Below are 72,089 nucleotides of genomic sequence, written 5' to 3' on the forward strand. Positions count from 1 at the left end.
GAAATTAAAGACACCTGCATTTGTGAAACCAAATGTTTGTTCATGCATTGTGCTGTATCTATTCCAATGGTAGACATGCTTTAGACATCTCACATGTTACTTCAGATTGACAATGCTGCTGATATACATATACCAACTAATATCACATTAATGGTATGCAACCTCTATGAAGCAATGTTTAGAGGCAAGAAGATAACCAATATTTACATGATCACGAGCCACTATGAACCACATTTTTTTATGTTCGTCAGATTCTAAGCAACACCCCGTGAAATTTGGATACATGAAGTTGGTGGCCCTCACCTCCACAAAATAAGTGTCAACATGTTCCCATTAGACTTTCTTTTGCACAGATAAGTCTGTTTTATTTCAAGTGAGGTAATCTGTTGGCATTGGGTCCAGAAGGTGGGACTTATGTTGTCTACAATAACGTGTTGCATTGATCCTTGAGAAATTAAGTGCACTAAGACAACACCATGTGACCTCTTATATGCCATTGTCTCCCATTAGGTCCCATGACTTTGATCTGATATAGCCCTCCTCCACTGATCATTCAGGTTTCTAACATATCCATTTATCTATATATATTCATGGCTGCAAGAATTCAGAACCAACTCAAATCATTCATATCCTGAAACATTCGAAATTCAAAAACTTGCATATTATTTACAAGTCTTTTTTTAGACCCTTCTCTTATAAAGTCGTAACACATACAACAATGGGTTTTCGTTTACCTGGTATCAGAAGGGCGTTAATCGCTACAAACCAAACATCTTCAAAAGTTGTGGACGTGCCAAAGGGCTATCTTGGAGTGTATGTTGGAGAGAAAATGAAGCGGTTTGTGATACCCGTTTCATACTTGAGCCAACCTTCATTTCAAGACTTGTTGAGTCAAGCTGAGGAGGAGTTTGGATACGATCATCCCATGGGTGGTCTCACAATTCCGTGCAGTGAAGATGTCTTCCAACATATAACTTCACGCTTGAATGGGCTATAATTATAAATCTCACACTGTAGGAGACTGACATAGATTAGTATAGACGTTTTGTACAACTTGAATAGGCATAATTTCAATTTGTAAAGATCATCCTTTCTCCTGAAACGGGGAAAAAAAATGTAATCAGAATGGCAAATTCATTTCTTCTGTTTTATGTGTAATGACAATGAATTCAACTACTCAAGTGGCTTCTCTGCATTTTCTGTTTATTATTAACAAATTACAATGTTCACTTCTCCCTGCACTTAGGATATTGCCAAGTATGCGCAAGGTTGCTTGCTGTAAGAAAAACCAGACTTTGTTGTTCTGATAAATGTCAAAACAGGAATAGAACACGTGATTCCTAGAAAGGGCAGTGCAAAAGTACTTTTCCTAGGACCAAGGAAAAGGATTAATTTATTTGTGGCAAAGTTAAAATATATACTATTTAAAAAATGGATTCGTTTTTTAAGTAATCACTGCTATTAAGTTATATGCACTAAATCTAATACGATATTATTTTGAGTAGAAATCATGGTGTTTTGTAATTTTAACTTATTTCAGAGTTATTATAGTCTTTATAATTATAATTTTTTAATATTTAAATTTTAAAACAACGTCATTTTGAAAGTAAATACAGATAACTTATATGCAGTAACTAGTAACCGCAGAAATAAAAATATGCATAATATTCTTATGAAATTAAAATTTTTAGGTGCCAAGGTCCAAATCATACGTGAGGTACCTTCCCTGCCTAGGCAGGTGCGCAACAATGGACTTAGTATCATGGTTTATTTATTCCCTTGAATAATACTGGCCTAGTTCTATAGCAGAAGCTTTTTCTCACAACATTGACGTATGGTTAATCTATAATTCCATATTTGTAATTTTTTTTTCTGTCTGTCTTGAAGTTTTAGATATGCCTAAAATTTTCCAAAATTCATTGATATATCAGGGCTGTATTTATCAGATTTCGGTGCTAGTTGTGCTGAAGGTCAACCGCAGTTGCTCAACAATTTCAGATATTCTCATTCTGACTAGCTCAGTGGCCAAAGTGGAAAATTGAAAAATAAAATAAAAAGGATCTAAGTGCTTTAAGAAACATAAATTTCTATATAATTAGCCTATAAGGTATTTAGCCACTCTCTTTAAAGAGCGCCTTGTATCTAAGCGCTTCGTAGCAAGACCATAGGAATAGCTCACAAACTATGGTTTGGCTCTATCAACTGGATATTTATCCAGTCACAGCAATTTAGCAAATCAACAAAGTTCTAAATTTATTTAATGATGCAACAGGGTTATAAGTAACTGTTTTTTTTTTTTTTTGTCTTGCATGGACAATATAATGGATGTACATCTAGTACTACTTGTGTTACGGGGAGGGTGCAACGTGCAACAGATCTACATAACCACTCTACCGCAGACAATCTTTACTTTACTGTCTTAGTGATTAGGAAAGTCGTTAGCTCAAGTCTGGGATCATGCCCTCCATTTACTAGTGATATTAGTCAGTAACATAGGATATTTTCACAAAATGTGGTCTTCCTTTGCCTCCAATTCCATTATTATTTTATAGCTATCAGTTAGATTTATGGTCTGTATACTAGATTCCAAGAACTGGTAGTTTATCAATATGAATAACTTATGTGATGTGTTTGGAGCCTTTCTGGAACATAAGAAGGCCATTGCATCGGCTTTGCAATTATTAGCTTTTTGGCTGTGAAGTCTCTTTCTGAAGGGACAACTATGTTGGCATGAATTGTCAAATCTCAAGTACTGGTATTTTATCAATACGAAGAACTTGTGTGATAAGTTTTGAGCCTGTCTGGAAAATAAGAAGGCCATTTACATCAACCATGCAATTATTAGCTTATTGGCTGTAAAAGTCTCTTTCTAAAGGGGCAACCAAGTTGGCATGAATTTTGAAATCTGAAGTAATACTTGATAAAAACCATTAAGACAATACCATGTGACATATCACTAGCCCTTGTCTCTCACTAGACCCCATCAAATAGCCCACCAACCATTCAATTCAGTAGAGATTTGTTTCCTCAAACTCTCATATCTATATATATATATATATATATATATATACTCATCATGGCATTCTCAACCAATACAAGTCATTCAAAAAATTGAGAATTCAGATATTTCTTTCTCACACAAGCTCTTGCATTCATTGTATTGTTCTTGGTGTTTTGCAACTCAGAACAATGGGCTTCCGTTTACCAGGTATTAGAAGGGCATCATTTGCTGTAACCCAAGCAGCTTCCAAGGCTGTGGAAGTCCCAAAAGGCTATCTTGCAGTGTATGTTGGAGAGAAAATGAAGCGGTTTGTGATTCCCATTTCATACTTGAATCAACCTTCATTTCAAGAATTACTAAGCAAAGCAGAAGAAGAATTCGGATATGATCATCCAATGGGTGGTCTCACTCTCACAATTCCTTGTAGGGAAGAAGCTTTCTGTAACATCCCGGGCGCTGACGAGGGCGGGGAGTGATCGCCGGTGCGCAAGGGCACGGACAAGGAGCGGCTCCTGGCAGGCTTCTAGGGACGGGGGTACATGAATGAATCAAATCAACACCCGAAAGAGAGGGATTCCAGAGACTGTGCTGGTATGAGACGGTACAGTTGGGAATGACTTATAAGAATTAATTGGTACTACCTATACTAACAAGATGCATCTACTTTTCGGTAGCCCGGATCGGAAGAACTCCACAGTTAAGCGTGCTTGACTTGGAGCAATTCAAGGATGGGTGACCTCCAGGGAAGTTTTCCCGGGAAGTGTGCGAGTGAGGACAAAGCACGCTGAAAAGTCTCGTGTTAGTGTGTGGGGACAGTCGTTGATCCTTGCAAGTTGTCAGGCGTTACAAGTGGTATCAATGTAACACCCCGTTCTAGAACCGGTTTGTTAACATCGCATTATGATATTAAGCGTAGTTACAATCACATTAGCTCAATTAAAAATCCGGATAAAATTTTTCATTTTAAAACATGCGGAATTTATAATGCCCAATTGCGTGATAATAACCATATTACTTTGCGGAATCAGATAAACCAAGCTTAATATCATGTTCTTATTCCATTTTTAAAACATTAATTTACTTCTTATTTATTTCCCAACTTCTACTATATTGTATATCTCTTCGTTAGCTACACGTGGTTTCAAACCGCTCCTCATTTGGAGCTCTGTAGCTCAAGTTATGACAATTTTACTAACTCAGGTGTATGCTGAAAAACTACGCGGGCAGGGCGCTTAAGCGCCCGTTCTAGAACCGGTTTGTTAACATCGCATTATGATATTAAGCGCAGTTACAATCATATTGGCTCAATTAAAATCCAGATAAGTTTTTCTTTTTAAAACGACGACGAATTTAAAATAGCCAATTGCGTGATCATAACCATATTACCTTGCAGAATCAGATAAATTAAGCTTAACATCATGTTCTTATTCCATTTATAAACCATTAATTTACTTCCTATTTATTTCACAATTTCTACTATATTGTAGATCTCTTCGTTAGCTACGCGTGGTTTCAAACCGCTCCTCATTTGGAGCTCTGTAGCTCAAGTTATGACAATTTTACTAACTCAGGTGTATGCTGAAAAACTACGCGGGCAGGGCGCTTAAGCGCCTTCCGCCTGGTTCGTCCTCGAACCACACCGTACTGGATGAGAGGCCCTGCTCTGATACCATATGTAACAGCCCCAAACCCTGTAGCATGATATTGTCCGCTTTGCCCAGCGCACAAGCACCGTCGAGCTCACGGTTTTGTTTCTTGGGACACCCCACAAAAGGCCTCACACTAGAAGAGGTATCCACACCCTTATAAGGCATGCTTCATTCCCCTCTCCAACCGATGTGGGACATTACACTTTCCTAGACCTCACTTCTCGCTTTAATGGGCTATAAATCATACTAAAGGAGACTAACATAGATTAGTTGAGGCAAACTGTACAGCTGCCACTTTTTTTATCTTTCTTTTGTGAGTGGAAAATGCAACTGAGTGAGATAGTTATGAACAGAGGTATTAGACATTTTGGACAAATTTCAATGAATTTATATACACTTCTGCTGCCGAAAAATTATATATATAGTCAGCCGTTTTTTTTTCCCCTTTGGTGTTGTGTGTAACATCCCCGTCTCGAGCCGGTTCAATTAACATACATATGATAAAACAGAAAACAGCGGAAGACTTAACTTACGAAAATACGAGTTAACTTTTTCTTTTTCTACCTTAATTCTTACTCGGGGTAAACGAAAATCGGGCAGAGTTTTCTCTATAAATCGGACAACTGGGGATTTTCCAATCCCACTCAGAAGCATTTCCTGATAAACAGTTTATACAGCATAGTAATCCAAAAGTACCAGTCATGCAGATACAATCAGATACCCATCCATGGGCGCATGCAAAATATGGCTCCGTGCCACTATCCTAATCAACATGCAATCCAATACGAAATCATAAACTGAATAATACATCATCATATGACGTGCCTGAATACCCAAATGTACATGCATCCAAGTGACAGACATGTACAAAACATATACAGGCCATATACAAAATAAAGGATCAATATCGTGATCCATCAAATGCGTAAATACTAAAAGACATCAAACACTCCAAAAGGTAGTAGCCTACAGCCACTCAAAATCCGATCTGTCAACTGCCTCAGCCACGTGTCGTGTCCCTGCCTAGTGAGGACTCACCGGGAATCTGGGCACCTGAAAATATGTCCCCAAAGAGGGGTGAGATTACAAATCTCAATAAGCTCCAGGTTTATAGAGAATTCTCCATACCCCTGGCTCACTCCTGCATGAAAGTCAGATACAGAGTATACAAATACAACATATAACAGATATCATAACAGAACAGAGCATATATCCATATCATATCAGAGATGTGCGCCGTCATTTCCAAGGGAGGACCCCAAGCGGAAATCAACGCACGTGTTCCCGAGGGAGGACCCCAAAGCGGAACCAGACATATAAGAGGCGTACACCATCAGTCCCGAGGGAGGACCCCAAAGCGGACATCCGGGTACTATACAATCAATGGCCAGAGATTGTTACAGAAATCGTATTACAGAAGTCATATCAGAGCAAAACATATCATGTTATCAAATAACTCTATATGAATGCATCTATACAAAGCATCTAAATCACAGTCATACAGTCCAACCATAGTTCACTAACCATGGTGGAGCACTCAAGCAGGAAAGACTCCTTAAACATAGAGCTTACCTCTTGAAGCTTTACCAATACGCTTACTTGTGGAACAAGTTACTTTTATCGCTTCAAGAGATTTCCGATCCTTCTCAATCCCTAGGCACACCTAGAGAATAATTTACAATGCATCAATAAAATGATGCAATACCATGATTATTTCATAAGCATACATTTTATCGCTTATTTTCCTTTCTTTATATTTTTGCCAATTCTATGCCAATACACAAGTCTAGACCTCTATACACCCGTTGGCGTTCTTTAATTTAATCAAGCATTTACTTAAGAATTTTTCACATAAATCATGCTATTTTTCTTTAAAAGTCGCGGGCATACCCTTAGGGACTCAAGGTATTTTTCAACCATTTGTCAAAGCATTTCACTTCTTAGCTCATCCATTGGTATATTAAAATGCAACACATTTTATTAGAATAAAATGTAACCAATATATATATACCCCTAAACATCCTATAGTTCAAAACATAGAGCAAGTATTTGTAGGATTTTTTCCAACTTTGGCATTTCCACCAATTAATCCATTTACACTACATTCCAACATATTTTACCTTTTCAAACATACAATAAAAATTTGCATGATGAACCCTATATAAGCCATGAAGGCCGAAACCTAGGGGGGGAAATATGATAACTCATATTTTGTTACACTTATTTATTACTCTTGGTTGGTATTTTTATGATTTATTTGAATTAAATAAAGGTCTTTTGGGTCAATTCACTATTCTAGATTTTAGTTGGGTTTAATTGATTTTCGTCATAATTTTCCAAATTTACACTACTTTTGTATTTTGACCATATCTCACTCTACAGATGTCCGATTTACTCCATTCTTGTTGCTATTTGCAGCTAACAGATAGGGCTACAATCTCTATTTCAGCTACTGAAGCCCAATTCGGACGGGAAGATGGTCGAAACTTGATCTCAAGATGACGTGTTTTGCTGGAATTTTATTTTGACGTTTGGACTTGTAATTCACATTAGGACCCAATGTGTTTAGGGCCCAAGGCCATGTTTTATTTTATTGTTTTATTTTTTATTTAGCTTTTATTTTATCTTTGGGCTGAAGTGATGAAACCCTAGCCGTCCTGCGTGACGGCTATTTAAAGGGGACTCTAGGAAACCCTTGGGAAGGAGTGTTTACAACAGAAAAGTATTTTCTCTGAAGCGTTCTTCGCGTTCTTCATCTTTCTCTTTTTCTTCTTCTTATTTCAATTATGCTTACCTTAGCCATCCGAGGCTAAGAGCCTTTTAATCAACCTAAGGGTAATGGATTCCATGGATTAGCCTTGAGGGTCTGTGTTTATTTCAAATCAGTTTTTGTTTCCCTTCCAAACTCAGATTGATATCGTGCGATCGTGGATATTCAATCTGAGGTTCGCGATTGCGATTATGGAAAGGGATTAATCATCAGATTTGATGATTAGGTTGATTGACCCTATGACCTTAAATCAAGCGGGCTGATACTCTGCGATTGTATGAGTAGAAGCATCGTCTTTGATCAAATGCTAAGCGATCGCTTAGAGAAGGTTGTCAATTGGAAATAAGGATTCTGATCCGATTGACAAATAATCACGATTCTGATATTTTTCTTATCCGAGGAAAGACGTCCATGGATCCCAAACCCTAGGTTGGTTAATTTTTAATTACGAATTTTTATTCCAAATTTATATTCTGCCTTTTTAATTATTGAATCAAAATCCAAAACCCCCTTTTAATTTTCTGTTCTCATAAGCGATTTTAACCAAAACAATTTCCTTGAGAGACGACTTAGGGTTTCCACTTTACTACAAATTTTCTGAACCCTAACTAAAGAATTAATTTTTAATTTGCGCGAGTTCGACAACTCGTGTCAAATTTGGCGCCGTTGCCGGGGAAATTGCATCGGTCTAAATCATTTTCTGATTCTTGATCATCTTCTTTTTCATCTTCATCTTCTTTTTCTTTAATTTTCGTTCTCCAAAAAAAAAAAAAAATTAAATTAAATTTTTTTGTCTTATCGTACGTTTTGTGATTTTATTGCTGTATGCTTTGCCTATGATGCATGACTAGGAGTAATACCAGTTTTGATGATTTATATGCATATGACCCTGTGATAGAGAGATCATTGCATGCTGCTAGTAGAGCTCGTAGGTTGACTTACAGTAGAGCTGTTCCTGAGCATACCTTAGAGTCTGTTGAGTCTATCGAGTCTGTTTGTTCGAGTCCTTTACATAGTGTTTATTCGTTTGGTCATTTATTTGATTCTGAAATCATGGGTGATAGAACACTTAAGCAATTGGCTGCTCCTAATGTTGATAATGAGCAGCCCTTGTGTATTCGTTATACTAATCCTGTTGTACCTTTTGAGCTTAAGTCTGGACTAATACACTTGCTGCCCAAGTTTCATGGTCTTGCAGGTGAGGATCCCCACAAACATCTGAAGGAATTTCATATAGTCTGCAGCACTATGAAGCCAACAGGGGTGGATGAGGAACAAATCAAGCTGCGTGCTTTCCCTTTCTCTTTGGACAGTGGAGCTAAGGACTGGTTGTACTACCTGCCACCTTCCTCCATTGTAAGCTGGAATGACATGGCCAGATTGTTTCTGGAGAAATTCTTCCCTTCATCCAGGGCCACTTCAATCAGAAAGGAGATCAGTGGCATAAGGCAAGCTAATGGGGAGAACATGCATGAGTATTGGGAGCGATTTAAAAGGCTTTGTTCAAGCTGCCCACACCATCAAATTCCAGACAATCTCCTGCTTGTTTACTTCTATGAAGGGCTGCTGCCTATGGATAGGAACCTTCTGGATGCAGCTAGTGGAGGAGTCCTGAGCAATAAAACACCTAATGAGGCCAAGGAGCTGATTGCTGAGATAGCTGCTAATGCTCAACAATTTGGCACTAGAGCAAGCAGCAGTGCAGTGTTCCAAGTGCAAACTTCTCCAATGCAAAATCCAATAGTGGCAGCAGCAGGAGCATCAAGCACAGATAACCAGAGAATAGAGAACAGGCTTGATGAGTTGACATCAATGGTGAGGCAGTTGGCAGTGACACAGACAGTGCAACCTTCTGCTCAACAGACAAACAACCCGTGTGGCATCTGCTGTGATCCTTCTCATCCCACGGATGCTTGTCCTTCCTTACATGACAGCGGTTCCCAAGTTGACCAGTCTGTTGCTGCAGTTTTTCCTGAAAATCCACAGCACCAGCACCAGCAGCAAAATAATCCATTCTCCAACACTTACAATCCTGGCTGGAAGAATCATCCCAACCTCATATGGAACCAGAATCAGCAAAATGTTCCATATCAGAGTCAACAAAATTTACCATTCCAGCAGAGGCAGCAGTTTGTGCCTCCACAACAGAGGCAAAATTTTCAACAATTTGCCCCTCAGCAGCCAATGCAGCAGCAGCCACCAGTGCAGCAGCAAGCTAGTAGCAATGGCCCTTCTTTGGAGGATTTAATGAAACAGATGGCCACTAGCAATCTGCAGTTCCAGCAGAGGACTGAGTCTTCCATTCAGAATCTGCAAACACAGATTGGCCAACTTGCAACATCAATGAGTCAGAATCAACAAGCAAGTGGTAGCTCCCTTCCATCACAGACAGTTCCAAATCCAAAGGGAACCGGCAATGTTAGTGCCATCTCTCTGCGGTCTGGCAAGCAACTGGAGGAACCAAACCAATCTGCTGTTAAGTCATCTCAAGGAGGTGACACTGGTTCAAGGAAGCAAAATACTGATACTTCTGATGTCCACATCCCGTTACCTTTTCCTCAAAGAGCCACTCAGTCTAAAAAGCAAGCAGCAAAAGCTCAAGATAAAGAGATTCTTGACACCTTCAGAAAAGTAGAGGTCAATATCCCACTCTTGGATGCGATTCAGCAAATTCCAAGATATGCTAAGTTTCTGAAGGAGTTATGCACCAACAAGAGGAGGCTGAAAGGAGATGAACGAGTCAGCGTCAGCCAGAATGTGTCAGCACTCATCCAGCCCATGCCCAAGAAGTGCCAAGATCCAGGGACATTTACTATCCCTTGCATTATTGGAAATTCTATTTTTCATGATTGTATGTTAGACTTAGGAGCATCCATTAATGTTATGCCTGAATCTGTGTATAAGTCTCTTGGTCTTGGTCCCTTGCGTGCTACTGGTATTGTTGTTCAGTTAGCCAACAGGAGTAGTGTTCATCCTTCTGGTGTAGTTGAAGATATATTAGTTAGGGTGAACAATCTGATTTTTCCTGCTGATTTCTATGTCTTAGGGATGGAGGGTGAGATTCCTAGTAGTACAATTATACTTGGTAGACCTTTCATGAAAACTGCTAGGACTAAGATAGATGTGCATGCTGGTACTCTTTCCTTAGAATTTGGTGATAGCATGGTTAATTTTAATATTTTTGATGCCATGAAATTTCCTAGGGAAGAGCATTCTATTTTCTATATGGATGTAATTGATGAAATGATGGATGATATCTCTACTGACTTAACTGCTGAATATCCAGAATTATCATCATTACTTGATTCTGCTCTGTCATGTGATTGTACCGATAGTAGTAACTGTACTGCTTGTGCTGAGATAGCTTTGTGTTGTTCTGATTTTAATCATGTATTGAATGATGATTTGCACAGTGGTTCTGCATTGGTGTTGAATTCTGAGTTGCCTGTTGAAATTATTGAAGGTTCTATTTCTGAGAATTTGATTGCAGGCATAGATGTTAATGTGTTTTCTGCAGAACCTGCACCCACTAGACTTCTCCCATCCACTGAGCAACCACTTAAGTTGGAAGTGAAGGATCTACCTGACCATCTGAAGTATGCATATCTGGAGGAAAATGAGCAGTTACCTGTGATAGTGGCCAAGACCCTTCTACCTGAGTGGGAGGAAAAGCTTCTGACATTGCCGATACAGGCCGACATCATTTATCCCATTTCAGATAGCTGGTGGGTCAACCCGTTTCAAGTGGTTCCCAAGAAGTCTGGAGTGACTGTAATGGCAAATCCGAAAAATGAACTGGTTCCAGCAAGAGCTCAGAACAGTTTGAGAGTCTGCTTGATGCTGTTTATTCTCCTTAGGGAGTTCAGGGAGTTCTCTTCCCTCTGTTTCTTTTCTTTCTGTTATTTGCATTTTTTTTATTTTTCTTTTCTTTTCTTTCTTTTAGTTTATGATTTTTCATAGGTAGATTTTCCTTTTCTTTCTGGTAATTATTGAGTGGTACACGGAGTAGACATAGATCACAGTGTTTGATAGCATAAATCTGTTAGGCTTTGATCTCGATTCTTGGATTACAACTACCTGTTGATTGATTCTGTGTTGTTGATTGCATGACTTGGTTTACCCTTGTGAGGTTTTGAGCCCGCATACATGGCATATCTTCTGGCCATGCTTTCTTTCTTGTGTGTTTCTGCTCTTGATTGTTGTCCTCTAGAACTTGCTCTTGTTCTTTTTGAAACTGCATTTTTCACTTGCATGCATGAATATGATTGAGGCATTCTTTCTTTTCTGTACCCACTTTAGCCAGATAGCCATCCCTTATATTATTATCCCTTGGTGAGCCCCTTTGAGCCTTTATATCTTTTATTTCTTAAGCCGCATTACAAGCCTAAGTGAAAAACCAATTAATTCCACGCCCTGGAGTTTTACTGAGCATTGGTTTCATTGTGATGTTGTGTTTAAGTGTGGGGGTTTGCCCGAGACGGACAAAAGTTTAAGTGTGGGGGGTGACCATCTGATTCATTTCTGCTATGTGGTTTTACTTCTTCAAAAAAAACAAAAAAAACAAAAAAAAAAAAACAAAAAAAACAAAAACAAAAAAAACAAAAAAACAAAAAAGAAAAAAAAAGAAAAAAAAAGTGTTTATCTTTTCAGTATCTTTGTTTTATGTTCTTAGTTTAGTTCTTAACTTTTGCTCTTTGTAAAATTCTGGGTTGTTTAGCTTTCTCTTCCATATTCATCCATACCTTTACCTCAGCCCCATTACAACCCTGCATAAAGCCCTCTTGATTTGTGCATGCATGTGTTATGAGCAGTGGAGAAGTAGAACTTGAGCAAGCCTATGGTAGGATGATTTTCTTGAGTTGATTTGAGTGATATACTGAATTAACTGATACACTTGAGAGAAAAATTGAGAGCATCTTGTGAGGAACCATTTTTGTGCAGTTAGCAGTTGCAGTTGAAGTTAGCAGGTCTTGTGATTTGAGATTAGGGAATTTTTGTCCTGATTGATTTACCTGTGGAAGACTTGTGATCTTTGTATATTTTCTGTATGCTTCATAGTTGTTAGAAAGGATTGGTTGTTCTTAGTCTTTGCTTTCAATTTTAGTTTGTTTTTGCCCATATTTTGATTAGTGTGGGGGAATTTGATAACTCATATTTTGTTACACTTATTTATTACTCTTGGTTGGTATTTTTATGATTTATTTGAATTAAATAAAGGTCTTTTGGGTCAATTCACTATTCTAGATTTTAGTTGGGTTTAATTGATTTTCGTCATAATTTTCCAGATTTACACTACTTTTGTATTTTGACCATATCTCACTCTACAGATGTCCGATTGACTCCGTTCTTGTTGCTATTTGCAGCTAACAGATAGGTATACAATCGCTATTTCAGTTACTGAAGCCCAATTCGGACGAGAAGATGGTCGAAACTTGATCTCAAGATGACGTGTTTTGCTGGAATTTTATTTTGACGTTTGGACTTGTAATTCACATTAGGACCCAATGTGTTTAGGGCCCAAGGCCATGTTTTATTTTATTGTTTTATTTTTTATTTAGCTTTTCTTTTATGTTTTGGCTGAAGCGGTGAAACCCTAGCCGTCCTGCGTGACGGCTATTTAAGGGAGACTCTAGGAAACCCTTCGGCAGTGAGTGTTTACAACAGAAAAGTATTTTCTCTGAAGTGTTCTTCGCGTTCTTCATCTTTTTCTTCTTCTTCTTCTTATTTCAATTATGCTTACCTTAGCCATGCGAGGCTAAGAACCTTTTAATCAACCTAAGGGTAATGGATTCCATGGATTAGTCTTGAGGGTCTGCGTTTATTTCAAATCAGTTTTCATTTCCCTTCCAAACTCAGATTGATATCGTGCGATCGTGGATATTCAATCTGAGGTTCGCGATTGCGATTATGGAAAGGGATTAATCATCAGATTTGATGATTAGGTTGATTGATCCTATGACCTTAAATCAAGCGGGCTGATACTCTGCGATTGTATGAGTAGAAGCATCGTCTTTGATCAAATGCTAAGCCTTCGCTTTGAGAGGGTTGTCAATTGGAAATAAGGATTCTGATCCGATTGACAAATCAATCACGATTCTGATATTTTCTTATCCGAGGAAAGACGTCCATGGATCCCAAACCTTAGGTTGGTTAATTTTTAATTACGAATTTTTATTCCAAATTTATATTCTGCCTTTTTAATTATTGAATCAAAATTCAAAACCCCCCTTTTAATTTTCTGTTCTCATAAGCGATTTTAACCAAAACAATTTCCTTGAGAGACGACTTAGGGTTTCCACTTTACTGCAAATTTTCTGAACCCTAATTAAAGAATTAATTTTTAATTTGCGCGAGTTCGACAGCTCGTGTCACCCACCTTTACTGTTTTCACTCCACTAGTTCCACTTTTTCCTCTGCTCTCCTTTAGAATTCCTTTTTTTCTGTCTGCCAGTTTCCAACCTACTAGACTTTATAGAAGGACAAGGACTAGAGATTTCAGAGTTACCTCATTTATCAGCTTTACTTCCCTCTTTAATCACAGCTTCTCCACCAGGCTCAACAATAGGCTTCTTAGCAAGATTAAACTCTTCCTTAGGTTCAGCCTGAGGTAGATTTGGATCAGAACTCCTAGCCTCTCCCATAGTGATATCCACTTTCTCTATCACATGTTTCACCATGTCAACCGCAGCTCCTTCTTCCTCTCTATGAACCTTCTTCATTGGAACAACTTTGGTTTTATCTCCTCTCATATTTCTCTGAATAACCATCCAACTGCCGAAAGCTTCCTCCTCCTTAGGCTTCTCCCTAGAAGTTTCAGCTGATTTTGCTTCCATTGGTTTCTGGTTTCCTGAATCTGTTTCCATTTGTTTACCCTGCTCCCTGATCTGGTTAACCATACACTGGTCTTTCCTGTGGCCATACATGCCACACTGAAAGCATATTAAATGCAAGCCTTCATAACCCACTTGAAACACTCTATCTCCAATTTTAAACTTCGACAAGAAGCTTTTCCTTAAATCCACCTCCACACAAATTCGAGAAAACTTTGCTCTCTCAGTAATGACATTATCTCCTAGCCCATTCCTGCGAAGGGAGTTCCTATCTACTTTAAGAGTCCTTCCAAACAGGTTACCAATTTTCCACAGGTAGTGAGCCGTATAAAATTCAATAGGGAGCCCAGGTACCCTTATCCATACCGCCAGTTTCTTAAACCCTCATCATATGGATCAAAAAACTGACGCCATCTCTAGACCACAACGTAGTGATCAGCCACGATCCATGGAACTTCCTCCAACACATGCAAATAGTCCCCTTCATCATGGAATCGCAGAAGAAGATAACCATTATCCAGATCTATCAGCTCATAGGTCGAGACCAGATTCCATAGCCTCTGTAACCTTGCCATTAAGAATCGAGCCCCAATCCTTTTCCCCAACAGTTTCATAATTAGGGCCTTCCTCCATTGTTTACAGTCTTCCTTATGTTGGCTCTTAGAATATTGGAGTGATGGACAGAGTGGATCGTCCACAACACTTTGGACCAGATCCTCCTCACCTCCGTCTTCCTCTTCTTCCCTTCATTGGATCGCAATCCAATCCTCTTCCTCGCTCTCCGAGTTATTATCACCACCATTTAACTGGATTAGCTTGTCTCTGTATGAGACGAACTTCTTACCAGGAACCTCTTGCATGAGCACCACTTTCTCAGGGATGATGGTTGTGGTACCCTCACTAGCTCCAACTTCCTACTTCTCCAGCATTTCATCATCCATGGCCTCATCAACCATCGCCTTACCTTTAGGCTTCTTCACGCTTCTCTGGATCAGATCTTCCTCCTCTGCCGTGCGCTCACGCGCGCCACGCACACCATCGTCCTCCGATTCCATCTCAGACTCTCCTTTCTCTCTCTTACTTGAATTATGACAAATACACAACACAGCATTTTCCCAATGTTAGCAATAATAAATTCAGAAAAAAATTAAATGATGAATGAAAATTTCATAAATTATAAAGAAAATGAAGAAATTGATCTTAGAGAACTTCTTTATATAGATATGACTCAATCGGATTAGTCTAATAATAAATAAACTAATGAAGAAATTAAAAATTAAAGAAAAAAATGAAAAAAAGAAACTAAATAATAAAGGATGATAGATAGTAATTCTTGTTAGATACGTCAGTTAAAGAAAAAATACTAATTAAACGTATTATCACTCCTAATTAGGGGTGAAAGTGGGATGGGCCATGCTTTGTCCCGAAATGCCTAAGCCTACGTCAAAAAATTTCAATTTGGCCTGATCAAAGCCTAGTACGAGTCAACTGTTAGCCTGATTTGGCCCGTTTATGAAAAAACAAATGGCCTTGCCTAGCCCGTTAGCCTGTTAATATTCAACTTCCAAGCAGAATCATGAATCAGCTTTACAAAATACTCAAATTATGTTGTTAAACCAAAAATCACAATTTCAACGTCCAAACAGAATCGTGTGAATCACAATAAAACTCATACAATATGCATTTAAGTTACTTTCAAAAGCCAAATGTTCAAACTAAATAACATATATTTCATCAGATCCAACAAACAAATCCATACTATGTAAATTAAAATAACTACATGAATCCAACAAACACATTATGATGCTTATAGTAAATATAACCTCTCCCAAAAACCTTTTAATATATTCATATACACAATCTAACATGCTGAGATGTTGGTTCCTCTTACATAAGAAATAAAGTCAAATTTCTATTAAAATATAATCGGATATATCTATTGTTTTTTCTCGAAGGCATACTTATTCTATTTTATTTTATTTAAAATAAATAGTACAATATAGGCTGGTCTGTAGGCTTATAGGCCAGGCCTTGTAAAAGTGGACCTACGGCCTTGTTATTAAACAAGCTTTTTCAAGGCCCAAACTCGACCTATTTTACAAAATATAGGTCTGGCCTGATGTAGGCCGAGCCGTAGGCCCCTGTAGGCCAGTCCGGCCAGTTTCACCCCTTCTCCTAATGAAAGGAAAATGATGGATGGAAAGAGAGAAATAAGTTGTATTTGTGCTTACGGTAAAGTTTTTTTTTGTTACTTATTATATAAAATAAAAGAAAAAACTAGCGAGAAGTTAACTTTTAAAAACTAACTTTTTCATTTATTTTATGGAAAAAATTATTTATATTATCAGTGTAAATTTTTTTATACTATTATGCAATAATATAACAATATATTATTATACAATAATGAAAAATATTTTTATATTAACAGCATGTGAAATTAAACTAAAAAAAAAACTCAGAATCGACTTCATCATATCAATAATTAGGTAAATTTTAATAATTGAATTGTCAGTGATGAATAATAACAAGAAAACAGCATTTTTAATGATAGAAAGGTCACTAAGCGGTTGATTCCGTTCCATAAGAAACGATAAATTAGGGTTAAGTATATAACATGACATGGTTCTGTTTTCCATGAAAGTCAAATACAAATGATTATTATAACCATCGATTTATCTTTTTATAATTGTGATATTCTCACATGATCATGTCATGTTTTTTTCACATTAGATTATCCATTTCCAACTACATTAGAGATTTGGTCAACAAATTAATATTTTGTTTTGTTTTTTTGTTTTTAGTTTCTTTTTAGACTAAATCAAACTGCTGCAAGCCTTCAAAATGAGTCTGCCTATTCGGACAAAAGTGAAGTTAACAAAATTAAGCAAGCGATGCAAGAGCTAATATTCCATAATTATTTTTTCATGAATATGGGGAAACCATTGTTACTTCTTATTCAACATGATCATATCATGTTAGAGGATTCTATTCATGCAAAAGTAAATTAACGGTGATGATTTTATAACTACACATTCCAATATATTTCCTCTGTTCTCAATCTCTCATCACCATTGATTTACTTTTATATGTTTATAATTCTCTTACATGACGTAACACATGAGAGGATCCACTCTCATATTTACTTATGAATTTGAGTATTTAAAATTTATAAATAATAAAACAGTAACTTCACATATTACAATTTTGTTTGATAATTTAAAAGTCTTTCAAATTTAAAAGAATATCTTAAATAACATACTAAATTCAATTATATGTTTTATAATTATTAATCTTACATAAATGTTCAATTTCCTTCCCCTCTCACTCTATTTACTTTTAATATTTTAAAAGGAGATACCTTGTTCCTTAAAAGTTTTAACCTATTTATTTACTTATATAATCTCTAATGGATTAAGAAAATTGTAAACAAATTAGAATATTTTCATGCTATTAATTCCATATCACTCCTATTCTATATTTATTTTATTATCTTTAATCATTTTATCCACGAAATTTCACTGTCTTAAATCTCTTCCTTCTATTCCTCAGTCTTTTCTTTTAATCGCTGTATGGAAATATTTGCTCATGCATCTGGTCTAAGTATACTGCATATTTGTTAGAGTATAATATAAATCATTAGACCATCATCTAACAGCTTAAGTTTTTGAGTTGAATTGGTTCTTTACATGGTATCAAAGTCTCGTGTCCTGAGTTCGATCTTTACTGCCTCCCACTTTTTTTGTAATGGAATTTCTTTCTTCGCACCGGTAGGTGGACCTATGCATCGTCCACCCTTCAAGCCCAGTGGGCTCTCGTGTGAGGGGGCGTGTTGAGATATATAAAACCATTAATGTAGCCTCATCCAATAGCTTAAGCTTCTGGGTTGAATTGGTTCTTTACATGGTATCAGAGCCTTGTGTCCCGGATTCGATCCTCATAGCCCCCACTTTCTCTTGTGGAATTTTCTTAGCACAGGTAGGTGGGTCTGTGCATTATCCACCCTTCAAGCCTAATGGGCTCTCGTGCGAGAGGGCGAGTTAGAGTATAATATAAATCATTAGACCCTCACCTAACAGCTTAAGCTTTTCGGTTGAATTGCTTCTTTATAATATTACACAACTTCTGTAATGTCTAGGTGCATAGTTATGCAATTAAATTATGCTCAGCACATGGGGTTCGTTTGGATATAATAAAAAATAAAAAATGGTCCAACCAATGATAAGGTAAAAAAAGACTAGATTGAAAGAATATATATTAGAATGCTCTAAGTCTTTAGAGAAGGAATAATTTAATGTAAATGACCGGTCTGCCATGGAATAACCTATTCTTGTGCATTCACAATTGGCAATGACTAGGTAACAAAAGTGACTCGGAAATGTGCAAAGTCTATCTTCCATGAAACTTTCATTATATGACAGGGCTGCTTCTTGGAACTTACCTACCCTGTCGATCATCAAAGGCCTAGAACAGACTCCTGATCTAATGGTTTTTTTCATTCCTTAGTGCATAGCTGGTTTATCACTCCATCCCAATTCAAACGTAGGAATAAATGAACAATTATTATAGACAATTGTTTGCAGAGTGCCCTCCCTTTCACCTCTCTAAGTATTAAGTAACATGCCATCAAACTGAAATACAAATGATTACAGACACTTAGCTTAAAGATCCAGGCTAGGTACAACTAGAGCTAAATTACCAAAAAAAAAAGAAAAAGAGAGAGAGAGAGCTAAATTACAAGAGATTTGCTAAACAAATCATTAATTTTTTCGATTTTATTTATTAGAATAAATCAAATTATTAGCCTTCAAAAAGATTCTTTCCTAAACTTATATAACATCAGCTCTACAATATTAAGCAACTGTTGCAAAGCATAATATTTACGGGGTGTTTGGAAGGAGTTTTTTTTTTGGATACCTAGGAAAATGAGAATGAATTTTCAGGAATACCATGTTTAGTATCATTTTTCAAAACATTTATCTAGAAAAGTTAGATGTCCGGTAATCAGTTTTGTATGTAATTTGTGGAAAAAATTTATTGTTAGGTGTTGCGAACACGACAAGTATACCGGTTGTACAAATAATAAAGTGATTAAGTAAGAGTATCGTTCCCACGAGAACTAAATTCAAGCAATAGTTTTGTCGTTTTTATCTAAGTTAAATAATTCAAAAGTGATTTCGGAAGTAACCAATATTTAATTAAAAATCAAATAAAGATGACAGTAAAAGAAATTAATTAAAAAGCTAATTCGAAATAAGAAGTGAGTTTAAAATCAAGAATAAAGACTGTACCCAGGATGCACTTTACCTCCGACCCTCCCTTATATTCCTATATTGTATTTTATAATTAACTAATTGGTTTGCTCAGACAATTCATTATTTCCCTATAGATTAGTTGAGCCCTAATGTCTTAGTGATTTCAACCCTTTAACCCTAATTAGAATTCTAGTGTCTTAATAATTTCTCTTAAATTAAGCATTAAGCACATGAATTATAAATCTGCAATCTATGTAAACCAATGTCTAGGTCATGCACAAATTGTTATTCTACCCTTATCCAGATTAAAACCCCAATATGTCTATTGTGAGTCATAACCCTCAAAGCCTTATAATTAGAGTGGCCAGTTCTAATCAGGATATGGAAAAATTAACACAGGGAGAATAAAGCAAACTAACTAATTAACTTATAAAAACAATACAGGAAATATAAAGAATTCACAATGGGTCCATGATCCCAACTACAAAAGAAATTAGACAGACATATTCATGTCTAACTTAAACAAATTCAAATAATAAAAATTGTTCATAAACGAAAAAGAAAAGATGAAGAAGAAGGAAGCTCAATGGTCTTCAGTCTTCAACTCTGGTGGAATCCTGATCTCCAGCGCGAGTCTCCAAGAATTCTCTCAATTCTCTGATCTTCACAATTCTCTCCAGCCAAAGATCCTGTCTCTGGGAGTCTGAGTCTATATTTATAAACTTTGTACCCTTGCTTAGAAATCTTGATCAAATCGTCATCGTGTGTCTTGGTCTAATCTTTCTCTGATTCTGAATGGGATACGTTACTGATTTTTCCGTACCTCCCACTCTACTAGCGTGAATCCCACGCTGATAGCGTGGGAGTTTTGTTCAAGTTACGAAGTTAACTTTTTTCCATTTACTTAAAAGTCTTCAAACTTTATATATATATATATATATATATATATATATATATATATATATATATAATTTTTTGATATTGTAGAAAAATAATTATCTTATGTTGTAATTATCTGATAGCGTGGGAGTTTTGTTCAAGTTACGAAGTTAACTTTTTGTCGTTTACTTAAAAGTCTTCAAACTTTATATATATATATATATATATATATATATATATATATATATATATATATAATTTTTTGATATTGTAGAAAAATAATTATCTTATGTTGTAGAAACAATATTGTAAGTGAGACCTATAGATAAGAGAAAGAGAAAAAAGAAGAAGTGAGATCCACCCTTTTTGTGTGTATGTAAAAAATTTAATTATCTCATATAAAATAAAATAAATATAACCCATATATATTTGCTAAGTCTGTGACAGTTAGGGGTGAAACTGGGTCGGACTGGCCTGCAGATGCCTTCGGCTCGGCCTACGTCAGATCAGACCTGACATATTATATTTCGTAAAATAGACCGAACTTAGACTTTCAGAAAGCTTGTTTAATAAAAAATTCATAGGCCTACATACCGGCCTATATTGTACTATTTATTTTAAATAAAATAAAATAAAATAAGTATGTCTTAAAGAAAAAATAAAAAATATAAATTCAATCAATTACAATTATTTATAACTTAATTATATTTGAGTATATTTTAATAAAAATTTGACTTAATTTAGTGACTGTGGTTTGTGGGTTCCAAACACTAAATTCCATTCTACAGAGAATAGTTATGGTAATTTAGTCAGGTTCAAAATGTGAGTAATTTTAAAAAATAAGTCAGAGTCAAATCATCACTCAGCTCCAACGTGGCTTTGCCACTTTCACTAAATTAAATTTGATCTAGTGATCAAGAATTTAAGTAGTTTGTATTAAATTATGTTATAAATTTTTATGTGTAAAAAAAAATACCATTATATAGATGATTTGACAGAGACATTAGAGATTAAGTCAACAAATTATTTTTTAATTTGTTATTGGACTGAATCAAATTTAAAGCCTTCAAGAAGGTTCGGACAAAAGTTAAGTAAAATAAAAATAAACAACAGAAAAGGCTAAAATTTTATAATTAATCGTGGACGAATGACGGGTTGCCGATGCCGCCATTAAAGTAGATAAAAATATTTCGTATAAAAAAATAAAGGAAAAGCGTGTGTCATTTTTTTTTTTTTTTGATAACATAGCGTGTGTCATTTTAAAGGATATAAAGTGGTGTCATTTTAAGAGAGAGAAAAAGATAGACAAAGGAGAAAAGAGAATTGACAAAAAAAAAAATAAAGGTGTGGGTTCCACCTCTTTATGAGAGTGAAAGAATATAAATTATATCATTTAAAAAGGTAAACATTTTCTCCAAAAAGATAATATGCCCGATTTGTATCTCTGTTTTTAAAAGAAGTTTAAATATATTTATTTAGGAAAGGTTATATTTATAAATTTTGTTTACGTACAAATTACACTATATACTCCTGTGAATAGACTTGGTTAAAAATGTACTCCTAGGAAGACATAGTGTAATTTGTAAGATTTTGTAAACAAAAAATTTATAAATATAACCTATCTCTATTTATATTGATGAAATGATAATAGAAATAATTATAAGAAATTATAAAAAAATGTTACAAATATAATATATATATATATTATATTTTAATTTTTTTAAACATAGATATATATTGATATAAAAAAAATATAGATATATGGAGTAGGTGAAGAAAATTATGCTAAAAGAAAGATAGATAAATGGAGTAGGTGTAGAAATTTAGGTCCACCATACTGCATGGCTATAAAAGAAGAAGATCATATTAATTGCCATGACTTATGGGGGTATGTCTTCCTCTACCGAAAAGCTCGATGTATTTCTTAGCTTTCGAGGAGAGGACACACGCACCAACTTCACTAGCCATCTTTACGCTGCTTTAGAAAAGGAACCAATCGATATATTCATTGATTATGATATGCCAAGAGGAGCAGATGTTTGGCCAACACTTTCCAAAGCGATCCAGAACTCGCGCCTATCGATTGTTATTCTGTCAGAAAATTATGCTACCTCAAAATGGTGCTTGGAAGAACTCCGGGAAATACTCGAATGCAGAAAGCATCTTAGTCAGATTGTTATACCTGTTTTCTATCACACATATCCCTCAGACATAAGGAGGCAGACTGGCACTTACGGGAGAGCATTCGCAAAACATGAGCCACGTCCTGGAGACAAAGACAGCGAGTCCATCAAACAAAAAGTACTTAAGTGGAGACATGCTCTCTTTGAAGCAGGCAATATCTCTGGATGGCCATGTCAAAACCATACGTATTATCTCTCTCTCTAATAAACTTTTGCAGTTATATATACGTGTGAGGATCATTTTACACCAACGTAAGTTACACTCTTAATTTTGTCCATTCATCTCACTTATATCTAGGAGCTCTAATTTTTTAGTAATGTGAGCCATTTGATACAAGTGGATCAATAGTCAAGATTGAGTGTAAGACTTCTAACTCTTACATCGGTGTAAATATATATATATAAGAAATATTATTCTCCTTTCATATAAGATAACTTCTCTCATGCTCTCTCACTTCGATTTTCGCACCCCACATTTTTCTTTTTTTCCCTTTTCTTGTAATGGTGGGACCCACCCATTTTCTTTCTACAACATAATATAACTATCTTATGTGAAAGGAGAGTAATAAAATCCTACATATATACAGGGATAGGTTATTCTACCTACTTCTTTTTCTGCCTACCACTTTTCAACACTATTAGATCAGAATTTCAACTACCTTTATCATTTATCTCTCCTATTGAGATTTTGATGTTGGAAAGTGATAGGCAAAGGTAAACATAAAAAAGGTAGGTAGAATAATCTATCTCATATATATATATATATATATATATATATATATATATATATATATATGGGCTTATCGTTTCTAAAGTCACTTGAGATAACTTTATCTACGTCCACTAAATTATAACCGTATAAAGATGAATCAATGGTGATAAATGAAGAGAGAAAAAAAAAATCATAACCATTCATAGGATAATCAATTAATATACGGAAATAAATAAACAAAATGACGTAGTTTTAGGATGACCGGAGATAAATATATCTCAAATGACTTGAGAAACGATAAACCCTATATATATATTTATATATATATATATATATATATTAGTAACTTCCGGGCGCTTCAAGAATCAATGACTATTCCCACACACTAACACGGGACTTTTCAGCGTGCTTTATCCTCTCTCACACACTTCCTGGAAAAAAAACTTCTCAGGAAATCACTCATCCCATAATTGCTCCAAGTCAAGTACGCTTAATTATGGAGTTCTTCCGTTCTAGGCTACCGAAAAGTAGATGCGTCTTGTTAGTATAAGTAGTACCAATTAATTCTTTTAAACTATCTCCAATTGTGCAGTTTTGTACCTGCACAGTCTTTGGAATCTCTCTCTTTCGGGTGTCGATTCGATTCATCCAAGTACCCCCGACTGGAAACCTGCCAGGAGCCGCTCCTTCTTTGTGCCCTTTCTCACCAACGATCACTCTCTGCCCTCGTCAGCGCTCGAAATGTTACAAAAACAAAATTCAAATAGCTATGCCCAAAGTTATCTCCAGCAATATAGGGTATTTTTGTAAAATTAATAGGGAAAACTTCAAAAACCTCCCTATAAGTTTTTTCAATTATCACTTACCCCCCTCACAAATTTTTTGAATCATTTATCCCCTTATTTAATTTTTTGTTATCACTTACCCCCTGATTTAAAGTTTTTCTATCATTTACCCCCCCCCCCCCACTTAGGGGGGTAAATGATAAAAAAACTTTAAATCATGGGGGTAAATGATTCAAAATTTTGAGGAGGGGATAAATGATCATAAGAAAAGTTATAGGGGTTTTTTTGAAGTTTTCCCAAATTAATAATACAATAAAAAAGTAAAATTTCTAAATTACCCTGAGTTTTTTTTAACCCAAAATATTGTCATTTTTTAGTTATAGGATATAATTCTATCTATTGTTGCGAAATAAATAATTCCCCCCCCCCCCCAAACACACACACACACACGAGACAAGATATTCTTATATTAGTGTAAGAACACCAAATCACAAGACAAGATATTCTTACATTAGTGTAAAAATAAGAAGTCTTACATCAAATCACACATATATGAGGCAGGATATTCTCACATTGATGTAAGAATAAAAAGTCTTACACTAAATCTTGATCATCGATTTGTTTGCATCTAACGGTTCACATTTGCAATAAAACAAAACCGTTAGATATAAATAGGATAAATAATCAAGATTCAACGTGTAAATTACACTGGGATAAAATAGTCCTTATATATATATATATATATATATATATATATATATATATATATATATATATATATATATAGAGAGATTGAGGGTTATTTTACGATTACATACCCATTGAAGTTATTCAAAAAATTTGTTTTAAAATCATTATCACTATCTAGATAAAAATTAATAAATTATTAAAGAAAATGTCAATATTGTACCTTGAAGCCTTGAGCCAATGAAGTAGTCCATATAAAAGTGAATTGAGAAGAGCATGAGTGAAAAAGAGAAGGGTTGTCATTTTTAAAATGTCAAAATAGCCTCTAGTAAGAGAACATACAAAAATGAATTAAGACTTGAGAGCATAACAAAATAATTGCGTGACTTTTTTAATTGCATTTTGCTCACTCCATCTCAAGCCTTTCGATTTGGGAGGGATTCACATATTATTAAGCTATAGGCCATTGAGTGTATTACTCTTAAAATACTCATAATTAGGTTACTCAAAATTATGAAAATCTTCTTCAGATCAATTTCGCAGTTTTTTCTATGCAAAGAAAAAAAACCAAATCGTGAAATCCCAATCTGTCACAGGAATCCCGGTCGCAGAACCAAAGTTCTTGATACCAAATGTTAGAAATCGACAATCACACAAAATCGACAAAACAGAAAAAAAGAAAAGAGAAGAGAGATTGACACAGTGATTTATCCTGGTTCACCCAATGTAGGCTATGCCCAGCTTGTCTGTACTCTATTCACATCACCGCTTGTTACAAGTCATTTGATTTACAAGGAGAATATAAATAGGATTAGAAAAACCCTAACAATAGCTATTCATGGGCTCAAGTCCAAACTACTAATATAAGAATATTCACCCCAGTTGTCTTTCTGCTGACCCCGATAACAAGGGTCATCATCAGTATGCGAAGTATGAGTCATACCCAACAATAATTAGGTTATGAAAATTATTAGCTTGATTGAGTATATGCTCAAAATAGCCGAACTTATGGACACACTCGAGGAAAGAGTAATAGACCGCACCAACCCACAAAAATGAAACGGTCCCTCACTAATCAGTCATCCATAGTATCAAATAAATCATTTTTATCTTTGGTAAACATACCAAGAGCTATAGTTATAATGATCCTCCTATTCAAATATATATAATAGGGAAAAGTTCAAATACCCCTTATGGTTTCTCTTTGAAGCACTTAGTCCCTATGCTTTTTTTAATCACTTATACCCCTATGTTTTCTTCTTTAATAATGTTAAATTTTTTAATTAATATGACTATTCTACCTTTTTTACAAAAAATATACTTGAGCTACCTTGTGTCATATTCTTCCCCAATTTGAAGGGTTTTTTTTATCATACAATGAAAAATAGTCCCTAAAAACCAGCATCATCTCGCGTACGAGATATTTGAGGTGGTGTACACGATGACACTTTTGTGAACCATCACGGCATTGAATAAATTTTTGGTGCTACTATTGCACCAAGATTTAGTGCACCTCACCAATAGGAGTATTACATATCATAAGAGAGAGAAAAAATTGGCAGAAAAAAAACCTTTAGTTGACATGTAATAATTCTATTGGTGGGATGTGTAACATCCCTATCTCGAGCCGGTTCAATTAACATGCATATAATACAAACAGAAACAGCGGAAAACTTAACTTACAAAAATACGAGCTAACTTTTTCTTTTTCTAGTTTAATTCTTATTTGGCGGAGACGAAAATCGGAAAGAGTAACCTCTGTAATTCGGACAACTGGGGATTTTCCAATCCCACTCTCAAGAGTTCATGATAGACAATTTATACAACATATAAATTCAGAAGTACCAGACATCCAAGTATAATCATATACCCATCCATGGGTGCATGCATAACTTGGCTTCGTGCCACTATATCTAACAACATGCAATCCAACACGTAAACATAACTTAATACTACATCGTCATATCGGCATGCCTGAATATACAAATGTACATGCATCATACTGAAAGACATGTAAAAACATATACAGGCCGTATACAAAATAAAGGATCAGACATCATGACCCACAAAATGCTAAAATACTGAATAACATAAATACACTCCAAAATAGTAGTAGCCTACAGCTACTCAAAATCTGGTCCGTCCAAACGCCTCAGCCACGGGTTGCGTCCCTGCCTAGTGAGGGCTCACTGGGAATCTGAGAACCTGAAATGATGTCCCCAAAGAGGGGTGAGATAACAATCTCAATAAGTTCCAGGTTTATAGAGAATTCTCCATACCCCTGGCTTACTCCTGCATGAAAGTCAGATACAGAGTATACCAATGCAACATATAACAGATATCATAACAGAACAAAACAGATATACATATCTCATCAGAGGCGTGCACCGTCATTCCCAAGGGAGGACCCCAAGCGGAATTTAACACAAGTGTTCCCAAGGGAGGACCCCGAGCGGAACCAGAACATGTCAGAGGCGTACATCATCAATCTCAGGGAAACCCCAAGAAGACATCAGTGTACCATACAGTCAATACAGAAATAATATCAAAACAAGTCATATCATGTTATCAAATAGCTCTATATGAATGCATCTATACAAAGCATCAAAACAGTCATACAATTCAACCACAGTTCACTAACTATGGCGGAGCACTTAAGCGGGAAAAGACTCTTTAAACATAGAGCTTACCTCTTGAAGCTTTTCAAATTCACTTACTTGTGGCACAAGTTACTTATATCGCTTCAATAGGATCCAAACCCTTTTCGGTCCCTAGGCACACCTAGAGAAGGAATCCAAAACAAAAATCAATAAAATGCTATCCTGCCTAGATTTTACATAAGGCATACATTTTATCGCTTACTTTCGTCTCTTTACATTTTTTTCCAGTTCTATGCCAATTTACAAGTCAAGACCATGCCTTTATAATTTCCTTTAATTTAACATGTTATAATCGTTAATGTTCCCTAAATTAACTAAGTATCCACATGAGAATTTCAAACCTATTTCATGCCATTTTTCTCCATAAGGTCGTGGGTACACATAAAGGGAACCAATATTTCTTTCAACAATTTTTCAAGTCATTTCACTTCTTCAACTCATCAATCTCATGCATTGGAAACTCCACATTTTATTAAGATAAAATGTAATTTAATCTATTCCTAAAATCCCTGTATAGGTCGAAATCTCCAAGGGAACTTCCAAGGATTATTTTCTTTTACACATTTTCTTCACTTAAATTGCAACTTGCACATACATATGCATGTATCCACTATGTCTAATTAAATTTTGAACATCAAACCCCTCCAAAGTCTCACTAGGCCGAAACATAGGGGAGGGGTGCAATGGAATTTTTTTCAATCCATCATCAATTCCAATATTAAAATCAAGGTTTTTCCCACCAAAACACATTCTAAATTTTCACAGCTTAAATCATGAAAAACAAACCATAGAAATAGAGATTTATTACCTCTAATCCCTTGTACAAAGCCTAGAGAGCAACCTCCAAGCAAGGCTCCATCAAAAACTCAACTTTCCACCCTTGATGAATAGTAAAACAAAAAGGGGAAAGAGAAGAGCTCCTCACACATGCAAAATCAGCTCAAACTAAGTGGTGGAATGGTTTCATTGGGTGGTTTACTATCGATTTCATGTAATGGACTTTGGCATTTGGAAGATTGTGGAGGGAGAAATCAAACAAAGAAATTTTCAAACCCTAACCCCCTTTGGAGAAGAAGAACTCGGGTAGGAAGAGAGAGAAGAAAGCAAAATCTGATGTGAATAGTGATTTTTAAGTCACTTATGGTTTTTAAGCACATGTGGCTTTTTATCGGATGTTTTTTTTTCGCGTATTTTCACTTAAACTGACCCGAAACTAACTTAAAGCTACGGATATATTTTTATTTTTCTGAACTCATTTACATTAATTTTTATTTCCTAGGGAACAATATTCATAATTTTTTTTTTTTTTTATAACACAATATTCATAATTTACAGTATGGTTTCTACACCGTTTTTGACGAAATGCACTGTGAATCACTAACTGTACATCGTTCACTTACGAAACTTAAAACTTATCATTCTTTGGCCTATTTTTACTTGTATGGCATATATTAGACTTATTCTTATTTCATCAATTATTTGTTTCTGGACTCTACCGGTTGCTTTGACAGCAGTACAAAATACCCGGTAGAAAAACACTATTCACGAGATTTTCACGAAAAGTGCCAGACTATACAATTTTTCGTTCTGAACTCATATTTGGCGTCAGAATTGTCAAATTATGTCTCTAAAATTATTTTGCTCATTTAAGCTCTACCGGTTAATTCACAAGACTGCAAATTATCCGGCAGAACTCACTGTCATAACTTAGTCATGATTACAGTCAAAATACTCGCAATCACGCTCCGAATCTAATTATGGAATTTAAATCCTTATTTTAAACTTCTAATTAAGATTTACCAGTTAGAGTCATTATATAATATACTGAATCTTTGGTACAACAGTAGCACCAAAGATTTATTCCACAGGCCAAATAAAACAAGCACAATTGGCTAAGATGATGTATTAATAATGTTAAAATTTTCAAACTTCCTCAAATGAACTTCAAATTTTCAAAATGAGACCGTGAATACTCTTAACCCCCAGTCATCCGTACCAGATCCTAGATCCTGGCCCTTTTGTTAGAACTACATGAGTTACAGTTTAAGGTCTACTACGGTTATCCACTCACAAAACTAGGTTTAGTTTAAAAGGAGTTTTATTTCAAGGGCTTAAATACTATGCAATTTAGTGCATTCTTCCCTCTAGTCCTACCCCAAAATTACTAATGTCTCTACAATTTGGTAATATCTACTCCGTGCTGTTATTTCTATGGGATATTATTATGGAATTAATCAAGTTTAGTTAACTTAAAATTTCTTATTCGTGGCGTAGAAATACTATTAATCCTATAATTATAAAAATAGTTTTTGCATCAAATTTTGCAAGTAGTGTCACGACAAACACAGTATCTCCAAATGAGAATACTTTGATACCGGTGTCAAATTTAAAGTTTGACACCTTATTTTAAAGCTATTAGATCAAAAAAGATTAACGACTCTAATTTGTAAACATGTGACACAATTGGTCTTTTTTGATCTAATATGAGGTGTCAAACTTTAAATTTGACATCGGTGTCAAATGATCCTACCTCATATATATATATATATATATATATATATATATATATATATTAGGCTTTCAAATAGTTTTTGCTATAATATTTTAATAATATAATATTGTCACATGATTACAGGTAGAATGTAGTTCAACTGGAATCTACCCTTGTCATTATCAAGGGAATGTCGTTATGTGTTAGGTATTTCATCCTTCACATATGCATTTCTCATTCTCCCTAATCAGGTTCAATAAAAACTCTTTTTAATCAAATAAACAGTATTATTTATAATTAAATAATAATAAGATGCACTAAAAAAATTTATACTAAAAGTTCATTAAAATTAAATTCTTCGGTGGTCGGATAGTAGATATTAATAGTTTTTTTAGTTAGGTTTTCCGTTCTTGATAAATTCAATATTTTCTTTTGTCTCGTTGTTGGTCTTTTATGCTAGGAACGAGACTCAACTCATCAAGGACGTTGTCAAGGATGTACTAGAAAAGCTGGAACTGAGGGAACCTGAAGAGTTAAAAGGAATTATAAGTGAAAAAAACTGTAGAAATGTTGAATTATTAATGAAAAAATTTCGAGTAATTGGAATTTGGGGTATGGGCGGAATAGGTAAGACGACCATTGCTAAAGCCTTGTTTGCCAAACTCTTTCCCCAATATGACAGCAGCTGCTTAGTGCTCAACACAAAAGAATATTCACTTGCTGAGCTTCATTTTGAGCTATTTAAGGAAAAAATTTCCAGATCTAAATTTGTAGGATCCACAATCGATATGACGAGGCTCAAAGGTAAAAATGTTTTCATCGTACTAGATGATGTGGATGATTCAGATCAAATTAAAAATTGGTGTGAAGGGTATCATGGCTTAAGTCAAGCTAGTAGACTCATTATAACAACAGGAGATAGGCAATTGCTTGAGGAAAGTGTTGATTGGATATATGGGGTCGAGGAATGGAAAGCTACAGAATCTCTTAAGTTTTTTTGCTTAGAAGCCTTCAAACAAGACCATCCCATAAAAGGTTATGAGGGTCTCTCAGATTTGGCAGTTGCTTATGCAGGGGGCATTCCATTAGCTCTTAGAGTTTTGGGTTCTCATCTTCGTAACAAAGATATTGAATTTTGGGAAAGTACTTTCAGAAAACTCAACATCAGTCCCGATGAGACAATTCAAAACGTGTTAAGAGTGAGCTATGATGGATTAAAACATAAAACAGAGAAGAAGATTTTTCTAGACATAGCATTTTTTTTCAAAGGAGAAAAGAAAGATCACGTCATAAGGATATTAGATGCCTGTGATTTCGAAGCAATTAGTGGAATAGTAGTCCTTGAAAACAAAGCTTTGATTACTATTTCAAATAGCAATAGAATACAAATGCATGACTTGCTACAAAAAATGGCTTACGAAATAGTACGCAACGAAGATGAAGAAAACCCTGAAGGACGTAGCCGTTTGAGGGATAGTGATGCTTGTGAAGTAATTAAAGAAAACAAGGTAATGAAAAGAAACACACACTTTATTTAAGACATGTTTTTTTGTAAAGAAATTGTAGCTAATTTGATACCGTTTACTTTTATGTTTTGTCAGGGGACTAAAGCAATTCAAGGCATAACATTAGATTTGTCTCAAATCACAGCTTTACCTTTGCGTGCTGACACCTTCACAAAGATGAAAGCCTTAAGATTTCTTAAATTCTGTAACCCCTTGGATCAGAATTATAGTAATACATACCTCAAGCTTCCTACAGTTCTTGGGCCATTTTCTGACAAACTGAGGTATGTTGAGTGGATTGGATATCCTTTTGAGTCTCTTCCACGACGTTTTTTTGCTGAGCTGCTTGTTGAGATTCGCATGCCGCACAGCAATGTTAAACAACTTTGGCAGGGGGTGCAGGTAAAGATATAAACCTACCTATGGTTACATTTTTTTTTCTTTTAGGATTTTCCATTTTGATGTTTTCTTTTACATTGTTACAGAAACTTGGTAAGTTGGAGGGAATTGACCTAAGTGAATGCAAAGAGTTGGAAAAACTTCCCGATTTGTCTGAGGCGTCAAGACTTAAATGGGTGAATCTATCTGGTTGTAGGAGATTGAGTTATCTTCATCCTTCTGTTTTATCCGCGGATACACTTGTTACTTTGATACTCGATAGGTGTACAAATCTTAAGAGTGTTATAGGCATCAAACATTTGCAGTCTCTGGGGATTATCAGTGTCAAGGGCTGCTCAAGTCTGGAGGAATTTGCAGTGTCTTCGGATTCACTACAAAACTTGGATTTAAGCAATACAGGAATTCAAAGATTGGAAACATCAATAGGGCTTCTACAGAATCTTAAGTGGCTTAATCTAGAGGGTGTAAGACTCACGCATCTTCCGAATGAGTTATCTCGCCTGAAATCTCTTTTGGAGCTGAGACTTTCTTGCCGCGGATTAGTAATTGACAAAGAGCAACTACATGACCTGTTTAATGGGTTACAGTTTCTACAAATACTACATTTGAAGGAGTGTAGTAACTTGTTTGAACTCCCTGACAACATCAGCGTCTTATCAAAAACATTACAGGAATTAAGGCTAGATGGATGCAATGTGACAAAGTTGCCTGAAAGCATCAAGGATCTTGAAAAGCTTGAAATTCTGTCCTTGGAGAATTGCGAGGAGCTTCGGTGTCTACCAGAGCTTCCACCTCTCATCAAACAGTTGTATGCAGTTAACTGCACGTCATTGGTGTCCGTGTCAAATTTAAAGACTTTGGCAACAAAGATGAGAGGAATGGCCAAACACATTTCATTCAAAAACAGCTTGAACTTGGATGCAGATTCACTCAAATGTATTGTGGAAAGCCTACATTTAACAATGATGAGTGCAGCATTGGACAATGTGTTAGTAAGAAGACTCCGTGTGGCCATTCACAGCTACAATTATACAAGTGTTGAGTTTTGTTTACCAGGAAAGAGAGTCCCAAAGCAGGTCAGTTATAGAACAAAAAAGACCTCAATTACCATTGAACTTCCTAGCCGTTCCAACTTGCAGGGCTTCATTTACTCTGTGGTTCTTTCTACAGCCGGTGAAATGATGAAACATGGCACTAAAATAAAATGTGAATGCCCCTTGGCAGAAGGTACAAAGGTTACATGGCTAAAGATTGATATCACGGAATTCAAGTCGGATCATGTTTATGTATGGTATGATCCATTTCATTGTGATGGCATTCTCAAATATTATAAGTCAAAGGTTCGTTTTGACTTCTTCGTTGCAAATGATACGGGGGAAGTTGATGGTTCGATCTGTATTAAAAAGTGTGGAGTACGCCTCATAAGTGTTTCAGAGCTGCACAATGTTTTATTGGAATTGGACTTGGATTCAGATAAGAAAAAGGAATTGGAGAAGGGAATTGAGTTGGAAACAGCACGTAGCATGAACTTGACATCAATTGAAAGATCTCATGAGATGGAAAACGATGGCTCCTGTGAACTGTCTTCTAGTGATGGAATAGTCGGTATGCAACTTATCATTCTCTTTCACTGATGTCTTATATATTATGCTTATTTGCTTTTTCCTTATTCCTTCATTAAATCAATTGCATTTTTTTTTTTTTTAAATTATATTAATAAAACAACAACAAAAAAGATTTACCATAAACAATGGCTCCTGTGAACTGTCTTCTAGTGATGGAATAGTCGGTAACTTTTATGTTCTTGATAATTTCTTTTTTAAGTCTTCTATTGTAGTGTCTGCTAATAACTACTCATAAGTACTCACTTTCAATTATTATGCTATAAAACATACTTTATCTGTTCTGTTGCATAAGGCCACCTACACACTTTCAAAATATAAAGTGTGGTTTTCCTCCAACAGGTTTCAAATCTATTCTTTTCACCAACTTAATATTTTTCATATTGTCTTTGGTTTCAGAATCAGACTCGGACTCAGATAAGGCTGAAGCAGATTCGGGTGAAGAAGGTAGTGGTAGGAAAGACCATCATTCTAATGTGGAAGAGAGCGTCAAATCCACGCCCAAGGAAACCAAGGAGTCTACAAATGCTGTCAGTCAAGGGATCTTTTATTTTGACAAACTTCGTCCATATTAAAAATACAAACTATAACATATAATTGCTTATTTAGTATTAATTTTCTAAAAATTTTAATTATTACGTTGTGCAGATCAAAAGCGAAGGAAACAATGGAACGCCAACTAAACCTAATGCTAGATTGCATGAACCTGCTGAGATACAGTCGGACAAAGAAAATGAATCTGAGGAAATATCAAGTAAGTAACTTTATTTGTGTATAAACCATTACTAATAAATTATACTAACATTTATCTACCCAAAAAAATAAATAAAAAAATTATACTAACATTTTGGGCTTTCCTCCAAAGGGTAGGTATACTTTTACTTCTTCAGCACAAACAAATATTTTAAACAAGTTTTACAAACTTTATATTAATGGAGAATATTTTTTATACATCATTTCAGAAATAATTTAAAAAAGGGGTCCAGAATAATAGTAAAACTGCATTTTTATAACTGAAAGGTCAAGGGGATAAAATTTGGAAAACAACCTTATTGCATACAAAGAATGCCCTTACCTCTAGTTTCACATCGGGTTTAATGGGAAATGGTTATTTCATAAATAATTTAAAAAAAAAAAAAAATGAGTCACCTATTTCTCATCTTGTTGTGAGAGGCCTCTTCATACAGAGCATTTGCACCTATACTTTGGGTTTACTTTTTTTATTGTTGAATTTACTCGTCTCCTACTGACAATTTCTCTTCTGTGTTTAGTCACAGAACCAAAGTCAGCGACGTTTGAATTAGAATCAGTTGAAGAAGACAATGAAAGTTGGTCTTTTTCTGATGTGGAAGAGAGCATCGAATCTACTCAAAAGGAAACCGAGACCAGTGCAGGAAGAGGTCTCAAGGAGAATACCAGAGATTCTACAAAAGTTGTTAGTTACTAATTTTTTATTTTTTACAGACTTTGTCATCTTACTTGAAAGTGTAAAAAAATATAAAACAGAACACTTGCATTTTAGCATTATTTCAATTTTCAACTGTGTCATTTTGTCAATACGATGAATAGACTATTGAAAAGGCCAAAAGCAAAGGAAATAAAGCAACGCCAACTGAACCTGGAGCCAGATTGCATGAACTTATTGAGTCACAGCCAGAAAAAGAAAATGCTTCTAAAAACAAGTCAAGTAAGAAACTTTATTTGTGTATATAAGCCGCTTGCTAATAAATTATATTACCATTTTAGGATTTCTTCAAAGGGTACACTTTTTTATTTTTTCTTTAAAAATCACTCCCCATTAAACTTCACTTCGGGAGTTAGGTGAAGATAATCCTTGTTGAATTTACTCTTTTCTCCTACTTATAAATTTCCTTCGGTGTTTAGTCATAGAACCAAAGTCAATGGTGGATGAACCGGAATCGGCTGAAGAAGATAATGGGAGAAAGGACCATTCTTCTTACGTGGAAGAGCCCGGATATATTCACAAGGATACCAAGACCAGTGCAATAAGAAGTCTCAACACAGAGTATATAAAAGTTGTAAGTTGCTATCATTTATTTTGAAAAACTGTCATCATACTTGAAAGTGTACAAAAAATATAAAATATAATACTTGCATTTTAGCATTATCTCAATTTTCAATAATGCCATGTTCAAACATGATGATTTGATTGTGCAGGACAAAAGCAATGTAAATAAAGGAGCATCAACTAAAGAAAAGTCAAGTAAGGAACATTATCTGTGTATATACCATAATACTACCATTTTAGGTTTTCCTCTAAAAGTACTTCTTTTAATTTTTTCTATTAATTCCACAAAAAATAATTTTAAAATGTCTTCCAAACTTTTTATTAGTAGGTAATATTTTTTATTCACCGTTTCATATAATAATTCAAAAGAATTTTAGTCACGTATTTCCCATCTTGAGAATGCATGTGCATCAGTTTATGGATTTAGTTTTTTTGTTGAATTTATTAATTTGTTCTCCTACTTAGAATGTTTCTTCTTTGTTTAGTTACAAAACCAAAGTTAGTGATGGTTGAACTAGAATCAGCTGAAGAAGATAATAAGAGTAAAGACCATTTTACAGATGTTGAAAAGTGGATCAGATCTAGGCGCAAGGAAACTAAGACGAGTGATGGAAGAGGACGCAAGAAGAATACAACAAATACCAAAGTTGTAAGTCGCTTCTTTTATTTCGACAATCATTGTCATCATGGTTACCTAAAATTAAATTAAAGAATAAAATGTGTACAATTTCTACATCAGTTTAATGCATCTCAGCATTAAGTCAACCATGTCATTTTGTCAATATCATTATTACATTGTGTAGGTGAAAAGCAAAGGAAATGCTTCTAAACACAAGTCAAGTGAAAATAAGTCTGATTGGACTGATAATATTGAAGAGGCCAAGCATTCAGAAGAAAATCAAAATCTACATGGAGAAGAAATTGTTGATCTGATTGTTGAAGGACCATACCATGCAAAAGAAAGTGAACCAATGGAAGGTCAAGACGGATCCGATGAGGACCATGTTGCTAAACTTTACAGCATCCTGTCGGCAAAAGCAACCTTTTCTACAAACGATGTTGCTATAAGAGAAGCTTTGCATAATCTTGAAAGCCTATTGGAAAACTCGCTTGAGTCCATTCTTGGTGATGTCGAACTACAAGGACAATTACATATGTCTTTGAAATGCATACAACTGGCATCTGAAGAAAAAGTTTCTCCAAATGTTGCGAAGCTTGTTGAAAGCATGACATCCTCTATTGAGGATCTGTTCAAAGACTTTACCTTTACTCAAAAAGTAGTCGAAGAACACACTACCCTTTTGCAACAAAAAGAAAAACTTTTGCAGCTTGTGAGAGATACTAAGAAACGGCAAGAATTACTGAACAAAGAAACGAGTCAGTGTGAGTTTGAAACCGAAAGTCTCGACAAAGAGGCTAAAAAGCTGAATGAAAATATTCAGATTCTTCTTGAGAAAAAGAAAACTGTGGAGTTGAAAAAAAACAAGTTGAAGGAGACCCTGGAAAGATGTGACTTCGAAAAGAAGAAACTGAAAGATGAGGCTAAGAATCGGGTACCTGAAAGCAGAGAGCTAATAGTGGCGATTGAGAAATCTGAATCCTCATACGCTGCTGCCCTGTCAAAGCTGAAGAAGTTGAATAACAAATGGGAAGGTTTCAGAACAACTTTTGCAGAGAACAGTGAAACACTGCTAGCTCATAATACTTGGTGGCATAGAGCCGAAGTACTTTTGATTATATTCATTTTTATTTTTAATATTTTTTTGTCTTACGTGGGTTCTGAAGTTGATCTTCACTCCGAGTAATGAGTTTCCCTTTCCAAAAGTGAACCCATAGAGGAGAGGTAGAAGAAGATTGTCATCATATCAGGATAGTTCGTAACAGATATGCTGAAGAATTTGGTGAAAATTTGTTTCATATTGCGTAGTGTTTTATAATATGTATTGTCGATACTACCTGATTTTGCTTTGAGACAATTCCTATCTTGATATTGTCCAGCTGCTTTTATTTTGATACGAGTTCTAACCTTTGATGAAATCGTCCGTTTTTATTTTGGGAAATCATTGTCTCATTTTACATGTGGTGGGCCCCACCACATCAGATAACTATCTCATATTGTCTCACATTAAAAGTTGTGCCACTATTTTTTTTTAATATGTGATGGGTCCTTCCACATCATGTATCTATAGTAAGAGATAACTGTCTTCTATAACATGAGAAAATAGAATCCCTTCTATTTTTATGTAGGAGGCAGCATGTGAAGTTTATTATATCAACTTCCGAATTTTTACACCACTTCTTCATTCCACCCTGAACTTTAAAAAAAAAAAAAATTGGCATATTAAATTATTAAGATCAGACTATGTATTTGGTGGATTTCGATTTACATAAAGAGTTACATTTTGTTAGTGAGTGAGTTACATAAAATGTCTTTATCAGGCAGAGGAGTTCCAATAACATTCGTCCAAACAAAGCATTCAGGGAAAAATCTTATCCCTATAGGTTGTTTAGTGATCAAATTGGTTCTGAATACTTTCCCATCAGCTGCTACAAAGTAAGCTGTCTCCTTTTTCCATGCTTCAGGAGGTAAGATCTTAGGATCCATCATTGATCTTGCAGCACCAGTATCCATATAGGCAATCACCTTTTTAGGATGACTGAATTTGGATGACAAAATGTGGACTTCTACATTGGGCTTAGGTATTTCTGGGCTTAAATAGAACACTTCATTTATGGCAAAAACTGGAACATCACTATCAGAAGTTTCTGAATCAGAGGAAGAATCTTGTAGTGCAAAGACAGTGTCTTCATCTCCAGTACTTTGTTCAGAATACAAGGATTCTGCATCTCCTTCGTCAAGATTTAAAGCAGTTATCATTTTTACTGCTTTATCTGACTTGTTAGGACAGTTCTTTGCGAAATGACCTTTCTTTTTGCAAATGAAACACTTCTGGCCTTTGTTCTTCCCACGAAACTTCTTCTTCTTGAAGAACCTGTATTGTTTCTGGGACTTTTTGCCTTTTCCTTTCTGATTGTACTTCTTGAAATGAGATTTCTTCTTCGTTTTGCAATCACAGTTGCTATCTTTGCATTTTATCTCCAGATAAGACTTCTTACAGGCTTGAGTATATTTTGACCTTTGATTCATCAGATTAGTCATATACTTATGCTGCTTGCAGAGTTTGTCAACCGCTTCAAGAGTTAGTTGGTGAATTTGACCCATAGTAAGGGTTGTGAAATCTTTGCCTTGAGCAATTGCCATCCTTTTCAACTCTGGTTGAATCTCTTTAGGAAGAGAAGCCACATAAGTATTTTTGAGGCTTGGATCATTATATCCATTCAACAAATAAAATCTCTGCATCATTCTTTTAAAATTCTTTTCTAGATCTTTTATCTTCAGAGAGCAGCATTTCATTTCAAAAAATTCTTACCTGTTCTTCTTGTCAATAATGTCTCCATCTCCAATGAATTCCAGGTGGAAGACTCCGAGCATACCAGAGGAATTACCTACTTGGTGAAGTTGATTTTGTCTGACACTTCCCAAGTTATGATACCATTCCTTGAGAGAACCAACCATTCTGGAGCAAAACTCTTCCATCACTTTGTAAGGGTCAACATCAACAGCTAAGAGTTTGGTGTCAATCCATGCTCCAAATTCTAGGAGTCTTTTTCTCCATAGATTTGGAGAAATGTCATCAAGTGTAAACCATGGTCCTGCTGCAGTTGATTTCTTAGTTTGATTTCTGCTAGTGGCATCACCTGCTTCAGATTCTGGGGAATCATAGTACGATTCAACTCTGGATTCTGCAGTTCTAACCATCAATATGCTAGTAATATCAGCATAATTTGCTTCTGAAAGATCAGAAGAATCTAACCCATCAGATTGTTCTTCATCAGAAGTTTCAGGAGTGGTTTCAGGAGTAGGTGTGGTTTCCGGAGTTTTATGATCTGGTTTTGGTTCAAGAATACTCTCAGAGGAATCAGAACTCTGAGAGGTTGAGGAAGACTCTGTTGTTTCAGAGGTTTGGGATTCATCTGTGTTTGGGGGCGCTGTTTGGATTATAGCAAATTGGTCTTTGAGATCTACAGTCTCAAAAGTTCTTTTTGAGGAACTGAGATTATTCATGTGGTCTGTAGAGTCTGAGGATAAGGAAGGAGTTGTTTCCATTTTAGTTCTAGATGAATGTTTTCTAGAGGTAGAAGGTTATTTTCCTCTTTCTCTACTTTCTCTTTCTCTTTTAGGCTTTTGATCATAAGGCTGGCTAGTTGGAAAAGTCCAAGGTTTTGGAGGATGAGGGTTGGTCCAGAACTCTGATGGTTTTTGGAAATGAGAGTAATAATTTGGCATAGGAGGTGGCAGAAATGGGTTATAGCTCTCTATTGGTTCTGGCTTTTGCTGGGATCTGATATTTTGTTCAATGATTCTCTCCAGATCTTGGATGTCTGCTTTCAGCCTCCTTATCTCCATATCTCTCATATTAGCTTCTGGAGTAAAGCCTAGGTTTTTGATCTCTTCTTCAAGCTGGACTATCTGTTGCATGTTCTTCTCATAATGCTTCCTCATCTTCTTTGAGAGATGTTGCAGACGATCCTCAACTGTATCCATCTGATTGCAAATCTTTTCAACCTTAGTGTCAAGTCTTTTCAGAATAGAATTCTGGGCTTGAGCATTTTCAGTCTGCCAATTGAGAACTTCTTCAGCTTAACTTAATGGCTTCAACTTTCCATCTGTCTGGACTTCTCCTTGATGAATCACAGGTTTGGTGGCGATTTTTGTGGTTGGGTCAGTATGTCTTTCCAAAGGAGGAAAATCATGTTGTGAAAACATCATACAAGGTATGGGTTCAGGCTGGTGTTTTGGGGACCAGGTTATAAGGTTAGGGTGTTTTGGTGGTTCAGGTGGAAGTAATCCTTCTTCTCTCAGGATTTCTAAACCTCTTTTATAGATCCAAAGAGGCTCAGGTTTTTTCTGTATCTTAAGACCTACCCATGGGCCATTATCTGGGTCAGATCTTCTTTGGACAGGAGGAGGTGGTTTGCAACGTCGCCTGCGACTCCTTGTATCTTCTTATTCATCTACTTCTTCATCTGAAGTGTCTCATGTGTGCATCCAACAATCACACTCAGGAAAGAAAATTATTATTATTATTTTTTTCTTTTCATATGATCTACAAATTTTTATATATGTATAAGAAAGAAAATTATTATAATAAACATTAATTTCAAATATAAAACTCATCGTTTTTGTACACGTGGAAAAAAAACAATGAAACGCTGGTCACGCAGCCTGTGATAGTGTGCACATTCCAGCTACTGAGTGGTGGGACTATGGAGCAGAAGGTGGAAGTGTCAATGTGTCATAAAGTAAAAATCTTATTCTCTATACTCAACTCCACCTCAAGTACCTACGTGTCACCAGTCCAATTGTTACGTTTAAACATTGGGAAAAGTGTGTATAATTTTGAAGGATGTAAAGTTGTGTCATTTTAAGAGAGAGTAAGAGATAGATAAAAGAGGAGAGAGAGTTGACAAAAAAAAATAAAGTTGTGGGTCCCACCTCTTTGTGAGAGTGAAATGATGTAAATTGTGTAATTTAAAAGTACAGACACTTTTCCCTTGAACATTTACTCAAAAGTAAACAAGTCAACGAACAGGAGTCAAAACGGTCTCGAGTCAAAATACACTCGACCGTATCTTACGAAGATCCCTTGGCCCTTAAAACTCGCGATTCGAATTCGAAACGCCACATCACCTTTGGAGCGGTGATCGCCGGAATATTAGCCATGTCATTCACCGGCAGCTCCAGCCAGCCGTTCGACGACGAAGGCGGCTTCGTCGGCTACGATCCCCGGCTCCAGTCACAGCGCTTCGACTCGTTCTCCAACTTCGACGCCGACTCGGTCAAGGACTCGGCCGATGACTCGTCCCCGATTTTCGGCGGCGGCGGCTCGTACGCTGCCGGGGACGACGTGTTCTCTTCTCAGGCGGTGCCGGAGACTCCTTCTCCGCCGTCGATCTACTCTGCCGCTGGGGGATTCGCCGCGTTCTCCCCCGACCAGAATGGGGAGGGCGTGGACGGAGGTTTCGGCACCTCCGATGGCCCGATCTTGCCGCCTCCGGTGGATATGGTGCCGGAGGAGGGGTTTGCTCTGAGGGAGTGGCGAAGGTAAGCGCGTGGTGGTCACTGTTTTTCACTTTTTTGCTTGTGAGTCGTTATAATGGCGATGATGTTGATGATGATGATGAATTGATGATGCAGACAGAACGCTATTCGATTGGAGGAGAAAGAGAAGAAGGAGAAGGAGATGCGGTTGCAGATCATAGAGGAAGCGGATGAGTACAAAATTGAGTTTTACAAGAAGCGTGAGGTTAATGTTGAGAACAACAAGGCTTCTAACAGGGAAAGAGAGAAGGTACATTCAAATACTCATTAAGATTGAAATTTACTCTTAGGATTGGGTCTTCTGAGGATTTCAATGGCAATCTCTTTGGTTCTACTAGATCAAATTTAATTTTCTTAACGAATGGGATAGGTTACAGTGCTTTTGATCTATGGGAGACAAATACTTGTTAAGTTGATTAATATAGAAATTGGGAACTGTGATGCATCTATCATGTATGAAATTTGTTTAGAAAATGCTGTTTTTGCATGCATCATGAAGTATTAATATGTTGGTCTGGTTAGTGGTTAGTTTTGTGCCATGAACTATTGATGTTGCCATTTGACGAAGTACTTTTTGCCATAGTAGTTAGTTGCGTCGCAATAGCTCCGCGAGCCGCGCCCTATGGGCGTTGCGGTGCCTCGGCGCGAGAAACCGCGCCTTCTCGCGGTGCACCGGAACGCAATAACGGCCATTGCAATCGCATTTGCGACTATATTACTGTCATAAGGCAAAATGTCAATTTTATCCTAAATTTAAATGTGTAACAAATATTTAAGGGTTTTTTAGTCTATTCGCATTTCTCTTTGTCACTTCTGCTATCTCTGCCTTTAAACAATGTTTCTTTTTGTTATTATTTCTGTCATATATCTATTCCGCTATTTCTGCGGCCGTAACCCGCTATAACGCTATAGCGTTTTTCGGGGTTGGCTGCGACATGCTGTAATCCGCATTTGATAACTATGCTTTTTGCTAAATTGGATACAATGCAGATCCAGTAGGATACCTATGTGGAAATGCTGATATATATTAATTTATTAGTTTTCTTTTAAGATAAATTAAGAATCTAAAAATAGATGTAGCAGTGTATAGGCTTGCTCTACAGATGCTACATGACTAAGATGATTAGGGTTCTCTTGATAGTAGTAATGAATTGAGAACGAATGAATGACAATGGGTTTAATACAATGGTATCTAACCAGGATGCTTCTGTCGAATATTTGTCAGCCTTATACAGGAAAAGTACAGCGTACGTGCAGTTACAAAGGATAAGGGCTGTTGCCCTATTAGATAAAAAAAACCCATCTGCATGTCTTCCTACTTGATAACAGTACAGGAGCTGGACTCTTTTCTACAGAATCTAAGCATAACAAACTGATATTCAAACCCAGCTCTTTTCTACAGAATCTAAGCATAACAAACTGATATTCAAACGAATAACAAACAGGTATAGATTGTTGCTATAAACTTAGCATAATAGGGTTTTTGTCCATTTGCATTGCACCCTTAATGAATTTTTATCTCGATTTCAAAATGACGCTGATGTTTAAATTAATTGGAAAATTCAATGTGAAAAGTGAAGGTGGAATAATATGATGTGATTGTAACTCACTTCATTCATCTCTAGTTTCCCTTTTACCAAGTAAAAACACTCCCCATTAAACCCCAACTACCGAGGGTAGAGTGAAAGCAATCTTTATACACAGCTTTACCCTTGCATATATAAAAAGAGACCGTTTCTCGGATTCGAACTTGTGGCCTTTCAGCCACAAAGGAATAACTTCACTGCTATTCCAAGCTCGCTTTCTTTCCCTTTCATCATGTAAGCGAAATGAAAATTATTAATGAATTTCACATTTTTCTCCTCCTTTATCAAGCACCAACTAGTTGAAATTTAAAACTCTGCATTCACCTCCCTCTTTTTATTTTTCACCTTTCACACAAAGCACTATTACTATCAATATTAGAAAACGTTCACTTACAGATAAACAAGTGAGAAAAAGAATTTTTTGGTCCAATTTACGAGAAAAGCAACAAGGATAACTCAAGTGGGTGTAATAAATGCAAAATATAAGCTACATTAATGAGAACGCTAAAATATTTCCCTACCGTACTCAGAACTATGAGCCATCTGAAAGGGAAAGTACTAAATTTTAAGTCAAACATTGTAGTCGTCGTTGAAGATAGTTTTTGTCCAACATATGTGATTGTGTAAATTATTGGGTGTAATAAATGCAAAAGATAAACTATATTAATGAGAACGCTAAAATATTTCCCTACCATACTCAGAACTATGAGCCATCTGAAAGGGAAAGTACTAAATTTTAAGTCAAACATTGCAGTCGTCGTAGAAGATAGTTTTTGTCCTAAACATATGTGTATTGTGTAAATTATAGCATAACAGGGAGAAATATATTAAGATTGTATTGTGGATGAGGATTTTTACAAATACTATTTGTATTGTGCATCCAGCAAGTAGAACACAAATACAAGTATCTGATATCAGTTATCAGAGTGTTGATGTATAAAACCTGATCCTTAGTGCAAGTAGCATATTTTGTTATTCTAATTGCCCATCCTTGCTTCAAGCTTAGGCAGTTCTAGTTCATTGTTTGATTATCGTTTGGTTGAACTTACAGCGTGACCAACTCCAACAAGATTGAGAATCACATGTTTTCACACTTTGATTTATTTACAAGCTTATGAAGAGTTAGTATCTTGCTATTTGTTCATATTCTAAGATTTTCAATTGTACTGATAGGGTCTTGTATTGTAGTTCTGTTTATATATTCACCCTCTCTTTTTTTAAGTATTTCAGGTGGTAATTTGACCACCTATCTCAATTATATATGACTATGTCAAGCGACAATTATATTAGGATTTTATTTGTTAATTTTTAAGCCAGTGTGTTAAATATACTACTCGCTGCATGTAATCTGGCAGCTATTTTTGGCAAGCCGGGAGAAGTTCCATGCTGAAGCTGATAAAAACTACTGGAAGGCAATTGGTGAACTTATACCCCATGAAGTGCCTACTATAGAGAAAAGAGGGAAAAAGGACAAAGAGAAGAAGCCTTCTATTGTTGTAATCCAGGGACCAAAGCCAGGGAAGCCAACTGAACTATCAAGAATGCGCCAAATATTATTGAAGCTCAAGCATAATCCCCCTCCACATATGAAGCCTAAGCCTCCCCCATCTTCAGAAACCAAAAAGGACGCTAAAACTGGACCTCCTGATGGAGCTAGTACAAGTACTACGCTTCCCAAGGTTTTGCCTGTGGCAACTACTGAGGCTGTTGCTGCAGCTTGAGGTTGGTGCTATTTGCCCATTCTACATGTGAAAATCAGTTTGTCAAGTTTGTGATGGCTTTGAGTTTGTGAGCATGTTAGTGTAGTTTGTGTGGTAGTATTTTATGTACAAAATACCTGTATCGGTTTTGGTTGTGTAGTCTAGTGGTATATTCTCCTCCTCAGAACTTAATTTTGGCTGCAAGTCCTGTTTGTGGCCTATCTACATTATCTTTGCGATAGACATTTTATAAATACGCACTGCTTTTTCTTTGAATTTGGCATCTTTTCCTGATATTGTGATTATTGACACTACGTATTTCTCTTTAAAAGCAATCCTTCACGAGGATCTCTATCATTAAACCGTGAATGGTTAGTGTTGCCCAACGGTAGGGTGCATGATAATGATTATGTTCTCTGGTATTATTTTAAAAAGAAATAATATATTATTTATGTGTTTCGGGAAAAAATATATTTGATTATGTAATGGTGGCAATATTTACTTTTACTTTCTAAGGAACTGTTTTGTTATTGTCCATGTCTTACTTTACTGTATATGACATAATTAACTTACCATCCAATCAATCCTATAAAAATGTCCTCGATAAATTGCAAATACTATAAATCTGTGTATGTATATTCTTGGTAGCTATGTTTAACTTACTTTCCTCTGCCTTTTCTTTTTAGTAGTGGCAGAAAACTCTAGATACACAAAACGCAGGACCCACTGTTTTTCTTAGTTAGAGGGAAATGGGGAAAGGGATGTATGCTCGTCTCGTGTTCTTAAAATGCAATGATGTATATCAATGAGCTTCGGACACCTCTGCCTTTTGTCAAATGGTATTTTAAAAAACTTATCCGTATCAACAATTTTTGGACATTTAGGTTTAGCAGTAAATGATCAATATGATACCAATTCAAAAACAAACATTATATTTGCAACAAACCATTGCTGAAAACCATTTAAGCAGTAGTAGGATTGTGCTTCTCCACTGTTATTATTGCAATTGGTAAAACCAACTCAAACAAGCATTGTTTTTATTAGTGACTGCTGCGGGATATAAAATATGTCTGCGCGCTAGTGAGAGCTAGTAGTCCCGTAGCCCCCAAAGTTCCCATGATCTTCCATACTGTAGGGATACGGTCGTACATCAAAAAATGGTACAAGTTTTTGCACCAGATTTTCCAGTAGTAAACAACAATTTCAAAGATACGCCTGCACTGATGCCAAATGAGCATATGCCATTTTTTCCACGGTTTCGTGTGTGTATTGAGGTTGGCGCAAAGCTTATCATAACTTGAATCCATGTGCTCAACACCCTCAGAGATTTTACGAAATAGTATCAGCAAATCTTCCTTGCTCTTATTGGCATCATTAACTATAACTCCTTTCTTCTCAAGCAGTTCAATGTCATGTGCACAACAGATCAAACCTTGGAAGAACAAAGCATACGAAGTCAATTTGCATATGTTCCCATGTCTGGTCTGTTCCCAGGCAATCAAGTTCCTCCATTTGACTTCTGTTGTGTCCTTAATGTGCAGCGGTGGGATTTCCAGCACCCCATTGTTTTTGTTAAACTGTATCGCAAAGTCAAAGCGTTCTATAGGGTTGTTGGGCTGATTAACGTTTCCAGGATTGGCAGAATTGTTGGGCTGATTAACGTTTTCAGGATTGCCAGAATTGTTGGGCTGATTAGGGTTTTCAGGATTGTCAGAATTGTTGGGCTGATTAGCGTTTTCAGGATTGGTGTTATTTGGGGGAGCTATAGTAATTCTACCAGCTTCAAGCCTCCAAGCACAATGCTTTAGTTCTTGACGAGCTTGCCTTGTGACATCTGTACTCTCGTGGATGGTAGAATTGTTGGGCTGATTGGCGTTTTCAGGATTGGCAGAATTGTTGGGCTGATTAGCGTTTGCAGGATTGGCAGAATTGTTGGGCTGATTAGCATTTTCAGGATTGCCAGAATTGTTGTGTTGATTAGAGTTTTCAGGATTGACAAAATCATTGGGCTGATTAACGTTTTCAGGATTGGCAGAATTGTTGGTCTGATTAGCGTTTTCAGGATTGGCAGAATTGTTGGGATTGGCATAATTATTGGGCTGATTAACGTTTTCAGGATTGGCAGAATTGTTGGTCTGATTAGCGTTTTCAGGATTGGCAGAATTGTTGGGATTGGCATAATTATTGGGCTGATTAACGTTTTCAGGATTGGCAGAATTGTTGGGCTGATTAGCGTTTTCAAGATTGGCAGAATTGTTGGGCTGATTAGTGTTTTCAGGATTGGCAGAATTGTTGTGTTGATTAGAGTTTTCAGGATTGACAGAATTATTGGGCTGATTAACGTTTTCAGGATTGGCAGAATTGTTGGGCTGATTAGCGTTTTCAGGATTGGCAGAAGTGTTGGGCTGATTAGCTTGCCTTGTGACGTCTATACTCTCGTGGTTTATGGTGGACAAGTGAATCAGGTGAAGGAGGTGAGCCACACCCGAGGTTGGAACCGAAGGTAGCCAAGTGCAGCCTTTGCAAGTTTAGCAACTCGGTCATCTGATTCAATGGGAACAACAGTAGGGGAAAGCTCCCTGTACAACTTCTTGAGAACAAAGAAGGGTATCTGGTTCTCAAGCAGTGCCAAATCGCTCAAAACAGACAAGAGCTTGTCTTGGATTTCGACTAGTTGCTCATTATCGCGAAGCCTGATGAGAAAATCCAACAAGAAACAGCCTTCTAGTAGCATTGCTTTGGCTAGTTCGTGGGGTTCGGATTCGATGTTTCCCCCGTAGCTTGCACGAACCATGTTGTCTAACTTCAAAATGGTTTTGCCACATTCTTCCAGCTTCTTTTGTTCTGACCGGGGCTTTGTGAGTATGAGTATGTCCCCTGGGATTTGGGGTCTTTGAAGAAGATGGAGCATGTAATTCCACTTAGGTTGTTCCATCAACAAGAGGTCACTTCTAGTTCCCCTGTGTAAGGGTCCGATGGATACAACACGTGGTATGTATGCATCCTCATTTGGCTTGCGTAATTTGTCTGAAACCTTGGAGATGCTGCTTGCCTGAACTTCTGGATGACCTATAGAACCTAGCATCAATCGAATAGGAACTATCCAACTGGTGTCAATAGCATCGTTTGGTGGTTGAGCAGCGTTTGGTGGTTGGGCACCGTGTGGTGGTTGAGCACCGTTTGGTGGGGGGGGGGGGCTCGATTTCTACGATGTGGCCTACATAGAATTCGCACCACATATATATTATATAAAGCTTTATATTCAGCAAAAGTCTGTGTGGTTGTTAGATAAAAAAAAATTGGTATCAATTACTAATTCATCGTAGTAGTGTCATATCATTCACCACATGAAAAAATTATGGATAATAAGAGTGAAGTCTTACACCAAATCTTAGTTATTAATTTGATTGTATCTAGTAGTTCATATATCTAATAAATTATAAAGAACTAACTCAACACAAAAGTTTAAGCTAAATTGTTAGGTGATGTTACATTAATGATTTTACATTTCTCTAATACCCCTCCTTACATAAGAGCTTAATTGGACTTGACGAGTGGATAATGCATCAGGCCCAGTCTACCTGTGCTAAGAAATTTCATAATATTTAATTATCAGAATAAGGGGCGGTGATGATCGAACTCGTGACACCAAGGCTCTCATATCATTTAAAGAATCAATTCAACCAAAAACTTAAGCTGTTATATGATGGCCTTTTTGATGATATATATTATTCTGTAACATAATTCAAAGTTGTTAGATATAAATAAAATCCACGATTAAAATTGGGAGGGTGACATTGGTAAACAATGTTGGGAGGGTGACATTGGTAAACAATGATCCTAACCCTCCCCCCTCTCTCTATGTGTGTGTCTATATATATATATATATATATATATATATATATATATATATATATATATATATATATATATATTCATTTTTTTGCAGTCAGTGTAGATAAGTTATCGATATTAAGCGTAAAATGACATCGTTTTGGGGGCAGAAATAAAGATATTTTGTAATTATAATTTATTTTATTATTATAATAATCTTTCTCATTATAATTTTTTAATCTTTTAATCCAAAACGACGTCATTTTTGGAGTTTAATAAAAAAAATCTCAGGCTTCAATTGAAAAGCTCGGCCTTAGAGCCTCTCAGGCTGACTTAGTATATTAATTTTTATTTTTATTTTTATTTTATATTTTTATAATGCTTGTAATATCTCTCTCTTCTCAATCCATTTCGATTCATTTTATTAGTTAAACAGACTTTTTGAATGATTTTCTTCTATATTATGCTGTTTGGATATACATTGAATTTATTAATATTTATGGAATTACTAGTGTTGTTGATTGTATATTTTGTTTGGATAAATTTTTGTTCTTATTTTTTTAAAACAGGCTAAACCAGACTTTTATTTTTGTAAATAAGTAAGGCCACAGACCGATAATTATATTCATAACAGGTAACAGGTTTGGTCATGTTGACACATTTAAACACAGACTTAGCCTCTTAAGACCAAAGCTCGGCTCAGCCCGGTCCATTAACACCCCTAATCGTAGGCATGTCTGCAACAATATTTACAATAACCGTAGAAGAGTTGATTATTTATTTAGATGAATCAATTTAATGAATTATCCATCTAGTTATATGCCAAATAATTGTGAACTTAAAGTTTAAATAATAATTGATTTGCATAATATTGTAAATAATTACAAACATTATTATGTGATTAATTGTCCCTTAAAGACATTATGTGAATACAAACCCGATATAAAAAAAATTATCTCATTAAACTCTAGAAATATGACAGAAAGAGATGAAATTTTATTTTAAAAATGATCATGAACCTAAAATTTACTAGACCATATGCTTTTGAACTTACTTTCCCCTTTAACTTGTACGTGGATGTAAATTTAATATTTCCGGTCCGCGTATTTTTGGTTCTATTATGTATGTCGATGTACTTCCTCCACTACATGCTAGAATGAATGACTGATGAAGATCACTGTAAAGAAATTACTGACCTTGAATATTTTACCGAATTGATGCTTTGGCTGATTACAGATCAGATTCAACTCTTCTTATATATGTCACAGTGTCATCCATATTGATCAGCAGTTTAATAGAAGGAATAAGCAATTTCATTGACAGTTGAATTTTCAGTTACAACCTAGAAGCAATTGAACACTTACATTCTCCCAGATAGCACTGGATTTGTATATAGATTTATATTAAGCAAATAAAAAGGTCATCTCTATATGAACATAAATTAATTGAAGTAATGAAAGGAAAAGTTAACATGCGTTACATGCCAAACATTATATAATATGAGTATTAATTAACCGATCCAAATTAACTTGAATCGCATTGATCAAACCGAAAAATGGATAACTGAAAATCAAACAATCGAAAATTGAAAAAACCCGAATATTTAATTGGATTGATTGATTTTTGATTTGTTCATTGAAAACCGATCCAATCCAACTGATCCAATATACATAGGTAATTTACTTTATTCTACTTGTATAATTTTTTTAACTTATCATCTTTTTATTTTTCTAATTATCAAGGTCCTAACAATATTTTGTTATAATTATTTTAGATATTTCTTCAAATACAGAAGTTGATGATGATTCTTGTGCGAATTCTGATTAAAAGTTGATGATATAAGTTGCTATTTTTTAATTCCAATTGTTAATGTATTTTTTTTTAAATTTGTTGTTGGTTGAACCCTCTCTTAATCTCTTATTTTCATGAAAGTTGATGACTTGCTGGATGTTTTGAAGATCACATAGTGAGTGTTGAGCAAGCTCAAAAAGTGAAGTATGAAAGAGAAAGATAGTGACTTGAAATCTTATAGGTTATTGATATCAAACTACCTTGTTTCATTTTTTATTGTCTATTACTCTATTTTAACTTTTCATGAGTTTTAACACTTATTTTAATTTGAAGACTTGAAAGTTGTTTATAATTTTGTATGGCTTCATTTTAATATAGTTATTTATTTATGGTAAAGGATTTCTCCAGTCAATAGAGATAAGTTATTTCCGGTGAGTCCAAAACAATGTCGTTTTGGAGCGAAAATCAAAGTATTTTTGTAATTCTAATATATTGCAGGGTTATATTAGTCTTTGTCATTATAATTTTTTAATCTTGTAACTCTAAAACGACGTCGTTTTAAGCTTATTGGAGATAATTTTATCTCCAATAACAGAAGAAATACTTTTTCCTTTATTTATATGACAAAAATTTTAGGTTTTTCGGAAAAAAAAAAAATCAATCTAACCCAAGGGGCAGGATCATCTTACACCGGTGTAAGAATAATAAGTCTTACACCAAATCTTAACCATTAATTTTCTACATCTAACGGTTAAGATTTATTATGTCTCACTTATTAATTAATTTTTAATTCTCAATAAATCTCAACCATTAGATGCACGAAAATCAACGGTTAAGATTTAGTGTAAGATTTATTATTCTTACACCGGTGTAAGTTGATCCTATCCCCTAACCCAAAGTGATTTTTTTTGAATTGGATCAAATTTAAAAGAAAATTCAAGCCGGATAAATGATTAAATGATCAAACCAAAGGACTCGATCAGATAATTTTTATTTCAAAACCGAATCAATACAAAGTGCAAACACCCATAGTATACGGACAGTTGGAATCATCTGTTTGAATTTTGAACCCATTGCCAGAATGGCAAATTGACAACAAGCGTTTTTAATAGAACAATTCAATTTGATCTTACGCAACACAATTCATAAAGAATTACAATCATTGTCGAAGTAAATTAAGAAACTTCTCCGTACATACATTTAACTGGCCTTTAATTTCTTCTTTTCTTTTTGCAGTCTTTACAACAATTGTTTATATTTTGTCTTTGACCAATTATTTTAGTAGGGATGTTTGCGAATTGGATTTAATTATTTTCTTTTTGGGAAAAACAAAACTGATTCGATCTATTTCAGTTTTCTTATAATAATATCTTATTGGTTTGATTCAAAATTTAAATTTAATCTAATTCAATTCAATTTAAATCAGTTTGAATTTGATCTTTTTATTAATATTTCAATACATTAATTCATAAAAATATAAGTCTAAGTTTATAAATCCACCCTTATATAATAAACTTGGCTTCAAAGTGATTTAATTGCTTATTATCATCAACATACTTCATCATTAAAAACACATACTTTTTAATTTTTGGAATCGCTTTTTTTACGGTCAATGTAGATAACTTCTCTACATTGAGACTGATCAAACCAAATACACTATGGACAAGCCAATATGCACTGAGCCCAATCACACACGGTTGAGTAGTCCGCGTTGAATAGTCTGCGTAGTTCTTCGGTATGGGCTTGGAGGTCACGTAGTGGATCGTGCCTTGTCTTTGTCCTTCACGTTGGTGAGTTAACACCAAATGGGGGAGATACCTGCGAAGACACTCTGATGCTTAAGTAAGTATCAGAGGCATGAATTGTATGTTGTTAATGTAAAGGATGTTTGTACCTTGGTGGTATATCGTTTGCTTATATAGTAGTTACGATGCCGCATTAGTTAAGGCGGCTTGGCTTCTGAGTGGCCAGGCTTGGGCTGCAGGTCAGTCAGGGGACCTGACTAGCCTTATATGCTATAGTGTCTAGTGGTAGAGTCGTGGCGAGCTGGAGCTGTCCGTTGTTTATTGGATTCAAGGCGCGGTGGGGTTGCCTTGGGCCTTAAGTTTACTTCCTAAAGGGGTTTCATACGCGATGTGGGCATCGCGTCTTGTCTGTCGCGATGAGGGCATTGCGTCTTGCGTGTTGTACTTGTCCCTTGTGCTTTGCTCTGGTCTTTAATGGGTTTGGGCTTCCTTATGTGTCGTTGGGCCCTGATTGGGCCTATATTTTATCCGGATCAGTTGCCCCCTAGCTTGCGGTTTTGTCATGTGGCAAAGCCGTGAGCTATATGCTGTTTTTGAGGCGCGGTAGTTTGCAACTCATATGTCATTTCTATGTGCCGCGGTAATCATGTTTACAGTGTCATCATGACCTTCAGCCGCTTAAGAACAGTGGATTAGACGTTTAATCTGTCAGAAGCATTAAATGTTATTTTCATTACGTGGGTGTTTAAGGACAGGCGTGGGTGGTTGTTTAAGCGAAACGCTTCCCCTTCCCGCCACGTGTTCTTGTAAACCCGTTTTACTCAACATGTTTCGTGGCTTTCAACCTATCCGTTGGAGAAAAAACCTTTCGTATTTGTGTTGAGCTTTTTAGTTTGGAGGGAAAGACACTTCGCTGATACTGTGAAAAATCTCTCGTCTCTTAGTGCTTATTTCTTCTGCATTTCCGGTGGTGACACGTCCTGCTCATGGTGTGCGATTCCTGAAGTATAAATCTCAGGTATGTTCTTCCTCCTTCCTCCTGATCTTACCTGTGTTTCTTTCATCTTTTTTAGCCTTTTCCTCCTTGTGTTTAAGGTATGTCTGATAATCGCAAAGTGTGGATTTTATTAGATTTTTCGAACGGTTTGGCTCGTCTAGTCCTCCTTCGAGATTGTTACCAAGATCAAGGTCTTTGGGAACCAGGGATAAGCGGCCTACTGTGGGATGTATAGCCCCTTGTTCCAAAGCTTACGCTAGCCACGTCCCCTCAGTTTGTACGTTTGAATTAGGGTCATCTTCGCGACAATCCAATCGCGGAAAGACATTGTCTCAACATAGTTCGTCTTTATTTCCCAAGGTTTCTCTGAACATGTCTAGGCCTATTGTGATATCGAGTGACTCTTCTTCGAGTACTGAGGGTAGCTATAAGTTAGCTGATTCAAGAAGCCCTAAATCGCCTTCCTTAAATTCATCGCGCGATTTTTCGTGTTCATCGCGCAAGAGTCTTTTGGTCAGAAGAGCCCCAGTCCTTTGCCTTTAAATGTAATTTATCCAGCCGGGTATCCTTTTAAGAAAAGGAATTTTGATGATTATAAACCTATTTTTTCTGACTTGTCTTCTTCAACTGATTCTTCTTCTTTTGAATCAGACTTTGTGTCTCCCCAAATTAAAGAAATAATGGCAAGACGCGGTACGCACGAAAAGAAGAAACTGAAAGCGCAATCAGATGCCAAGAAGAAAGTTGTACGCATTAGTCCTGATGAAGAATCCCCTGAGAGGCGGTCCCCTGAAAGGAGAAACATACGGGACGAAGATACCCTGAGTTGGGTGGCAGATACAGTTCTGAAGACTGAGTCAGTGTTTTGTTCTCCAGGGGAGTTGGCAGAAGTAACTGCAGCCATCCACCTTACTCCTGATAAAGCTTTTGATGATCAATGGGAGATTGGTGTCGTCCCGAAGAATGAACGCGTTTGTTCTTCGCGGGCAGAGGGATCAACCAGGCACTTTATGATGATGTACTCTTACTTCTTTTTCTCCATAGGAGTTCGTTTTCCCTTTTCCTCTTTCGTCTGTAAATTGTTGGCGCATTTGAATGTGGCGCCTTCACAACTGACCCCCAATGCCTGGGGTTTTATCAGAGTATATGAGATGGTGTGCAAGGCTTATGGTCTGTTCCAATCCGTAGAATCATTCTTGTATATGATTAGTGTAATGGGACCACGTACTAGCTGGATATCTTTTAGAAGCAAAGTGAAGTTCTGTGGGTCGTACTGTAGACAAATCAATAAGTGGAGTACATAATATTTCAAGATCTAACCCGCCGAAGGTACCAACCTCTTTTTCTTAGGCGAGGATGAGACTCCTATATTTCCTTTATACTGGTCCGAGTATCCTTCGAGTAGTGCCATCTTGAGTTATAACTTGAGTGACCTAGAACAGAAGACTGTGACCACTTTAAGTAAAATTGCTCGTGAGGCTTCTGATATGGGCTCGCTGAGCACGTACACGATTTAAACGAATACTCTGAGGATGATATTCGAGCTTTTCTGGGTAACTTGGACCCTTGCTCATTTTGTCAATGTTTTAATCAAGGTACCTTTGTATATCACGATGTGTAGATATGTTGTAAGTATGTCTAATCATGAATTTCTTTGTTCTGGTTTGCAGATAGTGCAATGACGACGTCTTTGAGTAGAATGGAACAGATTGCTGCCAATCGCGCGGCTATCGCTGGTTCCTTCGCATCTCCCCAACCTACCATGTCTGCAGCCGCCGATGTTGCTGAATCGAGCGAGCATGCTGCCGCGCGATTGAAGTCAGCATTGAAGCCCTTAACTCCTCATGCTACCCCTCTAGATGTCATCCCTCTTGCGGTAGTGGTGGAGGATACCGCGAGGGGTAAGAAAAGATCCTTTGAGGAGATAACCGGGAGGTCCACTGCAGGGTGGCTGGACTTTGGTTGGAGTTTAGACAAAGATATGCATGCTCAAGGCAGGGGATTTGGTTCCCGTCTTGAAGCGCTACCTCGGGACCAGTGGTTACAGATTTCCCAAACTTTGAGCATAGCGGGTCAATTCATTATGTCCGTACCTGGTAAGTAACTTGGTACTCTACTTGTTGTAAGATATGATATCGCGCTAGTACTTATAACTGTTTTTCATGTAACAGGTTCGGTGGACTTCTTGAAAGAACGTATTGATGAGCTAAAGGGTGAAAATACTCGGCAACGCGCTGATTTTGAAGCCAAATTGAAGAAGTCTGAGGAGGAGGTAGCCAAACTGAAGGCGGTTGTGGAGAAGAAGGATAGTGCCCTGAAGAAAATGACGACCTCCAATAAGGGATTGGAGGCGGAGAAGACTGATATGACCAAGCGCGTTGTGGAGCTGGAAAGAAACGTTGATACCTGGGCCGAGGAGAAGGCTTTCTTGACCAGTGAGGTGAAGAGGTATCAGGGTTTGTTTGAGAAGGAGGCGGAGGGAACCTTTGTTAACGTAATGGAGCAAGTGCGTTTTTTCAATCCTTCCGCCAAACTGGAGAATGTGCATTATTTTTACTATTTCATCTTTACAACGTTTTTTTTTTTGGGTGAATTTTTTACAATGTATTTAAGTTAATATATACTTAATTTTACTACTAATACTATTTTATTTATTTATTTTTTGTGAAACTATTTTATCTATTTTTAATTATTAATCCAACCTTTATTCTTGCTTTTTTTATTTTACAAAATGTATAATATGATCTTTTATATTAACTTGAAATTATATCTAATTTATTTTTACATTTCAATCTTAATATAACTCAATAAACTATAATCGTTAGATGGATATAAATCAATAGTTACGATGAGAATAAGACCTTCTAAATCAAAAGATCTCTCCCTATATATGTGTGTACGTGTTTGCGCGCGTGTGTGTTGTTTTTATCCTTTTTTCTCTATTTTTTTAGTACTTTTCATTTGGATTTATCTGTCACCACCAATCTCAACTAGTTTGAAATAAAAGTATTGTTGATGATAATGTTGAATGTTTTGTTATATTACATCTTTACAACGTGTTTAAGTTAATATATACTTATTTTTCTACTAATACTATTTTAATTTATTTTTAATTATTAATTTAACATTTATTCTTGCTTTTTGTATTTTACAAAACGTATAATATGATCTTTTATATTAACTAGAAATTATATCAAGGTCGGATCAATGAATCAATGAGGAGTCCAATTTTATAACATTTGATTAGAAGTAAATAGATTTTGTCATCATGCTATTAACCTGCTAGTCACCCACTTTAGTAAGTTAACGCTTTTTTAGAATCGCAACTTAATAAATGAATAAATTATTTAAACTCTTCCGTGGCTTAAAACAAGTTTCCTACAGTGAGCTCAATTCTATGATTCATCTTTGACCTCATCTTTTCTCTTGATTTCATGCTTAATTAATTACCATTCATAGGATAACACTTTAACATGAAGCAGAAACATTCTACTTAGCCTCTTAAATTCACATACTAATATCACAAGTACTAATCCAGCTAAGTAATATGTTTACAACCCAGAGCCAAAGGACTTTTACAAGGCACGATATTGAAAAAGTACAAGACTTCAAGAGGAAGAAGAGAAGGTATCAATGATGGTTGTGTGAAGAGGGTCACTCAAATGGGTAGCCCAATTGTTAAGAGGACCTTTGCCAGTGGCAGCAGCTTGAACTGCAAAGCCAAGGAATGCAACCATTGCAAGACGTGCATGCTTGATTTCTGCCAATTGAAGTGTGGCTTTCTTCTCAGGGTCTGAGGCCAAACCAAGAGGGTCGAAGAACTTGCCACCTGGGTATAACCTCTTCTCTGGGTCAAGCTCAGCATTCCTCTGGAACTCGATGTATCCAATCACCAGAACTTCAATCCAAATCAATGTTGTAATTGAGAATGGAAGTGGTTGCCCAAGGTATTTTGATCCTTCTACTAGCTCCACCTGAAAATTAAACCCAACTCTATCATTAATTAACTACAAGACCTTAATACTAATCAAATAAAGAACACGCACTTTTTTTTATGGCTAACTTATATTTTTTGTGTAATAAGGAATATAAAATTTAGCACAATTGAGATAGAATTCAACCCTAGAATCGAGTAATTGCTATATAGGTTGTTTGGAAAGCAAAATTTGAAATTCAATTTGATTATGTAAGTTAAAATTATTTTTTAAGAAAATTATGCAATAGGAATTGTTTTGATATTGAATTTTATTCTAGTTGAGAAATCTCTATTCATAATTACTTTGAGTGAATGGTTCAATTTCAATTTTAATTATTTAAGTTGATTATTTTATGCTTATTAGTTTAGCCATTATAGTACCTTCACTTCATTGTTCTAAACAGGAATAATAACGTAAAATTAATAAAATAAAAGAACTCAATTAATCTTTAAAGCATTCTAAACATACAAATTAATTTTGAAACTAATGCAAATAATTTTTTTATATGAATTTGAAAAAATAAGACTTAAATTATAAATTAAGTTAATTTTTAATAATTCCAAACATAATATAAAGAAATTGACGACATTACTACTTTTAAAGTTTTAAAATTTTTGGCACAACAACCTCCATCGTTCTACATTTTTCCCCTTTTACTTATTGGAAGACACAAATAATATTCTAGTAAAACATAAAATATGAAAAAAAAAAGTTCAACAATTGTTATAAAACAATTATAGACAAGCAGAAAACATAAAACAATAGAACATGTACAAAAACACCAACCGAACCTGTTCAACTTTGAACCGAACCATCCACAATCCGGTTCAACCATGACTCGTTCTAAACACTCGTGAATTCGCTCTGGCCCAAGCTAAACTGGTATTAAATCGACATTGTCTATTTGAGTTGACAATGAAATGATGTCGTATTGGGTTTGAAAATAAAAAATGATAGTAATAAAAATTAATAAAGTACACAATAAATTAGAATTATAAAAAGAAAAATCATTTTCTCGTGCTACCCGATAAGAATTATCGGGTGTAATAGAGACAATATCACAAACCGGATCCACGGGCAAAAGGTAAAAAAATAAAAAAGGTGAGCTCACCTATGTTCTGTGTGTAGAAACTTGACTTCTCTAATACTCTAACGTAAAATGAGATAAATATAATCCTTATAAAAATCATCCTTCTCCCAAACATTAGAGCCATAAGGATACATGTGGTTATTATATTCGGGAAGGGGAAAAGTTAAACTTATAATGTATTTTCGTTTACAACCTCTTACAATTCATATTTTAACGGTTATCATTTATTGCAAATTAATATTTAATTAATAAATTTTATTTACAAAAATCTTAACCGTTAATTGACAAAAATCAACGATTAAGATATGATTATAAAAAATTATAAACAAAAATAACGTTCGGAGAATATGTTTATCATGTTGTTTCGTATAATTTTGTATCATGGTAGCACACACAAAATAAGTAAGACTCACTGTAAAAAAAAAAAAAAGGTAAATGGCACCAACTTTTAATGTGTGCATAGAAAAAATTGTCTTTCCTAAATCTACTGCATATTATAGCATGTATAAAGTTTAATAACACTGCTCCAAACGCATGCATGCAATAAAATCAAAGGCAGTACTCAGTAGTCAGTACTCTTAAATTGGTAAAGTAACAGAACAGAATCGCACCTTCCCGGCGTCTTGCCAGGTAACTCCGGTGACCCCCTCGACGGTGAGGGCGCCAAGCGTGGCGAGCATGGCCCACCTTCCGTGGATGAGTTCGCACTCTCTGAACCTCTGAAGGCCGAAAACCTCGCTGTACGGCTGAAACGGCGTCGATTTCACGTCCGCAAACTCCGTTCTTGTCCCGATCACATCTCCGGCGAGGTTCTTCGCCAGGTTCTGGTCAAGCGAGTCCAGATCGAACTGCAGATACTCCGCCGGCTTCCCCAGACCGAAAGGATCGAAACCGTAATCGCCGACGAGGCTTCCGTCGAGCCATTCCGGCGCCTTCGCTCCCGGGTACCACAAAGGCCGATCCGAACCCGGACCTGGCCTCGCCGATTTCTTAGCCGGGGCGGTTTTCTTTGATCCGAACCCGAACCTGGCTTGTACCCGACCCGAATTAGAGTGCACTTCTCGGAGACGTGTTCCGATGAAGGATGAAGTAGCTGCCGCGGTTGCGGTGGCCATGGCTTTGTGCTAATGTGCGCCGGTGTTGAGAAAAATGGATAGTTAGTTGAATTTTAAGAGAGTGGGATTGGAGAATGGAGATATATTTGATGAGTGGAAGCGATATTGGATAATCTACGGTTAGAGTTTTGTGGCCGTTGGATTTGGGTGAGTATCCATCTGACGGCCGAGGAGGCGTTTGGGCTTATCCTTATGCTTATCTGGTGGTGATGACGTGGACATTTCCTGTGGACCCCTTTATGGTCATTGAAGGTGACTGTTCTGTGAGAACTTGTGGTGCTGGTTCACTGGTTGGATGCTTTCCATTGCAAATTTAAAAAAATAAAAATATAATTCCTTTTTCACACACTAATCCCCAAATTTTATATGGATTATACACTTAAAAGCATGTGGCATTCATGTGTTTTTTTCTCTTTTTTCTTTTTACATGGCTTCACATTATATGTATTTTATACAATTTTATCTATGAGTAGAAAATAAAATTATCTCTTATAACATAAGAAATACATTCTTCTCAATTTTACAACCGGAAAAAAGAAGAGCATGCATCAATATTCAATTTTTTGACCACTGTAGCCCTTATTTAATAATTAATTATCAAATTGACCTTGATTATAAACTATTTCAAAAATTTAACCTTGCTTAAAAATATAACACCAATTTGTCCTTGTTTGACCATTGACCATCAAGCCTATCCGAATATTCCGCTCCCTACCCGAGTATTTTTTTAAAAATTTTACCCTACCCGGGTAGTCAAGGGGATACCCTGGTATATTTCAAAAATCTGAGAAAATGATTGAATTATTTACCCAGATAGGGATGGGGCTATCCGGATAAATTTCCTTCTTTATTTCCTGCGGGATTGATATTATTTACCCGAATAAAAAGGGGCTACCCGAATAAACGATTCATATAATGGCGGATTGAAACGTTCTTGCTTGCATGGTCGCTTGTTGATGTAGGTGTCAGATACGTCTTCAATACTCTCACGGCATATTAGCAAGAGCAGCATCCATGCTCCCGTTATTAAAAACAGTAAATGTGTAGTTTATAAAATCAGTGTTCCGGGTGAAAAAAAAACAGAAAAGAAAAGTACTCCCAGAAATAAAGATGAATCGTTTACCCGGGTAGTCCCCTTCCTACTCGAGTAAATAATATCAATCCGCAGGAAATAAATAAGGAAATTTACCCGGGTAGTCCCTCCTCTCTATCCGGATAAATAATTCAACCATTTTTCTAGATTTTTGAAATATATCAGGATATCCCCTTGACTACTTGGGTAGTAAAATTTTCAAAAAATATCTGGGTAGGGAGGGGATACCCGAGTAGGCTTGATGGTCAACGGTCAAACAGTGACAGATTGGTGTTATGTTTTTAAGCAAGCTTAAAATTTTGAAATAATTTATAATCAAGATCAATTTAGTAATTAACTATTAAATAAGGGCGGTCGAAAAGTCAGCAATATTCTCATCATGAGTATTTTATTATAGTCCCAAATGCCAATTGGAGAGAAATCGGATTGCATTGTTTTCTTTTTCTTTTTTTTTTCATATGGAAATGGTGCACAAGAAAAAGCTAATTTATATATGGGAATTAATTTTCTCATTTTATATGAAAAAAAATTCATGCTATATTCACAATACATGAGCGAGGTCCATAAAAAGGTAAGAAGACAAAAAAGTTAAGATGAAACTCACTCATATATTATAACTGTAACATGAAAAAAATTTCTCATGTAAAATGAGAAAACTATTTCAGTATTAATAAGACATGATTATTTTACACAACTATCATAATGATGATTGTTAATGGTCTGATGAGATAAAAAAGAAAGATGAGGATTGCGTATTAAGAGGAATTCTTTTACGGGTAAAGGATTTCTCCAGTCACCGGAGATAAAGTTATCTCCAGTAAGCTCAAAATGACGTCGTTTTGGGACGGAAATCAAGGTGTTTTGTAATTATAATATATTGCAGGGTTATATTAGTCTTTGTCATTATAATTTTTTAATCTTATAATCCAAAACGACGTCGTTTTGAGCTCACTGGAGATAACTTTATCTCCGGTGACTGGAGAAATACTTTTCCATTCTTTTATTTGATATATTTTTTAGGTTAAAAGTTTTTATTACATTATTGACGCATTTGATGGAGTTTCACTAGAAATCGTAAAAGCCGTATTTTTTGTTTTATTTTTTTGGTATAGGTAAAAGCTGTATTTTGTTTTCCCTTATTGTAGCCATCTATCAATTTAAAAGATATAATAGTTAGAAGACATAGTTAGCAACATAAAATAAAATAACATATGAAAACAAATTATATATGTTACGATTCTAGGAATCAATTCCCAAACAATAAAGACAAAAAATCGAAAGAAATAGAAATTAAACATCAATAACAAAACACACATGAATTTATTTGCTTCAAAAATTTGTGGTTAGTAAGATTTTTACATCCAAAGAACTTAAAGAGGGTTAAACATCCTCTGATATGCACTTTATTTAGAATCAAGAAAAGATAAAATGTTCACAGTAGCCAATAACAAGCTACAATACAAGAATGCTCAAGAAACTATAGAGAAAGAAATATACAAATACAATACACCAACTTTCTCTGAAGCACTAATATGAGATTTTCAGTGTAGTTCTCACAAACGGCCTCACAAACTCTCAAAGAACCCTAACTATGGTGTTTGAGAACGAGAGAGAAGAGAGCATATAGAATTTTCTCAACCAGTGAAATATGCCATGTGTCAAGTGTTATGCATGTGTGTTTTGTTAATAACCTTCACAGCTAACAAAAAGCCATTGTTTTGAGTTGTGTTCCTATTAACACAAACCCAACATATAGTTTGGGCCCCAGCGAAATGAATGGCAAGAGTATCATAGGGCCATTAACGAAATAGACAAACCAGATCCATAACAGAATAATAAAAGGCCACAATAGAATATTGTATCACACATGATTATTAGTAAATACCGATAACAAATCTCCATTTATTTACTAAATATATGACAGAAAAGCGCATATAAGATGTTTGTGGGCATTTAATCCTAGCTCTATATGCAAATGCATGCGTCTAAGGTGGTTTTAATTTTAGTATATTCAAGTCATCCCTAATTTTACTAACATGAATAATTTTTGTTAAAACATCGGCAAGGTTAATTTCAGTAGAAATTTTATCCATAATAACCTTACCATTTCCAATTATTTCCCTAATGAAATGTTCCTAACATCTATATATTTGGTTCTTTCATAAAATATTAAATTTATTGACAAATAAAATTGCACTTTGTGAGTCACACATTACTTTTGGTAGGTCCTTACTTAAACCGAACTCAAATATAATACCATTTAGCCATATTGCCTCTTTGATACCTTCAGTAAAAGCTACATATTTTGTCTCTATTGTTGAAAGGGCCACAATGTGTTGAAAGCTTGACTTTCAACTTACCACATTTCCATCCATAGTAAAACGAACAAACAAACTAGTGATCTCATTTTATCTAAATCAGCAGCATAATCAGAGCCACAATAATCAGTTATTTCAAAATTATTAAAATTCACAATAGAATAGTGCAAACTAGGGATGGCAAAAATAAGCCAACCTGTCGGGTTGGCTCGTAACCCGCAAAAAATGAGCCGGGTTGGGTTAGCAAAAATGAGCCGACAACCCGAGTCAACCAGACCCGAGCTAGCTCGAAAAAAGTTGAGTCAACCCACGGGTCAAACGGGTCAGCTCGCGGGTTGAGGGTTTATTTTTTTAATTAAAAAAATAATATCAAACTGCTGTCACTTTCTTTCGTTTCTCACACTATGTACTCCATCGGTGACCACTGCAAACCTAGCTTCGTTTGAATTCCCCTTCCAAGCTTCCACTCCTCACACTTTGTTTCCTTCAAAACATCGCACACTCGAAAGGTTGTTTCACCTCTTTTTCTTGTCGTCAACCTTTCTCCTTCTCACGCCTTGGATTTCATATGAGTCTTCCCGTTACATTTTCTATCTCCCTTCTTCTATCCCTTAGAAAAAAAAACTGCTTATTGGGTTTACCTCATTATCTGTTACTTTTCTTCTGGTTTCCCATGCATTTTGATTGTTAAAGCCCTACAATGTTTTGTTTTTTACGTTCCTTAAACGACCTCTTTTGAACGATTCTTGCTTCTTGCTATGGAGATGCTAATAAGTAAAAATTAGTTATATTTTTCTTGCTACCTAGACAATCTGTGTGCTTCCAATTATAAATATAATTAAGGTAGTATGAAGTTAAGATTCTTTTTAATACTGAGGGTTAGCTCACTTGTATTTGTAACAACAATTGTTTTTTTTTTCGAGTCAACTTTAACTCGGCTAGGGTCGAGTTGGGTTAGGTTTTTTGTCTCGTTTTTTTTTAGCCTAACCCTAACCCGGCTCATTTTTTGGGGTTACACACGGGTAGGCCGGGTCGAGATAGGTTGACCCGTTTTGCTAACCCTAGTTCAAACAGTAGTTTACAGATCTACTTAGTTATATTAGCAACCATTTTAAAGCATTCCAATGTTTTTTTAGATGTTTTACTCATGTATCTACTCACTACACTAACACCATATGAAATATATGGTCTAGACTTTATCATAGCATATATTAAGCATCCTACAACATTTTAATAAGATATATTACACATGTATTTTGCTTCTTCAGGAAACAGATTACCATCAACAGCTTTTAGCCTGAAGTGACCACCTAAAGGAACACTTACAAACTTAGCTAAGTACATGTGAAAGGTCTTCAAGACTTTTTTCATATATTCAGATTGGGAGAGAATGAGTTTTCTCTCTTCCTTTATCCTTGAAATCTCCATGCCAAGTATTCGCTTGGATTGACCAAGGAATTTCATCTTAAATTCCTTTTTTAGCATGCTTTTCAATATATTTATCTCACTTAAATTCTTTGAAGCAATGAGAATATCATCCACATATATCAATAGGTAGATATAACAATCATTATGCAACTATTTTTAATACACATAATAATCAAAGCTACTTCTAATAAAGCCTTTGGACATAACAGAGCCATCAAACCTCTTATACCATTGTCTAGGGTCTTGTTTCAACCCATCGAGGGATATTTACAAGAGGCATACCTTATTTTGTGCTCCTTTATTAATGAAGCCCTCAGGTTGCTGTATGAAAATTTTCTCTTTAATACTACAATGAAGAAAGTCAGTCTTAACATCCAGCTACTCTAATTGAATATCATGAATGGCAACAGGTGAAAGTATGAGCCTTATGGAAACATATTTTCACAACAAGGGAAAATATTTCATTATAATCCACCCTTTTAACTAGTGAAAACCCTTTTGCAACAACCCTAGCCTTAAACTCGACATCTTTAACTCCTGAGATTTTTGGTTTTCTTTTAAAAACCCTCTTGCGTTCAATGACCTTTTTGTTCTTAGGATGCTCCACCTAAACCCAGGTTTTATTCTTCTCAAGAGAATCCATCTACTTTTTATGGCTTTCAGCCAATGAACTTTAGACTCCAACCTTATAGCTTCCTTGTACGAGTCAGGCTCCCACTTGGTACGGTTATGGGAATCAATTCTCAAACAATAAAGACAAAGAACAAAAAGAAATAGAAATTAAACATCAAGAACAAGAGACATATGAATTTACTTGGTTTATAAACTTGTGGTTAACAAGTTTCCTATGTCCAAGGGACCTAAAGAGGTTTAAATGCACTCTAATATGCACTTTATTTAGAATCAAGAAAATATACAATGTTCATAATAGACAATAACGAGCTACAATACAAGAATACTCAAGAAAAAAGAGAAGCATGGCTAAATTTTTTTAATCTTTCTACCAAACAAAGAAATCACGGAATGCCACTTCAAGATGGATGGGGAACCAAACCAAAAACTTGAACCAAACGCCCCCTAAGAGAAAAAAGAAATGATTTCACAAGTTTTGCACTTGACACTGCAAAATTAGCAATTTTCTTCACTCTTTACCAATAAAGAACCCATCACCATGCAAGAACACTCCACCACTGATTGAACAGTTCTCCAAAAGCTACACTGATCAATGTGTGTGCCTTATTACGTAGACCAATTTTCTCTGAAGCATTGAGTTGAGATTCTCAGTGTATCTCTCACAAACGACCTCGCAAACTCTCAAAGAAATCCTAACTATAGTGTCTGAGAACAAGAGAGAAAAGAGAGTATCTAGAATTTTCTGAACCAAAGAAATATCTCATGTGTCAAATGTGATGCTTGTGTGTTTTGTTAATAACATTCATAGCTATCAAAATGACACTGTTTTGAATTGTGTTGCTATTAACATAAACCCAACATATAGTTTGGGCCTCAGTGAAATGAATGGTAAGAGTATCATAAGTCCATTAACAAAATAAACAAATCAGATTCAAAACAGAATAACAAAGGGGCACAACAAAATATTGTATACACATGATTAATAAATTTCAACAACAATATAGCTATCCATTATATTTTGCCTTGTAGAATATAGTTTGAGTGAAAGAGGTTGAGCTATCTAAAATACTTGTTTTCTTTAAAGTCAAGCCACCCATCAACCACTTTGAGCCACAAAGGGAGGAAAGTTCAAAATCATGTGTGTTTCTTTTTATAATTACTTATTCCTCTTGTATTTCATTTTTGTAATTACTTATCTCATGTGCTTCTTTTCAATCATTTATCTTCCTTATGATTTTTTTATCTCTCACTGGGACAAAATTTTAATGGTGTTAAAAGTAATATTTGATAAAAAAAATAAATAAGTGATAAAAAAACATATAATTCTTAAACTTTTCCCTAATTTTTTTTTTGGTACAACTTTTCGCTAATTTTTCATTTGGTACAACTTTTCCCTAATTTTAATATGGAGCTTCTTATCTTAACTCCAAAGGTGTTTTTCATGTTTTAATTTTTTTTTTCTTTTGTACACCCTCTGCTTTCCATGTTTTATGTTCACTTTCTTTTATGAATTTGATGTTTCTCATATTATAGGAGATATAATTATATTCGACATACACATAAAATTATTTGGGGGCCCATGGGAAGAGAAGAAAAAAAAAAGAATAATATAAGTCTCACACATTTTTATGTGTATGAGAGATAATTTTATATCCTGTAATATAAGAAACATTAATCTCTTCATTTATACTACAAAATGTATAATAAGTCATTCTTTGTTTTTCATTTTTCTTATACTTCTCCACCACACCTCTAGTATTCTCTTTTCTTTAAAATATTTGTAAATATGAGATTTTTTTAATCTATCATATTTTATCAGAAACTTTTTAATCATTTTACTTTCAACGTCCTATATAAAGGAAAATAATCTACTAAATTATATATAGAGATCAGGCATTAGTGGGCCCAATAACTATGAATGGACTTTTGTGAATTTTATCCATAAAGTAGCCCGATCCAAAATCAAGTTCTTTCAACGCCCTAAGCAATTTGCTTGAGAACTGTAGTCCATGATAGTTCTTACATCTCTTGAGCTAAAGAGTTACTTTACACAAGAATTTATCTTAAAGTTGATCTTTAATTTCCAATTAGACATACAACTAGTTCAAGAGATGTAATGCATTAATTAGTTCCACATACTATCATTATTTACATATGTACATTAATTAGTTTCACAGACTAATTATTTATTAATTATTTATCTTTAATTTATCTTTTTTTTTTTTTTTTTGATAACACTTTAATTTATCTTTATCTCAAAGACTACAATACATATGTACATTAATTAGTTCCACAGACTGTAATGCACAAATTACAAAATTAAGAATTGAGTAATAAAAATCACTTTTAAATAAATATTTTAAAATTATACCAATAATCGAACCCTTAAATATATTATTTTATGGTTTAATAATTCAGTCATAGTTATGAATCGGTAATTAATATTTATATATAATGATAAATAATTAAATAAAAAATTAATTAATTAAAAAAATCAACATATAACAAAATTTGTTGCTTAATGCCTTAGTGGAAGTTTCCACGATATTTCCTACTGGTTTTCTTCAAAGCTCACAAGTCAATCAACTTTCTCATCATTTATTGTCAAATAAAAGAAAGAATAAATTTACATTGGAAAAACAATAAACAATTTAAGAGGCATGTTAACATTTTCTCTCAATAACATTTTCAGCCCTCATTCGTATACCTTTGTTTTCTCATTCCAAACTCCCTTTGCCGTCAACGATGTCCGCGGTAACTTCAATAACCAAATATTTAGTAAGGATATAAATTTATCTCCTGGTTCTATACATATACGTTGCAAACGGGTATAATAAAATTCAATACTTCGATTTTTGCAAGTTTTTTTTTTTTTTTTTTTTTTTGAGAACATTTTTAACACAGTGCTTGTGGGCTGTGGCAAAAAAAAAGTAGAGCTTTTTTTTAATTTAAAAGATCAATTAAAATTAAACATTAAGAACTTAAAAAATAAGTTTAAAAGTATTTAGTAATTATATTTTTTTTTCTGAAAAAATAATTTTAAGCTCAATCTATAAATTTGGTAAAATAACTTATATAAGTTCTTTTTCTAATTAAAATTATCATAAAAGATATAAAATTACAAGCCTCAACAATATTAAGGAATTTCAATAAACTAAATTATATTTAAAAAATAAAAATAAAAATACTTATTGATCAATATATTTAAAAATAAAAAAGTATTTAAGTAAATACATTTTCTTAATAGTATAACAATTTATAAAAAAAAATATTTACAATAACTTTTTATTAATTAAATAGTTAATTATATAGATAAATATGGTACAATTTTCAACAAATTGGTGTCAATCTTCTTTGAGCTTTTCCCTATTAGCATGTGAGGTGTAATAATTCGAACAATATTCTTCAATGCGAAACTACAAGCAATTCCACAAAACATTATACTTGAAATCAAACACAATGTTCAGGACGGTTCATCCAGATTACTCTCTGTTGGAATGAAATTTTAAATTAATTATTTTTATGAATAAGTTTGATTTGAAAAAATATGTCATTTCATAGGATGTATTATTGCTTCTTTGAATGGATGTTTTTTTTTTTGAATACAAGAATGGATGTTATTTAAATCGTGACCATATGTTATTTTCATAAGTAAATAAGGAATCAGAATATTTAGTTGGAGAGGTTTTTTTCTCTATTGGTTTTTTCTCTAATGCGGTTAATAAAACATAGGTTGAGTTTGATGAGATCATTCTATGTGAAAATACCACCACAAGAATAGAAGTAATACATTTTATCTTAGGAGACAATTATCGAGTTAAAAATTGTTGGCCAATGATTGAAAAAGAAGCTCCTCGGTGAAAGAGTTTCCTAATCCAGACGAGAGACTAGATCTGCTAGTTAAACCTATTTGATTGATTGAGCCATCCTAATTGTAAATTTGCATCCGTGATTTATGCTTCTGATCAATTTTTGAATCCTATGCTAATTTGAGCGTTGGAATTTCCCCTAAGCTTATTTTGGAGATGTGTGATTTATGTTCACTAGGACAATGTTAATTATTACTTGATCTTTTATTCAAGAAGTAACAACATAAAAAAATTTAGTCATGTTGTATGCTCATTTTTCTAATTATCTCGTTATATATAATGTGCAGATATTGATATTTGCTTATTACTATTTGTATCTTTTTTTATGAATGAATCAAGTCTCTTAACTAATTTATATTTTTAAAATACTAAAAAAATTGATATTTTTGGAGAGGAGGGGGGACTGTTATCTGCTATGTTAGTAAAACAAAGAATATCAGTTGAAAAAATTTGGTTATTTATATTGTATCACTTTTGTTAGTAAAACAAAGAATGTTAGTTTTTTTCCTCTCAAACTTTTACTCAAAAATGGAAAGGATCATTTATGAGGGCTTTCGATGGAGTTGAATTGATGGGAAAAAAATTTGTTAATCTAAGTCCACAGTTATTTTGTTAGTATAGACTGAATATTATTTTAAAAATAAAGAACAAAATATTGATTTGAATAAAGTTGGGTTACAGTAAGAAAATGTTATGGTCGAATAGAACATCAAATATGTTGTTGCTTAATATAAAAACAATGAGTTATGTACATATATATACGTTGCCAGTGCACATTGCAATATTGCATTAAAATATAATAATTCAAATATAATAAAAAATGATATCACTTGTATCTGTTGTGCTTATGGTCAATTGTATTGTTACGGTAAACATTGTGATAATTCGCTTTCGGTTCCAAGTTTTGATTACTTTGACTTAGCTAGAAAATCGAAGGTATGTTATATCACTTATGAGTTGTAGTGCACTGATGTAGTTATTTATCTTATGACAACATTAATTGTTTGATTTTTAAAATTTTAGGAGGCGGGGGCTATCCCTAGCTCCCCATGTTGCTCCACCTCAGCATGTGTCGTATTGTTAGCAATTTCAACCATCTCTTCAAGAGTGCAAAGTTGAAGTAATAAATATTAAAACTAGATTAGAAATTTACTTCAATAATAATTTATGTTGAGCTATATGAGTTTATTTGCTTTCCCTAACTAATATGTGTTGTGTTAATTATTTAGGTTATACATATAAATCAACATTTTTATGTTATTATTTTAGTGCTTGTTTTCAATCCATAGAAATATTTAATAGCTTTACAGACTTTCCTTTTATGTATATGAAAAACAAATTCTTTTGATTTCTCCACGTACACTCTCTCATCAAGTTCACCATTTAAGAATATAATTTTAACATGTATTTGTTGTAAAAACAAATTTAATATAAATGTTACTCTATAGATGGGCTTTTTTACCCACATAACGCAAAATCAAAAACATTTTACTCGTTTAATTATTTTGGTAAATTATTTATCAATTCAATGCAAAAAAAAGTGTATAAGAGTGTGCGCATTCAAGTCACACGTCACCTTTATGTGTGACTTGAGCAGAATCTAGTGTGCGTCTATCACTTATCGCACTTTGGAAGATATGCATGGATGATGCGCGTCTTGCAAAGCGCGACACATGATAGGTGTGCACTGAGTTTTGTACAAGTTATGCATGAGGATGATATGCATGGTGCTGGGTTTGCTCTTTTACTAAAGCCCAAATGGGTTATTAGTATGAGAAGAGCCCAAGGAACCTAGAGCCCAATGAGCTAGGGTTTCTTGGAACCCATATAAATAGTACCTCTTAAGTCATCAGCCTCCTAGGTCTTTTTTGTGAGAAAGAGGCAAGCTCAGAATCTAATCAGTGCCCACACACTTCCCCTTCCTCCTCGAGAGATAGTTTGGAAGATCTGCCACAGTCCAGCTTCAAGGAGGTTGTTCGTGCTGCGGCGCTGAGGTGAGCTGTTCGTGAAGAGGAATCCTACAAGGGAAGATTCTACACGAGACCTGCGCACCGAGAGGTAATTGTGAAACAAGGATGATTCGGTAAGCATACTAATGTACTAGGTCCTAAACCGCTTCCGCATAAATCTAAGATTTCCTACACATGGATGATGCGCGTCTTGCAAAGCGCGACACATGATAGGTGTGCACTGAGTTTTGTACAAGTTATGCATGAGGATGATGTGCAACTTGACGCGACACCCCCCATGTGTATCTTTTTGCATTAGATTGACAAATTGTTTCGCTTTTGAATCAATGAGGGAAAATGTTTCCCTTTTAGCTTTAAATAAGTTACAAGGCTTGCATAGATATTATTCTTATCACTTGATGATATCTGCGAAAATAGTCTGTACTTTGTTTTTGTCTAAGTACCTGATTGACACATCTTTATTTCTAATTTCTCTTCTTATTAAAAGGAGTAGCTAGGCCAAATACATTTTTACAAAAGCTCTTATAAAGAAAAGTAGCTTTTGTTTAATAAAGAAAAGAGGAAAAGGACATAAGCTCCCAAGAGGAGCTTTTAGCCTTTTGATTTTAAATTTTTTTAATAAAAAAATAAAACACAACATTTTGTTTAGAAGTTTAGTACTGTCATTTCATTTTAGTCCTCATTTTAATATTTTATTCTTAATTTTAAACCTTACTACCCTAAAATCTATTCTCGACACCTCTTATGTCCCCTTCTCCGTCTCCACCAAGGATACATAAGAAGAAGTCAGATGTGTGTACTCTTCCCTTTGATGCACGAACACACTCTTTTGAAGAAAAAAAAATAATATGTGTCAGGTTGACACGTTCTGACACACTTCTAGCACGTGGTCAACGTTTTCTGATACTTTTTTTTATATACAAATTTTATTTTATTTTATCTTTTTAACTAAACATGAAAAATTAATTTATAAATCAAATATTTTCTATTATGAAATTTGACTTGAAAAATTAACAATGTATGAAAAATTATTTTTTCTTTATATTTATGTTATGAAATTTGAATATTTGATTGATTATATGACTTATTATGAGCTGTTATATGTATTAAAATAAATTATATTATATATATTAAAAATACTATTTAATATCAAAACATGTCTTAACATGTCGAAATCTAACAGTTTTTAGAATTAACGAGTTAGTGTGTCATGTCGTGTCATATCACATGTCGGTGTCGGTGCAACATAGACTCTTTCTTTGGTGACAATGACGATGGTCCTTTTGGAGATGGCAACAAGGGTTGGAATTGCATTAAGTATGAGAT

The 72,089-nt window shown here is 35.1% G+C and overlaps 5 protein-coding genes across 5 annotated transcripts; 4 read left to right on the forward strand and 1 right to left on the reverse strand.

The window, feature by feature from the left end:
- The first annotated feature begins 3,113 nt into the window (after positions 1 to 3,113).
- On the forward strand, positions 3,114 to 4,890 carry LOC133312093 (auxin-induced protein X10A-like). Its single transcript, XM_061513242.1, has 2 exons — positions 3,114 to 3,442; positions 4,862 to 4,890. The coding sequence occupies exons 1-2, from the start codon at positions 3,190 to 3,192 to the stop codon at positions 4,888 to 4,890; spliced, it is 282 nt and encodes a 93-aa protein (XP_061369226.1). The 5' UTR covers positions 3,114 to 3,189.
- Positions 4,891 to 8,263: 3,373 nt separating this feature from the next.
- On the forward strand, positions 8,264 to 13,886 carry LOC133312073 (uncharacterized). The gene is made up of 4 exons (XM_061513217.1): positions 8,264 to 9,150; positions 9,187 to 9,622; positions 9,809 to 11,248; positions 13,872 to 13,886. The coding sequence occupies exons 1-4, from the start codon at positions 8,264 to 8,266 to the stop codon at positions 13,884 to 13,886; spliced, it is 2,778 nt and encodes a 925-aa protein (XP_061369201.1).
- An 8,385-nt stretch (positions 13,887 to 22,271) lies between these two features.
- Positions 22,272 to 37,259, forward strand: LOC133312074 (disease resistance-like protein DSC1). Its single transcript, XM_061513218.1, has 7 exons — positions 22,272 to 22,750; positions 30,360 to 31,407; positions 31,501 to 31,806; positions 31,890 to 33,325; positions 34,677 to 34,860; positions 35,007 to 35,077; positions 36,266 to 37,259. Exons 1-7 carry the CDS (start codon positions 22,272 to 22,274, stop codon positions 37,257 to 37,259), a joined length of 4,518 nt encoding a protein of 1,505 aa, XP_061369202.1.
- A 3,903-nt stretch (positions 37,260 to 41,162) lies between these two features.
- On the forward strand, positions 41,163 to 45,187 carry LOC133312094 (clathrin light chain 2-like). Its single transcript, XM_061513243.1, has 3 exons — positions 41,163 to 41,620; positions 41,714 to 41,867; positions 44,559 to 45,187. The coding sequence occupies exons 1-3, from the start codon at positions 41,238 to 41,240 to the stop codon at positions 44,922 to 44,924; spliced, it is 903 nt and encodes a 300-aa protein (XP_061369227.1). The 5' UTR covers positions 41,163 to 41,237; the 3' UTR covers positions 44,925 to 45,187.
- An 11,557-nt stretch (positions 45,188 to 56,744) lies between these two features.
- LOC133312090 (chlorophyll a-b binding protein CP29.2, chloroplastic-like) lies at positions 56,745 to 59,512 on the reverse strand. The gene is made up of 2 exons (XM_061513238.1): positions 58,949 to 59,512; positions 56,745 to 57,244 (listed from the first exon to the last, which is right to left on the reverse strand). Exons 1-2 carry the CDS (start codon positions 59,450 to 59,452, stop codon positions 56,879 to 56,881), a joined length of 870 nt encoding a protein of 289 aa, XP_061369222.1. The 5' UTR covers positions 59,453 to 59,512; the 3' UTR covers positions 56,745 to 56,878.
- Positions 59,513 to 72,089: the final 12,577 nt, after the last annotated feature.

Source organism: Gastrolobium bilobum, unplaced genomic scaffold (genome assembly GCF_033153095.1).
Source record: "Gastrolobium bilobum isolate Gb01-03AN ecotype WA unplaced genomic scaffold, APGP_CSIRO_Gbil_v1 utg33886, whole genome shotgun sequence".
Classification (NCBI taxonomy): Eukaryota; Viridiplantae; Streptophyta; class Magnoliopsida; order Fabales; family Fabaceae; genus Gastrolobium; species Gastrolobium bilobum.

Bases quoted from the DNA above. Each gene is read 5' to 3' on its own strand.
- LOC133312073 (XM_061513217.1), top strand. From the start codon at position 8,264: ATGACTAGGAGTAATACCAGTTTTGATGATTTATATGCATATGACCCT. The intron at 9,151-9,186 runs GCAAAATCCAAT...AGGAGCATCAAG, and splicing joins CAAGTGCAAACTTCTCCAAT to CACAGATAACCAGAGAATAG. The intron at 9,623-9,808 runs GTGCAGCAGCAA...CTTCCATCACAG, and splicing joins CAATGCAGCAGCAGCCACCA to ACAGTTCCAAATCCAAAGGG.
- LOC133312074 (XM_061513218.1), top strand. From the start codon at position 22,272: ATGTCTTCCTCTACCGAAAAGCTCGATGTATTTCTTAGCTTTCGAGGA. The intron at 31,807-31,889 runs GTAAAGATATAA...ACATTGTTACAG, and splicing joins AACTTTGGCAGGGGGTGCAG to AAACTTGGTAAGTTGGAGGG. The intron at 34,861-35,006 runs GTTAGTTACTAA...ACTATTGAAAAG, and splicing joins CCAGAGATTCTACAAAAGTT to GCCAAAAGCAAAGGAAATAA.
- LOC133312094 (XM_061513243.1), top strand. From the start codon at position 41,238: ATGTCATTCACCGGCAGCTCCAGCCAGCCGTTCGACGACGAAGGCGGC. The intron at 41,621-41,713 runs GTAAGCGCGTGG...TTGATGATGCAG, and splicing joins GCTCTGAGGGAGTGGCGAAG to ACAGAACGCTATTCGATTGG. The intron at 41,868-44,558 runs GTACATTCAAAT...GTAATCTGGCAG, and splicing joins CTAACAGGGAAAGAGAGAAG to CTATTTTTGGCAAGCCGGGA.
- LOC133312090 (XM_061513238.1), bottom strand. From the start codon at position 59,452: ATGGCCACCGCAACCGCGGCAGCTACTTCATCCTTCATCGGAACACGT. The intron at 57,245-58,948 runs GTGCGATTCTGT...TTTAATTTTCAG, and splicing joins CCTGGCAAGACGCCGGGAAG to GTGGAGCTAGTAGAAGGATC.
- LOC133312093 (XM_061513242.1), top strand. From the start codon at position 3,190: ATGGGCTTCCGTTTACCAGGTATTAGAAGGGCATCATTTGCTGTAACC. The intron at 3,443-4,861 runs GTAACATCCCGG...ACACTTTCCTAG, and splicing joins TTGTAGGGAAGAAGCTTTCT to ACCTCACTTCTCGCTTTAAT.